Consider the following 72,089-nt stretch of genomic DNA (forward strand, 5'->3'; position numbering starts at 1 on the left):
AAAATCATAAATACTAGAAAAATTGGAGCCTCTAAATTAGGGAAAAATTGGTAATAGCCACATTTTGGACTGCTATATAAGTTTTAGCCACAATCTCAAACTATTCAGTATTTGGTGAATTTACGCGAAAATATCCTTACGTAAAACACGAAAAGTTTTGTGTAATTTACGTAAATACCGACTAGTTTGCCTTTAATTACATGTTTTCCTGACTTTTTTCAAAATCTCATAAAATCTCTTTTTTTTTTCTATTTCAGATACATTTAATTTAAACGAGAAACAAGCTAAAGATACATCTTAACATTTAACAAAATTGCTTAAATCAAGGGATTAAACAGATAGAAAAGCATTAAATTAGCAGTTACCACAACCAATCAATTATATAAGTAAAGAAAATCCCAAATAAAATGACAATTTGTTATTAAATTCAACTTTAAACATATTCATTTCCATAATCATTGTCCAGCCATGTTATTTCTTTTTTTTTCATTGTTCATCATTTCTGTTTCATCTATTTTCAATGAATATTTCTGTTCTTTTACGTCATTCTGATGTTTGGATTAATGATGTCATATACGGGGCTATAAGAGTGATGATATCGTTATAGGCGAACATGTTAATTATGAAAAATTGATTTCGGCCATTGCCATTGAACTTTAAATTGATGAAAGTAGCAAAAAATTGAGGATCGATACGTTGTTGAAGGTAATGCAGTTCCATTGTTGATTCGAAATGATATGGGTGTGAAACTATATATTGAGGTTAAAAAAAGTGTGCTCGATTTTGGGATGTATCCACTAATAATCACCACAATCAATAAAGATGAAAGAAAGATGTTGTTTGAAGTTGAAACCGAAGCAGTTATGTGTTTGGAGAATTCTTGTAAAGGAATTGTAAAAATAGTTTGTGATACATTTGATTGTTTGAATTCGTTGGCTTTGCAGAAATATTTGTCTCGTATACGTAATTTGCGTCTTTGGTAATCTAAATTTGTATCTCTATTTAAAAGTTGTATCTATTACAAAAAAAATAAAAAATGTAGTAGTAAACGAATGTAATACTTATATATTAATATATGTATCTTTTTATGATAATTTGTTTCATATATAATGGTGTTTTAAAAAAAAAAATTGTACCTTCTCATAAAAATGTATCTATTTTAAATATTTTAAATTACATGAAGTACATCTTATTTTGTACTTTAATATATGTATCTTTTATAAATTATTAATATGTATATCCATAATTATGTATCTCTTTTTAATGTAGTTTAAATATGTACATAATACATCTATAATCTATATCTATAATATATTAAAAGTGTGAAGCCCCTTAAAAAAGTGATTTGAGCATTTTATCTTTCATTAAAAGACTTTTCTTTAGACAAAATTGTCTTTTCACTATTTTCTTCAGTTTATTATTTAATTATTTTTATTATATTAACTAGACTCCTAAAGTATATAGGACTCCTACAATATATGAAAGGAGAATCAATTAATATTTTTTTTGTACCGATCAATTAGAAAAATAATATTTAATTATTTTTATTACATTAATTAGACTCCTAAAATATATGGAAGGAGAATCAATTAATATTTTTTATTATACTGATCAATTAGAAAAATACTCCTAAAATAGGATAGAAAAATACTCCTAAAATAGGACTCTATTAAGAAAATACTTCTATTAATATTAAGATGCACGTTAAACTAGAGAAGAAACTGGTTTACTTATTGAAAAAATATGATTGATGCTCATCTAACTTGATTCGGTTGCATGTCTAGATTGGGGGATGCTTAATTTTCTAACCTTCAACTTCTTCACTATTTTTGTCAACATAATAGAAATCAACGTGTATGTATATACATCTTCTTTGTTTTCATATAAGTCATTCTTTAGTGTCAATATTTTCGCTCAGACAAGAATTATTTTCATCAAACTGAAGTTTTGTGATCACTATTATATTATTTTGTTATAGTTTACAGATCGTAGATGAATTTCCAGGAGGTAGATGAATGTCGGTCGACTTTGAAAATTTTTTTTAGGTAAAGGTTAAGTTTAATTGTATTATTTTTATATCTCTGTTTTGAGATTTTTTTTGTAAAGGTAAAGTTTAGTTGTATTATTTTGATATCTCTATTGTCGTGTTATTTTGTTATAGTTTACAGATGGTAGATGAGCGGCGGACGACTTTGAAAATTTTTTTGTGTAAAGGTTAGGTTTAATTATATTATTTTGATGTCCCTATCATCGTATTGTTTTGTTGCAGCTTACAAGTCGTAGATAAATGTTGATCGACTTTTGAAAAAAAAAAAATAGGTAACGGTTAGGTTTAATTAAATAAATTCTCCAAAAGATGTTGAATTTAATTATTGTATTCATCTTTATTATTTAAACAAATATCCTATTTAGTGTAACGTTTGAACTCAATAAAGTAAGGTATACGCGCGAGGCGCGTACACCCAAACTAGTTTAGATAGCTAAAAGAATTAAGAGGTGAAAAAGTAAAAGCCGAAAAAGAAAGTTAAGACGGTGAAAAATAAAAGCCTAATTTTACTATAATTCACATATATTTATAAAATTTGTATATACTCTATTCTTTTCAAACTCTACTTTATTAAGATTACATGAGTATACTATGGTATATTATTTTTTTACACCATCAGATAACAATGACATGCTACCATGGGTAAACAAAGAAAATTTTCCCCTAATTTTTCTCCCTTAAAATCGTCGTCTTTATGATAACCCACTTGTTGACAATATAATAATATTTTAAAAATTAATTAAATTATTTTTTAATTGATTAAAATTACTTTGTGGCCAAGTACTTCTTTTATTTCTTGATGGCTAAGTATTTTTATTATTTTGTGGTCAAATTCTTTTATTTCTTAATGGCCAAAAATCTTAATCACTTCGTGACCAAATAGAGTTAATTTTTTTCCCTACTATATATATATATTATGTTAAAAGTGTGAAAACTCTTAAAACAGTGATTTGAACTTTATATATATATATATATATATATATATATATATATAATATGTTAAAAGTGTGAAGACCCTTAAAAAAATGATTTGAACTTTTTGTTTTCCATTAAAAGACACCACAATAGACACAATTATCATTTGCCATTTTACTAAATTAGTATTTAATTATTTTGTAATAGTTTAGGTGTCTCATTAAAATTTGGTTATTAATCTTTCCTTATTTAAATATAATTAAAAATACTATTCATTTTTAATTATTAATTCACCTTATTTAAACATAATTAAAAATACTATTGATTTTCAATTATTAATTCACCTTCGAGGAATTAACCAAATATGAACTTTAGTACTAACAAAATACTATTTCAGTAGTTATTTGTTGATCGAATTTGTGAGTCCCTTTTTAACAATAATTTAACAAAAATAGGTAGGTTATTTTGACAAGAATTTTACTTAAAATAGAAAACAAATTAAGTAAATTCTATTTTTTAATGTTAGCATCCAAGTAATTGTATAAATCTTTATCTCTTTACTTTTTTATTTAATTTGTATTTATATTTTCTTTGCACTTTAAAATTCTTTTTATCAGCTATTAGTTGTTCGTTGCTTTTAAATGTTCGTTTGTTGCCTAATTATGTGACTTTTTATGCGTGCTTTGTTATATTTTGAGATTCTATTCTTAATTTTTGAGATTCTATCATAATTTATGTTTGATAGGTTGTGACCTCGTCCGTAAGGATAAAATTTTTAATTCAAATTCTACGCTTCAAAAGAACACAGATAATTGAGGTATAACTTCTACCAATTTAATTAACATGTGATTTATTATTTTCAAAAGTTAGATGATCAATCTACATTTATTATTTAGGGGGAAATAATTCTCGTAGTAATTTTTTTGATCGATCATATGTGGGTTAATTAATTTTTTTTGGTTTTTCATCCGGTGTCTGGTGCCCACATTGGAGCCCCGACTAATTTGGATCGCGCGTTGCAGGGCCCATTAAGGTGGTAGCACTCTCAACAGAGTTTTCTCCATACCCAGGGTCGACCCCTCGACCTTTGGTTAAGGTGGAACAGTCCCATCCACTGCACCACAACCCATGTCAGTATGGGTTAATTGATTAGTCACAAAGAAATTAAGGTTAATATGCATCATGATGTTGTCGTAAGTGTATCATTAAATATTTACATCTAATTATGTATGTTCTTTTATTAAAGATATATACAATATTGATTTTGAGTAATTGAAGAAAGTAAAAAGTTTGTCCATGTATGATCATTTGCTGTAGCAAGGTAAAAGAGTGATGTAGGACAAAATCGAAAGATAACAATATATTCTTACAAAGTGTTTTTTTTTTTGTTTTTTCTTTATTTTTTTACTTTCCCCCCCCCCCCCCCCCCACCTTTCTGTTATATTTTATGTTATGAATATTAGCCCTAACCCTAAATTGGATTGTAGAGTACTAATAATATTTATATTTTAATTTAATATGATGTATATATACAACAAATGCTCCTTTGTGGCTTGATTTTCCTCTAAATCTTTTTCTTTGATGAGCAAAATTTTTTTAATTCATTAAAATTTTCATTTTATGCATAGTTCTATTGATTAAGATGAAACACTTTTAGGGTTAAATTATATCTTTTAAATAGATACAACATTTATTGCAACTCAATTGCTATTTTTTAATAATTTTATTTCTTTATATATAATATTTATCAACACGAGAAACACGTGCAAAGCACGTACACTTGACTAGTATTATTAATATGTATCTCTTACAAATGTATTTTATAACATATAGATACACTTACATTTGCATATGCTACATCACTTACTGAATCATAGGTGTACAACACTTTAAAAAAAATGGAATAGAGATACTTGCAACAAAAGTGCTATAGCAGTAATACTTAAAAAACATAAATTTTTTTAACTAAGAAATAATATTGATTCTCCAAGTGTATATTCGTTTCGTATACATAGAAATGTCACAGTAATTACTAGGTTTATATGTTGCTTTATTCAATCTTTTCTTTGTTGATACAATTGTAATTTACTGGTGTCGTGGCATCTTAATAATGAAAATGGCAAGATTTAACATATTTCAAGTGTAGAAAATCTTGAAGTGAACCTTTTTCAGTTTACATTGAATTGTTAGTGTTTGAAAGACGTTTTACAATCAAATGCTAGTGCTGGATAGTTTGACTATACGTCCTTTCGCCAAAGTTTCTGCAATTTCTCAAAACTACAACCAAACGAATAAATGTTAATCATGCATATATAGATTTGGGGAGCTTCCAATAGCTATGAATCTTTTGCGCATTGTTGATATTAATATAGTAAAAATTACCTATATAATGACATGTTTACATATATTTACATAAAATTTCAACTTTTTTCAAAATTTGTATAGCCATTAAGAAAAATATATAAAAATTTCAAAGAAAAAGTAGAACATCTTTATCACCAAACTTGTAAACATTTATGCAACCATAGTTTAAAAATGAAATACAAACTAGTAAACATTTATGCAATCATAATTTTTAAACAAGATGCATTAAAAACATATGAGATACAAAAAAAATTAACATGTATCTCGCACAACATAACATAAATATATAAAATACATTCAATATAGATGTTAATAAAACCTGTGGCAAAACAATAATGTATATCTATAATAATATATTAAAAGTGTGAAGATTCGTAGAAAAGTGAATCGAACTTTTTGCCCTTCATTAAAAGTTTAATCGTCTTTTCACTGTTGTAATACCCCGATTGTTCCTTAAGCCTAATCTGCTTTTTTTTTAGTGAATATGGATGACTTCCAAAGTGATTGATGTTTATACCATGTTTTATTTCTCTAATTTCCACTTCTTCTTTTTTTTCATGTAGAGCATTGAATAAACTTTACATCGATACCAAATTCGCCCAAATTCTACACTCGGGTGAAGAGTTAGAGCCATGTTAGTGAGATAGTATGCCACCTGGCACTTTAGTGCGTTACGGAGCCAGCCAAATTGGCAATTTTCATTTTCCAGCGAGCCTCTGCGATATTGACACGTCGCGCCAAGGCTCAATTTTAGGATTATCAAATTCCAGTGCACCAACGCGATTCCACCACGATGCAGTGCCCTTCCAGGTCACGACCAAGGTGGCAAATGCGACTTTACCGCGTCGCGCCACTGAGCAGTTTCCCAATTGTCCAAATACAGTGAAGGACCGCAATCCTGGCGCGTCGCCCAGGGCCAAAAATTGGGCTCCAGTTCTAGAATTTACTCAAGGATATTTTGGTCTTTCCCACCCATCCCTACCCTTTATATATATACAAGTGAGGGAGAAAATCCTCATTTCCTCTTCCATTTCTTCCAAAATTCTAAGGTTTCTCTCCAAAATTCAATCCAATTCTTATCTAAATATCTTAATATCAAGCCATGGTTTTCACAAATTAGTTCAAGATTTAATACTTTCAAGTCAAGGACATTAACAACTCTAATTCAAGAAGTGGGAAAAGAAGTCTATAGCAAGTTTATTCATCCCGGATAATAATCAAGGTATGTGGGGTTTGAACAAGAATATCCTTTCATTCTTGTGCCCAAAGAATTCATTTTTACTATTGAAATTTCATGATCTTTGCAAGTGGGTTTACACTCAAATTTCTTTATTAATGATTTATGAGATTTGAGTTGAATAAGTTTGATATTTATGAGTATTTTACCATCACGTTTCTTAAATTGAGAAATTTATGCCATGAGTTGTATATTGAGATTATGAAATGATGATTTCTAAGTGATTTAAGATAAGCATCATGATTTATGCTTTTCCATGAGAAGTTTGATTATTGAATATATATTGGTATTGAGCTTGAGAGTTGAGAATGAGTTCTATGATGTTTTCTTGAAGCTTTGATACTTGAAATGATTTGATAAGCAAGTGTACTTGATGTTGAGAAAGACTGTTTGAGTTTGAGTCGAGTTAGGAATCCACAAGTTGTATATGATTTACAGATGAGATATATTTATGATTTGGTCTTCATGATAGACCCTTGAGTTGATTAAGGTGGATTTCCTAACGCGTTCTGAGCTGAGTCTGGGAGAAGTATTTAACATCAAGTGGGAAGTGTGGGTTCAGTGCATCCTACTTCCCCAGAACTACGTTCCACGGTAGGATTGAGATTTGAGGGCCAAAGAACTGAGTTTGTGATCACAGAGATGAGTTTGAGTTTATACTCTCTGTCAAAAGTATAACGCTCCCGCCAATTTAGGGTTCTTTCCTTAAGAGGGAAAAACGTTAGACTCCATGCGACTCACATGGTTTATGTCGGTTATAAAAAACTCCCAAGTCCATAATAGTATAAGTTTCTTGAGTTACTGAGTCACTCTAATTCATAATTTAAAGAGTTTGAGTTGAGTCCAATGATTTATGAGATTTATGAAGCATGTGTTATTATTGATGATTATGGGAATTATGTTTCAGGTAATTCAAGCAAAGAGAGTCATTATTGTCAGCATGCATGATTTTCTTACACATTTATGATATTATTTATAATATTTCATACACCCCTACATACCCAATATATTCCCAAGTACTGATTCCCATACTCTTCTATGTTCTACATTTTCTCGTGATGTAGGTTCAGGTGCTCAGTCTCAGCAGCGACAGTGATCTTTGAGTACCTCTATCTACATCCTTACAGTTGGTGAGTCCTCATGGTTCGAGGACCTATGTCCCTGATTTTTCCTTGTTAGTAGATGATTGTTTCTTTTCAGTTCAGGCGAGTCAGTTGGAGATCTATCCCAATGGCTCATCAGTTTTTTGTAGTAGAGGCTTTGTCAGGCTGGAGTACCAATATGTGAAAATTTTTTAGTATTTTATTTGTACAAGCCAATATTTCTTCATATTTAAGTATGTTCATGACATTATTATTCTTTCCTATTTTAAAATGATTAGTGTTACAGTGAGTTCTGAAAGTGATGACATGCTTAGAGGGTTAGCTTGACGCCACATGTGGCCTTAAGCACCATGTGACATCTCGGGATAGGTTCTTGGGGCGTTACAAACTTGGTATAAGATACTAAGGTTTGAAGAGTCCTAGGGAGTCTGACGAGCCATGTTACGTAGAGTCTTGATCATCGGTGTGTAGCGTACCACATCTATGAGCAAGATGCTACGGGACATTTTAGGAAAAGTTATTTCTTTCTTTCAAAAGTCTATCATGCCTATAATTGTTTCTCTCTGCTAATAATTTATGCTCTATTATGACAAAAAATACCTCCTCGTTGAGCTTGCAGAAATAATGAATGAACTCTACCCATTAATTCTTTAGGTGATACGGTGTCCCACGCTGAATTTCAGGCAAATTTTCAAGCGCTAGCCCAGGAGGTTACCACCAATGCTCAGACCCATGTTCAGGTCGTAGTTCTATTTCTGCAGGAAGGTAATTCAGTGGCAGCTCGATTTCGTGATTTTATGCGGATGAATCCACCAGAGTTTTATGGGTCAAAGACAGGAGAGGACCCACAAATGTATCTCGATAAGGTGAAAAAGATCACCCAAATTATGAATGTAACGGAGAAACAAAGTGTGGATCTAGCTTCCGATCGCTTGAAAGATGTTGCTTATAATTAGGTAGAAATATGGAGGAAGAGTAGAGGGGAGAATGCCGCTCCCATGACTTGGTAGTTTTTCCAGGACGTATTCTTAGATAGATTCTTTCCCACGGAGCTGAGGAAAGGAAAATTGGAAGAATTTATAAACTTGAGACAGGTCCCCATGACAGTTAAGGAGTATTGTCATAAGTTCAACCAGTTATCTAAGTATGCTCCCGGTATGATGGCTGATTCAAGAACTAGTATGAGTAAGATTTTGGCTGGTGTATCTGGTTATGTTGTGAAAGAGTATAGATTCTCTATGCTTAATAGGGACATGGACCTTTCAAGACTAATGATTTATGCTCAGCAGATTGAAGTAGATAAGGTGAAAGAGAGAGAAAGAGTAAGAGAAAATAAGAGAGTTAGAAGAGTAAGAGGAAATAAGAGAGTTAGATCAGAGCAGCAGGGGTATGGCTAGACGAGATTTTCTGGAGAAAACCGCCCTCAGTTCCAGAACTGTTCATTCGTGCCAGTACGTTCATCAGCTAGTGCTTCCGTATTCAGAATCAAGCAGGAGCAGGGTAATAGGCCTACTATGTCTAGGTCCCAGGATAGAGTGAGTAATAGAATTCGTCCTTCCCCATGTTTAAATTATGGTAGGGACCATCCTGGTGAGTGCTTAGTCGATCGGAGGGGTTGTTTTGGTTGTGGTAAGTTGGGCCACAAATTCAGGGATTGCCCATATGCTAGACAGGGGAGTCGTGATGTTCGTCCCCAGAGTTTGGTCATTAGTGCTCCAGCCCCTTTAGCTCATCCTACTCCTCCTCAGGGTACCTTATCTAGTACTGCAAGTGGTCAGTGTTAGAATCACTTTTATGTTGTACCACCCCGTTAGGAGCAGGAGGATTCACCAGATATTATTAATGATACGCTCCGTGTATTTCATTTCGATGTGTATGTGTTGATGAACCCTGGGTCAAGTTTTTTTATGTGACTCCGTTGGTGGCTGTGAATTTTGAGATCAGTGCTGAAAGTATTCCTGAGCCTTTCTTAGTTTCTACCCCAGTAGGTGAATCTGTTATTGTTAAGCAAGAGTATAAGAAGTGTCCTATCACTGTCCTTAACAGAATCATATTTGCAGACTTGATTGAGCTAGACATATTTGATTTTGACATTATTCTGGGTATGGATTGGCTTCACTCTTGCTATGCGTCTATAGACTGTCGTACCTGTGTAGTCAAGTTTCAGTTTCCCAATGAGCCAGTCTTTGAGTGGTCCAGAAATTCTGTATCCCCTAAGAGTTATTTCATATCTTACCTTAAAGCCAGAAAATTGGTATCCAAGGGGTGCATCTATCTTTTGGTTCGAGTTAAAGACATTAAGTCTGAGACTCCAACTATTTAGTCCATTAGTGTTGTCAATGAGTTTCTTGATGTTTTTTTGGAAGATCTCCCAGGGGTACCTCCCGATAAAGAGATAGAATTTAGGATTGATCTTCTTCCCGATATGCAGCCTATTTTTATTCCTTCGTATCCATGGCCCCCGCAGAACTTAAGAAGTTGAAAGAGCAACTCAAAAATCTTCTTGATAAAGGTTTTATAAGGCCTAGTGTGTCTTCTTGGGGCACACCCATTCTATGCGTGTGAAAGAAAGATTGTTCATGGCGTATGTGCATTGACTATCGTCAGCTCAACAAGGTCATAATCAAGAACAAATATCCTCTTCATAGAATTGATGACTTGTTTGATCAGCTGCAAGGTGTCAGTTATTTCTCAAAAATAGATTTGAGATTCGGCTACCACTTACTTAAAGTCAGAGAGTGTGATATTCCAAAGACAGCTTTTCACTCCCGTTATGGCCATTTTGAATTCTTGGTCATGTCCTTGGGGCTAACTAATGCCCCAATAGCTTTTGTGGACCTTATGAATCAGGTGTTCAGACAGTACTTGGATATGTTTATTATTGTGTTCATAGATGATATCCTTGTATACTCTTAAAATGAAAATGACCATGCAGATCACCTCCGAATTGTCTTGCAAACCCTTAGATATCATCAGTTGTTTGCCAAATTTAGCAAGTGTGAATTTTGTCTAAGGTCAGTTGCCTTTCTGGGTCATATTTTTTCTTCTGAAGGTATTCGAGTTGATCTTCAAAAGGTAGAAGCTGTGAAAAATTGGCCTAGACCTATTTCCCCATCTAATATTAGGAGTTTCTTGGGTCTAGCTGGCTACTACCATCGTTTTATTGAAGGTTTTTCTTCTATTGTGTCCCCTTTGACCTGATTAACCCAAAATAAAATTAAATTCCAGTGGTCATATTCTTGAGAGAAGAGTTTTCAGGAGTTGAAGACTCGACTCACTTCACCCCCTGTGATAACCCTACCTAATGGTGTTGATGATTTTGTGGTGTATTGTGATGCTTATAGAGTTGGTTTAGTTTGTGTGTTGATATAGAAAGGTAAGGTTATAGCCTATGCCTCCAGGCAGTTGAAATCGCATGAGAAGAATTACCCGACCCATGATTTTGAGCTAGCTACAATATTTTTTGCTTTAAAAATTTGGACACTATTTGTACGGCGTTCATGCTGATGTCTTTACGAATCATAAAAGTTTGCAGTATGTGTTTACTCAGAGAGAGTTGAACCTGCGGTAAAGGTGATGGTTAGAATTGTTGAAGGACTATGATATGAGCGTGTTGTATCACCCGAGCAAGGCCAATATAGTGGCGGATGCCCTTAGCAGGTCGTCCATGGGTAGTGTGATGCATGTAGAGAATGATAAAAAGAAATTGGTTCGCGAAGTGCATTATTTGGCTAGGTTGGGTGTTAGATTTCTTGATTCGGCTGAGGGTAATACTTGGGTTCAAAGTAATTCCAAATCTTCTCTAGTTTCGGAAGTGAAGGAGAAGCAAGATATGGATTTTCGTTTGGTCAAACTTAAAGGGTCAGTTAAAGGACAAAAGGTGGCGGTTTTCTCCCAAGGGGAAGATGGTTTATTGAGGCTTCAGAATAGATTGTGTGTGCCTGATGTTGATGATCTGAGGTAGAGAATTATGGGTGAAGCTCATGGCGCACGGTATTCTATTTATCCCGGTGCTATCAATATGTACCGTGATTTGCGGGAAATTTATTGGTGGAATGGTATGAAGAGGGATATAGTGAAGTTCGCAGAGAAGTGTGCAACTTGTCGACAGGTGAATATAGAGCACCAGAGACCCGGTGGTATGATGCAAGAATTTAGCATTCCTACTTGGAAGTGGGAAGTGGTCAACATGGATTTTGTAACCGGTTTACCTCTCTCTCATCGTCATTATGATTCTATTTGGGTCGTTATAGACAGGTTGACTAAGTCAGCACATTTCCTGCCAGTACATACATCTTTTACCGCTGAAGACTATGCTAAGCTGTACATCCGAGAGTTATTCAGGTTGCATGGAGTTTCGTTGGCTATCATCTCCGATAGAGGTACTCAATTTACTTCTCAGTTTTGGAGAGCTTTTCAGAAGGGTCTTGGCACCCAAGTTTATCTTAGCTCCGCTTTTCATCCGCAGACAGACGTTCAGGCTGAGAGGACTATCCAGACTTTGGAAGATATGTTGAGGGCATGTGTTCTTGATTTCAAAGGTAGTTGGGATGAACATTTGCCATTGATTGAATTTGCTTATAACAACAGTTTTCATGCTAGCATTGGAATGGCTCCATTTGAGGCTTTATATGAAAGGCGATGTAGATCACCCCTAGGTTGGTTTGAAGTGGGTAAAGCTACTGCGATTAGACTTAATGTTGTATTTGAGGCTATGGAGAAAGTTAAGCTGATTCGAGAAAGGTTGAAGATAGCCCAGAGTTTTCAGAAGTCATATGCAGATGTGAGAAGAAGGGCTCTTGAGTTTGAAGTTGATGATTTGGTGTACTTGAAGATTTCACCCATGAAAGGGATGAAAAGATTTGGCAAGAAAAGAAAACTTAGTCCCCAATGCGTTGGCCCTTATAGAGTTTTAAATCGTGTTGGGAAAGCAGTTTATGAGATCCAACTACCTATAGAGTTATCAACTGTCCATCCTGTCTTTCATGTTTCTATGCTTAAGAATTACATTGGTGACTCTATTGTTGTTGATCTGTTGGGAAGCTTTGATGCTCAGGATAGCCTTTTCTTTGATGAAATTCCGATTGAGATCCTAGACTATTAAGTGCGTATACTAAGGAACAATGAAGTTCCCTTGGTTAAAGTTCTATGGCAAAATCAATCAGTTGAGGGTGCCACTTGGGAAGCAGAAGCAGATATGCGAGCCAGATACCCTCATCTCTTCTCCACTAAGTTCAAATCAAGCTGAAGGTACTATTCTTCTTTAATTTAATTTCCTACTAATCCAGCGTATTCAGCAATATAGATATCCATTCTATGAATCGTGCACTCTATGAAGTACTTAAAAGTCCAGAATAAAGTAAGTCGGTTGAGCAAATTGTTACCATAAAGTATTTCCAGTTTCCTTTTTTATCTTGAGCCTAACTAGCAACATTCGAGGACGAATATTTCCCAAGGGGGAGATATTGTAATACCTCGATCGTTCCTTAAGCCTAAATCCACCTTTTTAGTGAATATGGATGACTTCCAAAGTGATTGATGTTCATACCGTGTTGTATTTCTCTAATTTATACTTTTTTTTCATGTAGAGCATTGAATAAGCTTTCCATCGATACCAAATTCTCCCAAATCCGACACTCGGGTGAAGAGTTAGAGCAATGTTAGTGAGACAGTGTGCCACCTGGCACTTTAGCACATTGCGGAGCCAGCCAAAATGGCAATTGTCACTTTCGAGCGAGCCTCTGCAAAATTGACGCGTTGCGCCAAGGCTCAATTTTAGGATTATAAAATTCCAGTGCACCAACGCGATTCCACCGCGTTGCGGTACCCTTCTAGGTCACGACCAAGGTGGAAAATATGACTTCACTGCGTCGCGCCACTGAGCAGTTTCCCAATTGTCCAAATCTAGTGAAGGACCGCGATCCTGGCGCGTCGTGCCGGGACCAAAAATCGAGCTCCAGTTCTAGAATTTACTCAAGGGTATTTTGGTCTTTTCCACCCGTCCTTACCATTTATATAGATACAAGTGAGGGAGAAAATCCTTATTTCCTATTCCATCTCATCCAAAATTCTAGGGTTTCTCTCCAAAATTCAATTCAATTCTTGTCTAAACATCTCAACATCAAGCCATGGTTTTCACAAATTAGTTCAAGATTTAATACTTCCAAGTCAAGAACATTAACAACTCTAACTCAAGAAGTGGGAAAAGAAGTCTATAGCAAGTTTATTCATCCCAGATAATAATCAAGGTATGTGGGGCTTAAACAAGAATATTCTTTCATTCTTGTGCCTAAAGAATTGATTTTTACTATTGGAATTTCATGATCTTTGCAAGTAGGTTTACACCCAAATTTCTTTATTAATGATTTATGAGGTTTGAGTTGAATAAGTTTTATATTTATGATTATTTTACCATCACGTTTCTTAAATTGAGAAATTTATGCCATGAGTTGTATATTGATATTATGAAATGATGGTTTCTAAGTGATTTAAGATAAGCATCATAATTTATGCTTTTCCATGAGACGTTTGATTATTGAATATATATTGGTATTGATCTTGAGAGTTGAGAATGAGTTCTATGATGTTTTCTTGAAGCTTTGATACTTTGTATGATTTGATAAGCAAGTGTACTTGATGTTGAGAAAGACTGTTTGAGTTTGAGTCGAGTTAGGAATCCACAAGTTGTATATAATTTATAGATGAGATATATTTATGATTTGGTCTTCATGATAGATCCTTGAGTTGATTAAGGTGGATTTTCTAACGCGTTCTGAGCTGAGTCTGGGAGGAGTATTTAGCACCGAGTGGGAAGTGTGGGTTCAGCGCATCCTACTTTCCCAGAACTACGTGCCACCGTAGGATTGAGATTTGAGGGCCAAAAATCCGAGTTTGTGATCACAGAGATGAGTTTGAGGTTATACTCCCTGGAAAGAGTATAACTCTCCTGCCAATATAGGATTCCTTTCTTAGGAGGGCAAAACGTTGGACTCCATATGTCTCACATGGTTTATGTCGGTTATAAGAAACCCTCAAGTCCATAATAGTCTAAGTTTCTTGAGTTACCAAGTCACTCTAAGTCATGAGTTAAAGAGTTTGAGTTGAGTCCAATGATTTATGAGATTGATGAAGCATGTGTTATTATTGATGATTATGGGAATTATGTTTCAGGTAATTCATGCAAAGAGAGTCATTATTGTCAGCATGCATAATTTTCTTACACATTTATGATATTATTTATAATGTTGCATACACCCTTACATACTCAGTATATTCCCAAGTAGTGATTCCCATACTCTTCTGTGTTCTACATTTTCTTGTGATGTACGTTCAGGTGCTCAGTCTCAGCAGCAACAATGATCTTTGAGTACCTCTATCTACATCCTTATAGTTGGTGAGTCCTCATGGTTCGAGGACCTATGTCCCTGATTTTTCCTTATTAGTAGATGGTTGTTTCTATTCAATTCAAGCGAGTCAGTTGGAAATATGTTCCAATGGCTCCTCAGTCTTTTGTAGTAGAGGTGTTGTCAGGTTAGAGTACCAGTATGTGCAGAAATTTCAGTATTTTGTTTGTACAGGCCAGTATTTCTTCATATTCAAGTATGTTCATGACATGATTATTCTTCACTATTTTAAAATGATTAGTGTTACAATGAGTTCTAAAAGTGATGACATGCCTAGAGGGTTAGCTTGAGTCCACGTGTGGTCTTAAAGACCGTGTTACGTCTCGGGATAGGTTCTTGGGGAATTACAACTATTTTCTTAAATTATTATTTAATTATATTTATAATATTGTCTCCTAAAATATATGGGATCAAGAGTTTAAAATATATGGTAAGACTTAACAAACATTGCCTTATTTTTTGGCAAAAGAAAAACGTAGGAGTATATTTGGCAAAATTAAAAAGTTACCATTACTTTTAACAAACTAAAACAAGTAACAATTATACATCCAGTAGATTCCTAATATATTGTCTTACTTTTGAAAAATAAAAATTATTGAAAAATAAAAAATGTTAACTTTTTTTATTATATTAACTAGACTTCTTAAAATATATGGGACTCCTAAAATATGTGGTAGGAAATTAATTAATATTTTCCTTTCTATTAGACTTTCTAAAATATATGAGACTCGTAAAATATATGGTAGAAAAATTAATTAATATTTTCCTTTCTACTGTTCAATTAGAAAAACTCCTAAAATAGGACTTAATTAAGGAAATACTTCTATAAATATTGAGATGTACGTTAAACTAGAGAACAAACCGGTTTTCTTATTGAAAAAATATGATTGATGCTCATCTAATTTGATTTGATTGCATGTTTAAATGATGGATGCTGATTTTCTAATGCTCAACTTCTTCACTATTTTTATCAGCATAATAGAACTCAACATGTGTGTATTTATATATCTTCTTTGTTTTCATTCAAAATCATTCATTAGGGTCAAAATTTTCGCTCAGACAAGAGTTAGTTGAGAAAATTGAAAGAAAGGTGTCTTTTAAGTCTTGAATGGAGGATTAGTGACATTGACCAATTAAAAGGGTCAAACATCATTAGGAAATTTAATTAAGTTAATTGTGGACTTGATTAGTATTTTTAAAACTTTCTAACCCTTTTAAAAATACAAATCAACCTAACCCACACCCCTCTTCAATCTAAATCAATCGTCTCTCTCTCCTCGCTCTCGATAGCTTCTCTCAACTCTTTTTCAACTAATTGTTCTGCAAAATTTCTCCCTTCAATCCCCGGCGACTTCAACCTCCGATGATAAATAGTCGGGCGAGTTCCCTTTCGACTTTCAACCATCAATCGACGTGAAGACTTCTCTGATAACAACAACTTTGAGTTCTTCATCGTCCCATTTCATTTTTCACAGGTAAAAAATTATGAAGAAACAGAGGAACTTGAGCCAACTACTCTTCTAGTATTGGTTAATGGTTTCAATATTTCTAGCTTAAATTTGAAATGTGGACTGAATAAAACCCTAATTTCTAGCATTTATTGTTCTTGTTGTGGAACTGTTGATTCAAATTTATTAGTGATTTTTGGTCACAGTTGATGTTCTTAGTGTGTGTGTATGATAAGTTGGTGTTGCTGGGTTGATTTGTTGTTTGTCTTGGTAAAAATAGTGTTACAATAAATCAAATATCTGATGCAACAGATGAAACATCTGATGCAACAGATGAAATATCTGATGTGATAGATGAAAACATCTGATGTAATAGATGATAACATCTGATGCAACGGATGGAAATTTGATCCAACTATGAAAATCTGATACAATAGATGAACAATCTAACAGATCATTCATCTGTTGTGACAGTCGACTGTGATGCTTCGAGAGTTGGGTTGGGTTGCGTATTGATGCAGAAGGGTAAGGTGATAGCTTATGCTTCTAGAAAATTGAAACCCCATGAGAAAAATTACCCCACCCATGACCTTGAGTTGGCTGCTATTGTGTTTGCTTTAAAAATCTGGAGGCACAATTTGTATAATGTCTATGTTGATGTTTTCACTGATCATAAGAGTCTGCAGTATGTGTTTACCCAGAGAGAAGTGAATCTTAGGCAGAAATGATGGTTAGAATTGTTAAAGAACTATGATATGAGTGTGCTGTACCATCTGGGCAAGGCCAATGCTGTGGCGGATGCCCTAAGTAGAGTGTCTATAGGTAGTGTTTCGCATGTGGTAGAAGGTAAGAAAGAGTTGGCTCGTGATGTACATCATTTGGCTAGATTGGGGGTTAAGTTGTTTGACTCCGCTGAAGGTAGTATAGGGGTTTAGAGTAGTTCTGAATCCTCCTTAGTTTCAAAAGTGAAGGAAAAACAATACTTAGATGCTAGTTTGGTCAGACTGAAGGAGTCAGTCAAGGACCAAAAAGTAGAGGTTTTCTCCCAAGGGTAGATGGTGTGTTGAGATTGCAGGGTAAATTGTGTGTCTGGAATGTTGATGATCTGAGACAGAGGATTATGGCTGAAGCGCATGGGGCGCGATATTCTATTCATCCTGGTGCCACCAAGATGTACCGAGACTTGCGGGAAATCTATTGGTGGAGTGGCATGAAGAAAGATATAGCAGCGTTTGTAGCTAAGTGTGCAACATGCCAACAGGTTAAGGTTGAACACCAAATACCTGGTGGTATGATGCAAGATTTTAGTATTCCCACCTGGAAGTGAGAAGAGATAAATATGAACTTCGTGATTGGTTTACCTCCTTCCCGATGCCATCATGATTCCATTTGGGTTGTGGTTGATAGATTGACTAAGTCTGCTCATTTCTTGCCTATTCATACTTCATATACTGCTGAGTATTATGCTAGATTGTATATCTGAGAGCTAGTTAGACTGCATGGAGTTCCCTTGTCTATCATTTCGGATAGGGGTACTCAGTTTACTTCGCAATTTTGGAAAGCTTTTCAGAAGGGTCTTAGTACCCAAGTGCTTTTAAGTTCTGCTTTTCATCCGTAGACCGATGGTCAGGCTGAGCGGACCATCCAAACCTTAGAGGATATGTTGGGAGCTTGTGCACTTGACTTTAAGGGAAGTTGGGATGACCACTTACCATTGATAGAATTTGCTTATAATAACAGATTTCACTCTAGTATTGGCATGGCTCCGTTTGAAGCCTTGTATAGGAGAAAGTATAGATCACCCATAGGTTGGTTCGAGGTGGGTAAAGCGGTTGTGAGTGGTCCTGATTCGATATTCGAGGCTATGGAAAAAGTTAAGTTGATTAGGGAAAGGTTGAAAACTGCACAGAGTCGTCAGAAGTCATATGCGGATGTTAGAAGGAGAGACCTTGAGTTTGAAGTTGGTGATCTAGTGTATCTGAAAATTTCACCCATGAGGGCATGAAGAGATTCGGAAAGAAGGGGAAGCTTAGTCCCCGTTATGTTGGTCCTTACAAAATTCTTAGCCGTGTTGGTAAGGTAGCTTATAAGGTCGAGTTGCCTTCCGAGTTGTCCTCTGTTCATCCAATATTCCATGTCTCCATACTTAAAAAGCATATTAGCGATGTTGTGGTAGTGGATTCCTCTGTAAGTGCTGACATTCAAGAAAATCTTTCTTTTGATGAGATTCCTGTTGAGATTCTTGATTTCAGTATCCGAAGACTAAGGAACAAAGAAGTTCCCTTGGTCAAGGTGTTGTGGCGAAACCAATCTGTTGAGGGTGCAACTTGGGAAGCTGAGGCGGATATGCGATCCAAGTACTCGCACCTATTTTCTACGAACTCCGATCAAGCCAAAGGTACCGTTCTTTCCTAAATCATGCACTTTTGATAAAAGTTACAGCAGTTCAGCCATCATTTATTATGTGTTCAGTTGTAGTTTCTTGAATTTATGCATTTTATGTTGCATTCGGAGTGAGAAACAATGTGGTGATGAGTCTAATGAATGGTTTCAGCTGTATGCTCTATTCCCTATCTAATCTTGGCATGTCTAGCGTCATTCGAGGATGAATGTTTCCAAGGGAGGATGATGTAATACCCCAGGAAATTTTTTGTTGAAATTTTGTGCGTAAACGTGTTAGGTTCTATCTTGTAAAATAAATTATAAATTTTCCATATAGAATGTCTTAGATTATGACCTACCATTGCGTAGAATATTGAATAAGCTTTCCAATGATATGTGGATCATCCAAAACGGACACCCGAGCGACGAGTTATGAACATTTGGATCGAACCGTGAATAGTAGTGAACAGTAAAACGTGCAGGAAAAAGTACTGAGGCCTGGCGTATTTTTACACCAACTTTAAACGATCATACCTCCTTGTACATAATGATCTGGGTGATCTACTATATATCAATGGAAATATCTGTGAGTCCTCTTTCCGATGAAATTGGTTTCATCTAATTTGTCTATCGGAGAAAAAAGTTATGGTCGATCTACTTCAGCCTATCAAAAGTGAATTTTTGGGTCAACTTCAAACGATCATAACTCCTCGTACACAATGATCTGGGTGAGATACTATTTATCAACGAAAAGATATGAGAGTCCTCTTTCTAATGAAATTGGTTTCATCTAATTTGGATATCAAAGTAAAACGTTATGGTTGATCTACTTCAGACTATCAAAATAGTCCACCAAAGGATAGATTCGAGAATTAGTTAATTTTTAAGGGCATTTTGGTCATTATGCCTTCACTTCATGGACGAAAATTGTCCATTTAGACCTATATTGAGCCATAAAATTCATGTTCTTTCATAAAAAACATTGAGAGAACTAAACCCTAGGTCCATTTTGAGCTCCAAATATCTTCCAATTTCACCGTAGAAATTCAAATTTGATCCGATAATCAAACTATCATCTCAAGACCTTCGAGGATCACCCCTTATTTGTGTGAACAGGATTTCATAATCAAGAGGTCAATTTTAAGGTATGTGGGGTTTTTTTTCAACAAGAGCACTCTTTCGTTCTTGTGCCCAAAAGTAATTTTCTTTACGAAGGCATGATTTTTACTTGATTATTATGATTTTGAAGCATGAACTCATATTCTATGATGATTACTATGAAATTTTTATGTCTATGATTTTGAAAGATGGATTTACATATGTGGTGATATAAAGCATGAATCTTGAACGATATTTATCATGATTTTGATATTTGGGTCTTGAACCCCATTTGAAATTATGTCTTTGAGAAAATGTGTGCTATAAGTACGTTGATGTTGAATATTTGAGATGTGTTGAATGATTTGACCTTTTGGTCTTAATGGAGTTGCTTTGAACTCGAATGTGAAAGAAATCCACAACGTGTTTGATTATGATAAATGGGTAGCATGATGGCTCCCGATGTATACTTATATATTGATGAAAGTTGTTTTGTTGCGGATTGTCTTTAAAATGATCTGACATAAGTCCGGGAGTACTCTTTAGCACCGAGTGGAAGGTATAAAGTGACCTTACTTCCCTAGAATTACGTGCTCCCATAGGACGTGAGCCTGAGGCTGATTTATATAGTTATCACTAGTGTTTTTGGATTGATATTGGAAGTCCTACTCTGATGGCAAGGATAGAACGGCTCTCCCCAACGTGGGTTGGATGTTGGACTCCATGTGGCTCACATGGTTTATGTCGGTTATAGAATCTCACAGTGCGTGTGTTTCCTTGTGTCTGTAGTGAACGGTGAAGTGATTTGAAAGTGGAATTGTGAAAGTTATTCTTTCGAAAGATTTAAATGATATTTACATTATGAGAATTGATATTCTTGATGAACTGAAAGTGATTGACAAATTATATGATGACTCACATGTGTTATTATACTTATTTCATCCTCTCATGATTATGATGATTTTCTTCAGGCTATATGAGTCTTTCATACATCCTGCATATTTCTTATAAATATTTATGATGATGATGTTTATAAAACTACATACTCCCCCATATACTCGGTTCCTTTTCATGGTACTAACCCACATCTTTGGATGTGGGCTGCATTTTCTTGGAATGTAGGTTCAGGTGCTCAATTCCAGGTTCGACAGTGATTCTTCGGGCACGCTGTTCTACATCCTCTGTCGTGGTGAGTCCTCATGTTCCGAGGACGTGATGTCTGATGTTGGTTTCACAGAATTACTTACATTTGATAACTAAGTATGAGTCAGTTGGGGCATGTCTCAATGGCTCGCTGGTTTTATTGATTTTCTTAGAGACTTTTCAGACTAGTATAGATGTTGGGAGTTGACTAATAAGTCGTATTTTATTATCTTTCTGAAATTGTTTTATTCTTGAATGATGATTACTCTGTTGATATTTGAGGGTTATTTATGGAAACCCCGTTGATTCGTGTTGAACTGAATGAAAATGGCTCAAAGGGTTAGCTTGGGGCTACTCATAGCCTCACGCATCGTGTGACGCTCTGAGACCCATTTTCGGGGCGTTACATTCATCAACAACTTCAATAAAATCTTCAACAAAAAGTCAATACAAAGTCATTCATAATGTATCTGAAAAATAGTTAAAAGAGTCGATTGATATGCTTAGAGAGAGATGGAGTATAGAGAGAGAACAGAGGAGGTGTAAAATGAAACTTTTTAGTTTTTTTTTTAAACAGAGGATCTCATGTGGATATTATCGATCCACGTGGAAAGACACACAATCAAAATTTTTACGATGTAAGCGCGTGTATTCATAATTGTGGTTTTTGGGCAAAAAAAGATTAGTCGAAGTTGTCAAACAACAAGTTTGGGGTATTTAAGACGGTTCAAAGTGTTGGGTTCGAAATCGAGAGGGCATTATATGAAAGCTATCAGTTCCAAACTATGAGATGATAAATTAAATGACTAAGAAAATAATACTAAAAAGCATAAAATAATTATATGATTTGGCCAATAGGCCTACATATTATAAAATCTAATATTTTAAAAAACACAAAAACTAGTGAGAGATAAAATCCCCCCCTAACCAAAACTCTTAAACGACTACATTGTAAATGCTATTGTATTATTGTATGAGAAGGGGGTTCTTCTATTTATAGAGTTCCAAAGTCTTTCCTCTTCGAAAGAGGTTAGTCAAATATGAAGAAGTTTTATATTTTCCTTTCAGAAAAGTAAAAGTAATTATGGTATAACTTTTATTTTAAAGTAGTTATGGTATGACTTTTATTTTCCTTCCAAGAAAACTAAAACTTAAATTTGGTAAGAAAATCAGGGCAAAACCCCTAACAAATCTCTCCTTTTTTTACTTGATTTTCTTGACTTGATCCGCCTTCTTCTTGTCTTATACATAATTTTGGTTCTTCACATAATCTTCATTATTGCTGCTTATCATGGTTAAAAATAAAGTTCAAAATATTATGGATTAAAAGTGATTTAAAAAATATCTTGTTTTTATTTTTAAAGATTCAACAGCAAGAATATTGAAATATACTTAAAACTTCTCTCCAAATGTAATTGGACAAAAATTTTGATTATCAAATTGATTGCAAATTGATTAGAACCGCTTTGAATCTGTCTTTAATTTCATTTCACCAAACCATTACATCTTTGAACCATAAGCTCTGATACCACTTGTTGTGTTCGAAATCGAGAGAGCGTCATGTGGAAGCTATTAGTTGCAAACTATGAGACGATAAATCACACGACAAATAAAATAATACTAAAAAGTATAAAATTATTATATGTTTTGGCCAATTGGCCTACATATTATAAAACCTAATATTTAAAAAAACATAAAAATCAATGAGAGAAAATCTTTCCTTAACCAAAACTCTTAACGACTACATTGTGAATGCTATTGTGTTATTGTATGAGAATGGAGAGTTTTTTATTTATAGAGTTTAAACCTTTTCGTTTAGAAAGAGGTTAGCCAAATATGGAAAAGTTTTATATTTTCCTTTTAGAAAAGTAAAGTAATTATGGTATAACTTTTTTTTCCTTCTAAGAAAACTAAAACTTAATTTTGGTAAGAAAATCAGAGCAAAAATCCTAACAAATCTTCTATTTTTGGCTTAATTTTCTTGATTTGATCCGCCTTCTTCATGTCATATGTATAATTTTGATTCTTCACATAATCTTCATTATTGCTGCTTGTCATGGTTAAAAATAAAGTCTAAAATATTATGAGTTAAAAGTAATTTAAAAAATATCTTATTTTTATTTTTAAAGATGCACCAACAGGAATATTGAAATATGTTTAAAACTTCTCTCCACATATAGTTGGACAAAAAATCTTCATCATCATCAAATTGATTAGAACCGCTTTGAGTCTGTCTTTAATCTCATTTCATCAAACCATTGCATCTTTGAACCGTAAGCTCTGCTACCATTTGTTGGGTTCAAAATTAAGAGGACGTCATGCGGAAGCTATTAGTTGCAAACTATAAGACGATAAATCAGACGACAACGAAAATAATATTAAAAAACATAAAATTATTATATGTTTTGACCAATTGACCTACATATTATAAAACCTAATATTTTAAAAAACACAAAAACTAATGGGAGAGAAAATTTTTTCCTAACCAAAAATCTTAAACGAGTATATTGTGGATGCTATTGTGTTATTATATGAGAAAGGCGAGTATTTATAAAGTTTCAAAACCCTTTTTTTTTTTAGAAAGAGTTAGCCAAATATAAAAAAGTTTTATATTTTTCTTTTTAAAAAAATAAAAATAATTATGATATAATTTTTATTTTTCTTTTAATAAAATTAAAATTAAAATTTAATAAGAAAATCAGCTAAAAATCCTAACACAAAATTCAGGTGTACCAAATAAAACGACAAAAGTTTGGGGTAATCAATACTTTTCTCTTAATAATACTACTCAGTTGAGGCTTGACCTTACAGCTACCAGGTGAGTTTTCCTGCATCTGCATGTTTCTCTTTTTTTCTTATTCCTTTTTTATTCTTATTATTTGTGTTATTTTTCAGATTGTGTTGGTTGTTAATTTGAAAAGTATTTCTCCCACTGTTTCCTAAATATAGCTCAATGTAAATTCCCCAACACGCCAATACTCGCTACCTTGGTTTGTCGTTGGAAATTGATGGAATTCCAAGTTTAAACTGAAATAAACTTTTAAGTGGTCGGTTTTTGTGCAGATTCATGGATTTAGTAAGGCCATAAACATGGGGATCTTCAAGGAGAAGAAAAATGCATCTCCGCTAGCTACTTCACCTTGTGCTCAACTTAGAGAGGCTGACCATAATTGCTTCAACAGTTCAAAGAATCAAACTTTCTTTACCCCTTTTGCCTAATTTTTGTTGTGGGTCAAGAACAGATAGTTTTCTTTAGATTATTGAAAACTCCCTCCATTTTAATTTGTTTGTACTACTTTATTTTTTAGTCCGTTTAAATAAAAATGTCTCTAATATTTTTATTAACTATTTGGGATGGAGCAGTTACAGCTTGCCGTGGACATGATACTAGATAGGAAGGTATGTTGAATGCGAATTAGGTTAGAAGGTTAGTGCGTGTGGGTGAGTCGTAGCCAATAGATAGGTGTTCTTTTGGGTAGCCTTGCTAGTAGTCATAGGACTTTGCACATAGGGTGGAGTCTCTAGTTAGGAGGATTGGGGGAGGTGGGTGCTTGCGGTTTGTTAATGTATAGTACTACTTTGTGGGTGCCTTGTTTCTGTTATTTCATCTACACCAGGTATGTTGTTGTTGTACTTAATTTCAAATATCTACTCACATGTTTTACTTTCTTAAATTTTTGGTCAAGTCAAAATAAGACAAATAAATTGAACTAGCGAGTATATTGGTATAAGGGGAACATTTGTTATTTACCTAAAACCCTGAATCCTGATAGTGATGATGGGAATTTTCTGTAGGTGGTATTCTGACAAATTCTTGAAGGTGAAGTGGGATAAAGAAGAGTGTGTTATAGAGTGGAAGAAATACAGAGACTGTCTATCGGTGAGCTCTTCTTTGAATTCTAAGATCAATTTATGCTTCTTATTTATTCGTTTCTTAACTTACTTTTTTCATTAAAAAAATTCAGCAACATCTGGATGATAAGCATTTAAGTAGATTCTTGGAAGCTGATGGAATTGTGGGTGGTGCTAATCACAATGATTCTAAGAGCTCTGCTGGTGTTCCCAAGTAGCACACAACTGAGCATCTTGATGTACCATGGTTATGGAAGGTGATTAAAGTAAAGCATAATTAGAATGTTCTTGTAATTGTATTTGATGTCAAGTTAGGCGACATGTAATCATCAAGGAAAAAGTACTTGAATCTTCCGCTAATTGAAAAGCTTTCTGAGTTTTGCATGTAAAAGTTTGAGTAGAACTAAGCAACCAATGAAAGATTGTTTTGCAATAGCAATGCTCCTACTGGAGATTTTAACACTTGATAGAATTTTAAGTTAGAGATTGTTAGACTATGATTTTAGTTAAATCACTTGTGTTTTGTGATGTATAAAGTGTTCTTATTTGAACTTGTCTGCCCATTAGACCAGTTGCTTATAATTCCATCAAAATTCTTGTCGAATTTAAGAAGAAAACAGATAATGTTAAGTGACGATAGTTTGGATATGTAAATAGTGAGAAAAGAAAAGATGTTGGGAATGAATTATTTGGTTATTCAGAGAGACGTGAATAGAGAGCAGTTTCGGGTCAGCCGAAGGCATTTTCGGAATTCAATATGCGGATAAATCTGTCATTGTAATGATTTATTACATTATCTTGGAAACTTAGTACATGGATCTAGACAAAAGATACCCATTTAGACTTGGTGGTTGGTGATGTAGTTCACTTATCTATCGGGGATCTGGTTCCCGCAGATGGAATATTAATAACCGGATACAACTTGCTAATCGATCAATCAAGCATGTCTGGTGAGAGTGCACCAATTAGCATATATGAAGGAAGACCGTTTCTTCTATCTGGAACCAAAGTGCAAGATGGTTCGGCTAAGATGTTAGTAACAACTGTTGGAATGAAAACTGAATGGGGTAAGCTGATGGATAGATTAGCAGACACGGTAGAAGACGAGACGCCACTGCAAGTTGAGTTGTCTTGCTACCATTATTGGGAAGATCGGCTGGCATTTGTTCTGTTGACATTTATAGTCCTGACTGTCGGAGTTCTGGTAGAGAAAGTACTTCTCCATGAGCTCATGAAATGGTCCTCCAGCTATGCAATGACTCTTCTGAATTACCTTGTGACAGCAGTAACTATAATTGTTGTTGCGGTTCCAGAAGGACTGCTGCTAGCAGTGGCATTGAGTCTTGCATTTGCAATGAAAAGCTAGTGGATAACAAGGCATTGGTGAGACATCTTTCTTCATGTGAGACAGTAGGGTCAGCTATTTGCTATTTGCATCTGCACAGACAAGACAGGAACACTAAGAACAAACCATATGGTAGTTAATAAGATATGGATTTGTGAAAAAACTGAAAAGGTAGAAACTGATGCATGTGGGGATGCAATTACTTTGAATATACGTGAAAACTAATTGTCACTGCTTCTGCAGGCAATATTTCAACATACAGGAGCAGAGGTTGCTAGGGATAAGCCGCGGAAAGAAATCTATTCTTGGTACACCAACAGAATCAGAAATATTAGAATATGGATTGCTTCTTGGAGGTGATATTGATAAGAAAAGAAGGGACTGTATACTGCTGAAGGTTGAGCCTTTTAATTCAGAAAAGAAAAACATGTCTGTGCTTATTGCTCTCCCAGATGGAACAACCGAGCTTTTTGCAAGGGTGCAGCTGAGATACTCCCTAAAATGTGTGACAGGTTTATTGATCTCAATGGTGAAATTGTTCATTTGACAGAAAATCAGTCGAGAAATATCGTGGATGTCATAAATGAATTCACCAGCAAAGCGTTGCGTACTCTTTGCTTGGCCTGCAAAGACATTGAGAATGGTTATGAAAAAAATAGCCTGATAGTGGCTACACATTGATTGCTGTGGTCGGGATTAAAGATCCAGTTTGCCCTGGGGTAAAGAATGCAGTGAAAACTTGTTTAGCTGCTGGAATTACTGTGCGAATGGTGACTGGTGACAATATTAAGACAGCTAAAACTATTGCTAAAGAATGTGGGATACTAACTACTGATGGTTTGGCCATTCACGGTCCAGAATTTCTCAACAAAACTCCTGACGAAATGAGGCATATAATTCCTAGAGTTAAGGTATGCTCTTGCTTGTTTGATCTCGCCTTGCGGATTCATGTGGTGTACACGAATTGTTCGGAAATGCTACAATAATGAATGCAGGGGAGCACTTGATCATCAACAATGGACAAGCTTGTGTTGGTAAATAATCTAAGAGGTATGTTTAAAGAGATTGTTGCAGTTACTGGTGATGGCACAGATGACGCTCCAGCTCTCCACGAGGCAGATATTGGATTTGCCATAGGTATTGCAGGAGCAGAGGTTTGTAAATTGCTTCTGTCATATGTTAATCTTCTTTCTGTCATATGTTAATCTTCTTTTTTCTCGTATTACAACTTACCGATGATTATTGTAGCACCAAGAGCTCCAATGTGGAGGCCAGGATTTTGTGCTGATTTTTCTTTTCTTTGTTTTTCCTATATCAAATCCTTATAAGCATTGGCATTTATTACATCACCTTATACTGTTTTTCTTGGAAAATATATTAACAAATAGATTAACTTCCAACTTATAAGCAATAGAGGTTCAAAAAGAAAATCTAACATATGCAGATTGAGATGACATTGATTGTCGTTCTACAGAATACAAAGAAGAAGAAATCAGTTGTTTGAGGGTAAAAAATATTCTGCTTGTTTATTCATTCATATTTGAGAATATAAATAGACAAAAGACTCCTATTCTATTTCTAACTAGGAAATTGATAAAATCCTATTCTATCTTCAACTAGGATACTAATAAAATCCTATTCTATCTCAACTAAATAACTGCATTTCAGAAATAAAATTACTAAACTAAAAAGAAAAATAACAACAAATAACTCAATACTTCAACACTCCTCCTTGAGATGTTTGCTGGTAACTCCAAGTTGTTCTCGAAGAGTTTCAAATCTGAATTTGGGAAGAGCTTTGGTAAACATATCAGCGAGCTTCAATCTCTCCTTGGTCTCAGCAATTTCATTGAACATCTCAATACATTTCTTTACAAGGTTCTTCCTAATCACCTTGAGAATGTTGTTCTGTTGTAGCATCTCACGAGAGATGTTGAGATGTTGAGAGGCACATCATCAGAGTCCACAACTCCCTTCACAAATCTAAGGTACTCGGGCATAAGCTCCTCACAGTTATCCATAATGAACACCCTCCAGACATATAACTTGATGTTGTTCATCTTTTTTCGAGCTTCAGATTCTAACATAACATCTTGCTTCAAGAAAACAACAAGCTCCTCATCTTCAGAAGCCTCGGCAGAAGTTGCAACAATATTTTTTGTACTGTGGAGGTATTTAGCCCTTGAATATTTAGTCCAGAATTCTTTTCCTGACATCTTTCCAGGAACAAAGTTTAAATATGCTTGGCAGACAACTGGTTTCTAGCAAAAATCTGATGAATAACCTCTGGAGTCAATTTAAATGTAACTCTGTTCGCCTGACCATCGGATAATGGTTTTACACACCACATGTCATTTTTTAAAGCTACTTGCTATTTTGGCTTCTTGTTTTCAGTTTGCTCCAGCAACCTCTTCCTAGCAACCAAAAATTTAGCCTCTAATAGAGTACCTCCAATGACCAATTTCCTGTGGAGTTTCTGCAGTAACTTAATCTGATGCTCCATTTCTATTGCAGTGAGTTGCTCATCATGGGGAACATCAGGTTTTTCGGAAGTAGATTTCCCTACTCCCCCACAAGCTGCAATTGCTGAGGCAACAAAGTCCCGACACTGGTCACAGTCACGGAAGCTATCAAACTCGAAAAGATAATTTTCCCCCTGATCTTGTGTAATCTTAAGTAGAGCCTGCTTACTTGAACTCTCATCGTCTTTCTTGGGCTCATAATCTTCATCATTACTAATTTCTTTCTCAGTAGTCTTCTCAGCCTAGAGGTAAATTGGATAGCTAATGAATTCAGAGTGCTTCTTTACGAGGTCCTTGATTCTCCGTTCTTCCAAGCTAAGTTACTCGGACTCTTCAAAAATGTCTTCGGGTGCTTGTCGGATCCTCCAAAAATAGTGTATTTTTGAAGGATCCGACACGGGTGTGGCAACATTTTTGGAGAGTCCGAGCAACTTAGCTTCCAAGTACTCCAGCTGGTCTTCCTTGAGCAAGAGAGTTATCTTTGTTCCTCTGCCCAATTGCTCAACATTTACATCCCTCATAACAGTGAATGAACCACCTGCTTGTGATTCTCAGATATACTGTTCGTCATCGTTGTGCTTGGTGGTCACAATAACCTGCTCACATTGACTACTTGACAAACTTGCTCAGAATTTGAGTTCCAATTCAAAGAAAAACTTCTTTTTATCATTTCAACCGTAATCACTTCTTGGCCGCTAGATTCGGAAACAACACATTTTTTATCTTTGAACAGTAACATATAATCTTGTTATAGCATTTGACCAGCACTCAATAGATTTTGGTCAAGATCAGGTACCAATAAAACATCTTGAATAAATTTAGTACCTTTGGGAGTTTCAATTGCCACAATTCCTTTACCAACAATCTCCAACTTAGTTTTATCGACAAACTTGACACTACCTTTGGCAGATTCCAACTTCATAAAATATTCTTGTTTGCTGGTCATGTGTTGAGTGCAACCACTGTCCAGAAACCATGTGTTTTCATCATTCAATCTTGTTGCCATCGCCGTAAACACAAACTCCTTCTGTTCTTCAACTTCCGAAGCGTTGGTTTTTGAGTTTGTTGGTTGTTCTCCTTCTTCACTCTGCAAAACTTTTCAATATGTCCAAGCTTATTGCAATATCTACACTGAAGAGGTAGTTTCTTCCCCTTAAACCAACAATCATCCTCTTTATGATTGTTTTTTCTGCAATACTTGCATGGAGGAAAGTTTTCTCTCTTCTTGACTCCATTGCGAGAATCGCCTTGATTATTTCTACTAGAATTAGTAGAAGTTTCTGGGATTTTACCTTCCTCTTGCTTTTGCATCTTCCCTTTGAACTTGGCTTGAAGAGCAGTTTTAGTAGCTTCTTCTAGCCTCAAGGATCTTCTTTGCTCTCGAGCTTGAAGAGCATGTACAAGTTCTGAAGGTGACAGTTTTGTGAGATCTTTCGAATCTTCGAGTGAGGAGATCTTTGCTTCAAATCTTTTCGGCAAACTCACAAGAACCTTTTCCACGATTCTTGAATCTGTAAGCTCTTCTCCCATAAGTCTGATTTGGTTTACAACCTTCATCAACTTGTTGGAGAATTCTTCATTAGTTTCTGAATCCTTCACTCTGAGAATTTCAAACTCCCTTCTCAGATTTATCACTTTCATTTCTCGGATCTTGTAACTTCCGTGAAATTCTTCTTTCAACTTGTCTCAAGCCTCCTTTGCAGTCTCACTCACCATAACTCTAGCGAAAATTACTTCTAAAAGTGCTGATTTTATGCAAGAGAGGGCTTTAAAGTTTTTTGGAACCTCTTCTCTGTGATTCTTAATTTGCGACATAGTTGGTTTATTTGGCAAAGGATTTACCTCTCCACCAACCTCTACCACTCATCTTAAGAGCCCAAATTGGATAATTCTGACCAGAAAAAATTGGGGGTGAAGGAATTGGGAAATTGCTAGAAGCCATAACAATATTGACTTTTATGCAGGGTTATTTTTAGGGGTCTTCTCTCTCACAGATCCCTCAAGAAATTCGTTCTTGATACCAATTGTTGTTCTACAGAATACAGAGAAGAAGAAAACAGTCGTTTGAGGGTAAAAAATATTCTACTTGTTTATTCATTCACATCTGAGAATATAAATAGACAAAAGACTCCTACTCTATTTCTAATTAGGAAATTAATAAGATCCTATTCTATCTTCAACTAGGATACTAATAAAATCCTATTCTATCTCAACTAAATAACTGAATTTCAGAAATAAAATTGCTAAGGTAAAAAGAAAAATAATAACAAATAACTCAATACTTCAACATTGATGCATGTATCTTTTTCGTTTTGTGGATGAACATTTACGTGCATGTACTGTGGAAGACCATTCAGCTCCACCATGCACTATTCAACAGCCTCTATGCATTTTAGATTTTTTAGTCATTTCCTTGGAAGACCCCTTAATATAGACAATTTTAAGCTGTTCCTGACATCTCTTATTCTTAAATACATTATCAGGTTGTTAAAGAAAGCGCTGATATTATAGTACTTGATGACAACTTTAGCACAATTGTCAATGTGACTAAATGGGGTCGTTCTGTATATATAAATATTCAAATGTTGCTGCATTTCCAGCTGACAGTCTGTGTTGTGGCTCAGATGATCAATTTTATCTTCAAAATCCACATGCATTTGAGGTATTCAATGTTCTGTAAGGGTTCTTCATTTGTTTTTCTGTTAGTGATCAGTATGTGCCATTGAGAAAAAGTGAGAACTGATATTTATCTGTTGCTATAATATTGCTATAATATAACAGTATCCACTTTTTTTACCGCGGTTCAGCTGCTGTGAGTCAACCTTATTATGAACATTTCAGGTGCAATTGCCCTGGCCACTAAACCACCTCATGAAGGACTAATGAGCAGGCCTCCTGTTGGAACGGAAGTGAGGCTGATTTCCAAGACGATGTGGAGAAATATAATCGGACAAAGTATCTTCCAACTAGCTTTACTTTTAGTTTTTGACTTCACTGCAAATCAGATTCTGAGGCTCGAAGGTTCAGACACCACAATAGCTCTCAATACTTTCGTTTTCAACATATTTGTGTTCCGTCAGGCACTCACTGTAAGCTTTATTGCAGTATATGATGCATTTGCTGATGCCTTCTTGCTGTGGAACTCATTCTGAATCCTGAACCAAACTGTCCTTGAAATTGGATATGTATTATTGTTACTGAGATACTTTAATGAAGAGGTAATCATTTTTTCCCGAGGTTGGTTTGATACTGGACTTCAATGAAATAAACTGCCGTGACATGGAGAAGATAAATGAAGAGTGGGCGACCAAAATAGGCCCCTAATTATTTAAAATATCAAAATATGCCATGCATTTAAAATGACACCAAAATAGCCTTAACTCACTTTTTATTTGAGTTACATCTTTTCTGCTAACAGAAAGACGCAGTTTTATAAAAAGTGTAAAACTCATTTTTTTTTTGAGTTATCCAAAAAAAAAAAAAGTTATATTTATGAATAGTGTAAGACTCACAAAATAGTGAGTTTTTTTTCTTATTTTTATAAACACCACATATTATGTGAGTTATATATTTATATAAAGATAACTTTTATTAAAAGCGTATAACTCACAATAAAAAGGAATATTATGTGAGTTATATATTTATTTTTATAATTTTGTATGAGTTTTTTTATAAAACTCAAATATTATGTGAGCTTTCTATTTTTCTTTTCTAATTTTTATTTTGTAAAACTCACATATCTATCATATAAAACTCACCAATTGTGTGAGTTATTCAAATATAAAATAAGTAACTCACTATTTAAATGAGTTATCCATCTTTAGAAGATTTCATTTTTTATGTGTGTTTACATCTAAAAAATAATTTAGATGTTCCAGCATTGTCCATCCATCCAAGCCTCTGCGTGACACGAATAATGATGAATTATTTAAAAATAATTATAATTATAGTCAATCATCTTAGCTTGGATGGATGAACAATGCTGAAACATTTAAATTATTTTCTAGATGTACACACATATAAAAATAAAATCTTCTAAAGATGAATAATTCACTTAAATAGTGAGTTTATTTTATATTTGAATAACTCACATAATTAATGAATTTTATATGATAGATATGAGAGTTTTATAAAATAAAATTAGAAAAGAAAAATAGAAAGCTCACATAATATATGAGTTTTATAAAATAAAAATAGATAACTCACATAAAATTATAAAAATACATATATAACTCACATAATGTGTGAGTTTTATAGAAATAAATAAATCCTTTTTCTGTGAGTTTCACTTTTCTATAAAAGTTATAAAGGATGACTCACTATTCTTGTAAGTCTCACACTTTTTATAAATATAACTCACTTCTTTTGTGAGTAAGTTTTACACTTTTTATGAAATTTAACTCGGTCATCCAACTTTTCGTTACCAGAAAAGGTATAACTCACAAAAAAGTGAGTTAAGCCTATTTTGATGTTATTTTAAATACATTAACATATTTTGGTGTTTTAAATAAGTTGGTGATCTATTTTGGTTACCTTCTAAATAAATGTTTTTCGTCGCGTTTTTGAAAGCTGGATATTTCTAGGTGTAATAATTTCCAACGTCATTTTCCAAGTTGTCATCGATGAGTTTTTAGACATATTTGCAAGTACTACACAACTGGAACTATGGCTGCTCAACGTCTTAATTGGTGATGGGAGCCTGCTTGTTGCAGTAATTTTGAAGTTGATACCTGTTGAAAAGAAGAACACCAATCATCATTACGGTTACAATCTACTGCTTAATGGTCCAGAACTTGCCTAAGAGAAGGGAAGAGCCAGCGTAATATGGAATGACTCGTTCCTTTTCAGAGATCAGCACCCTCACTGTGTTTTTATAGAGTGGACGACCAAAACAAGCCGCCTACTTAAAAAAAATATCAAAATTTACTATGTATATAAAGTAATACCAAAGTAGGCTTAACTCACAAAAAAGTGAGTTATGTCTTTTTTTTAACGGAAACTTGAATGACGGTGATAACTTTATAAAAAGTGTATAACTTATTTTTCTTTTGAGTTATCCTTTTTATTTATACATGACTCACAAAAAAATGAGTTATATGTATGAAAAGTATCACTCACTTTTTTGTGAGTTTGCCTTATTTATTTATATAAAACTCACTGTGAGTTTTCCTTATTTATTTATATATAACTCACAAAAAAAAGTGAGTTATATCAATGAAAAGTGTAAGACTCACTTTTTTTTATGAGTTATCCTTCTTATTTTGTACTAGTTTAGGTGTACGCACCTTGCGTGTGTATCTCACTTTAATGAGTTCAAACATTATACTAAATAGGATATTTGTTTAAATAATAAAGATAAATATAATAATTAAATTTAATAACTTTTCAGTATGTAAGGATGAAGAATTTATTTATTAAACCTAATCTTTATTAAAAATATTCTTAAAGTTGATCGACATTCATCTACCATCTACCATCTGTAAATTGCAACAAAATAAATACAATGATAGAGATACCAAAATAATACAATTAAATCTAATCGTTACCCAAAAATTTTCTCAAAGTCGTCTGACACTCATCTATAACTTGTAAACAATAACAAAATAATACGATAATAGAAATATCAAAATAATACAACTAAACCTAACCTTTACATAAAAAAATTCCTCAAAGTCGACCAACATTTATCTATCACCTGTAAACTTCAACAAAATAATACGATAAAAGTGATATCAAAACAATACAATTAAACTTAAATTTTACACACAAAAATTTCTCAAAGCCGATCGAGATTCATCTACGAACTGTAAACTACCACAAAGTAACAAACTAATAGAGATATTACGATAATACAATTAAACCTAACCTTTACCTAAAAAAAATTTTCAAAACCGACCCGCATTCATCTTACATCTGTAAATTAAAATAAAACAATAAGATAATTAATACAATAAGATAATAAAGATATCAAAATAATACAATTAAACCTAACTTTTACCTAAAAAAAAATTTCAAAGCTGACCCACATTCATCTAACATCTGTAAATTAAAATAAAACAATAAGATAATAAAGATCAATACAGTTAAACCTAACTTTGACACAAGAAACTCTTTAAAGCCAACCGACATTCATCTACGACCTGTAAACTATAAAAAAAATATAATAGTGATCACAAAGCTTCGATTTTGATCCAACTAATTCTTGTCTGAGTGAAAATTTTGACCCTAAAGAATGATTTTGAATGAAAAAAAAGAAGATATATATATACACACATGTTGAATTCTATTATACTGACAAAAACAGTGGAGAAGTTGAGGGTTAGGAAATCAAACATCCATCAATCTAGATATGCAATCGAATCAAGTTAGATGAACATCAATCGCATTCTCCAATAGGTAAATAGGTTTGTTCTCTAGTTTAACGTACATCTCAATATTTATAGAAGTATTTTCGTAATAGAGTCCTATTTTAGGAGTATTTTTCAAATTGAACAATAGAAAGGAAAATATTAATTAATTTCCTACCATATATTTTAGGAAGTCTAGTAGAAAGAAAAATATTAATTAATTCTCCTACCATATATTTTTGGAGTTTCATATATTTTAGGAAGTCTAGTTAATATAATAAAAAATAATTAAATAATAAATTAAAAATAGTGAAAAAGCAGTTTTATCTAACGAAGAGTCTTTTAATGAAGGGCAAAAAGTTCAAATTACTTTTCTAAGGGTCTTCACACTTTTAATATATTATAAATATAATTCATTGAAAAAATGAGTTATATTTATTTTTATAATTTATGTAATTTTTTATAAAGCTTACATATTATGTGAGCTTTCTATTTTTTTTTTTTCTAATTTTTATTTTATTATATATCTATTTTTTTAATCTATTTTCAAGCTATAAAGTTCACATATTATGCGAGTTTTCTATTTTTCTTTTCTAATTTTTATTTTATAAAACTCACATATCTATTTTTTAAATCTATTTCGGAAATAGGTATAACAAGTTTCTTTATGTATTTTTTTTAAAATTTAGTTGTACAATATATAACAATTAATTTGTATACTCCATCCTCACGTCTAGTTGTATAGTATATAATTTGTTTTGCATAAATTATATATTTTTAACACTATATTCATATTTCACATTACTAATAAAATTTTGCACATAACACATTTTTTAGAGCTATATTCATATTTCACATCAGTAATAAAGACTATCGTCAGAGCATATTGTGACATGTGTAAAATGGATAACTCAATTAAAGAGTGAGTTACTTATTTTATATTTGAATAACTCACATACGCAGTTTTATATGATAAAAATAGAGGCTGCATAACTCACATAATTATTGAGCTTTATAAAATCAAAGTAGATTTTAAAACGAAAAATAGATATGTGATAAAATAAAAATTAAAAAAGAAAAATAGAAAGCCCACATAATATGTAAGTTTTATAAAAATTATCATAAATTATAAAATAATTATAACTCAATTTTTCTGTAAGTTGTATATAAATAAGAAGGATAACTCACAGAAAAAGAGAGTTTTAGACTTTTCATACACATAACTCACTTTTTTTTATTAGTTATGTATAAATAAAAAGGAAAACTCACAAAAAAGTGAGTCTTAAACTTTTCATACATATAACTCACTTTTTTTTGTGAGTTATGTATAAATAAAAAGAGGATAACTCAACAAAAAGTGAGCTATACACTTTTTATAAAGTTAACACCGTTATCCAAGTTTTCGTTTAAAAAAAGGGCATAATTCACTTTTTTTGTGAGTTAACCTATTTTGATACTACTTTATATACATGACATATTTTGATACTTTTTTTAAGTAGACGACCCATTTTGATCGTGCACCCATTTTCACATCGAGAATTATTTACAGATTCAGAGATGTCAAAAGGGAGGATCCTTATGCACCTATATATGGTTTAATTGGTTTAGGTTCTAATATATATATATATATATATATAAATAGATATATATTCGAATTTAAATTGAGATATAGATATTACATAAACTTACTCGGAAAACTAAAAATTAGTTGCATATGAAAAGAACTTCCCTGCTTCTTAAACTATTCCCACTTCCCCAATTCTCTCAAGTTTCAACTGTACATAAGCATATATCTACACTTGGCTGATTACGTCAGTTATGGGATACAACTTTTTCAAGAAGTTATCTAGAGAAAATTTTCTATATTTTCCTGTATGCCTATCATGATCCAAAATCGATAGGTCATGATGACAATTGTCACGACGTATCTTGACAAGTAAGCCCATCACCTAAACTGATATACGAAGGGGAAAAAGATAGAAATACCCCTAAGAAAGGCTTCTAGAATGAAGCCGAACCATACAAGTATAATAAATGCAGAAAAAAACATAACAATGCAGCCATAACTCTCAAAACTTGGTGTCAACAGTATTGCCACGATCGAGACTACCTCCTAGTCGCGATACGGTGCTTAAGGCCATAAGTGATCCCAAGCTAACCCATGATTTTGGCACAAGCTATCAGGACAGAAGGAAAATAACAAAATATTGTGCGGAAGTCATTTAATAAAACATCCAAATAACAAAAATCAAAAACAAAGGGGGGGGGGGGGGATGAAACAAATCTCTTAAAACAACACTGAGAAATCTTAACTTATTTACTTACTACCTGACTATCTGAAAACCTCTAAACATGATGAGTTGTTGGGACAGGTCCTCAACTAACTTTGACTACTAAAATAATATAAAATAAGGTACTAGAAAGCATAATAAATAATATGAATAGCCCTCGACTGATGAGGACTGATCAATGCTGCAACTGAGTGATACAGGACCAAACTACATATGTCTGGAAATCGAGCGTCCGAACCTATATTGTGAAATCAATATAGCATAAAAGAGAGTATGCAGTCAGTACTTTGAATGTACTGGTATGCGAGATAAGGACTAGCTGACATGTACATGTAAATAGTACCTAACATGAATGCATGAATATGTAAATCGAATGTAAGGCCAAGTAAAGCATGTGCTGAAATAATCTATAAAACTGAATAACTGATAAACTGAATACTTGGTCACGCAAACCCAAGCTGATGTGGTCTGAATACTGATCTGAGACTGTGTGAGCTTATATTTAACTGATATGTCCCCATATGAGTTAATCAGGGTCCAACCTATAACCCTAAGTGGAAGGGTGTCAGTACCTTTCCACGGGTATCGACATCGGCTATGTGGATCCACTAAACTTATGTCCCAGAGGACTAGGGTGTCACCCTCGACTGGTAGGTACCCCTAAGAGAGTATTAACCCTCTACTGGCAGGAAAATCTCTCATACTCACCTTGGTTACGTAGTTTTGGAACTCAAAGTCTACTACTAAAGGTCTCACCCTCGACCGGACAAAAATCCTTCATCCCTAAATTGACTTGGTGCTAAGTTCTACTCCCAACTGAACCGACACGGAAACATAAGCTAGTACATGCACTGATAATTGATTTGCTCAAATATGGTATTCTGAAAATAATAGTGCATGCATAATTTGAAATAATCATGAACATGTTAACTGATGTATTTAGCATAATATCATACTGGTGAGTGCTCATTATGAGAATGTTATAAATTTCATGTACAAACATGGTATGAATAACTTGAAATCTTGAAAACTGTAGCATACATGATCATCTAGGTATTGGGTGTTCATAACCCACCAGCATTGAAAAATACCATTAAATATGATAATTTCAAAGTAATGACATGATAAGAAATTTCATGACTTAAACACAAGAATCCAATAATTTCATTAATATAATGAATTATCATGATTAAAGTACAAATGAATACTTGAAATCACTCCGAACCTCTTTAAAAAAATTTGAAACTCTCTCGAGACACCCTACTAACATTCCTAAACATATTTCAACTTAAAAATTAATGTTTCAAACATGAGAAGACCAAAAAATAAAATGTTCAAAATCTTAAGGGAGTCAAAATGGTCATGACACTTGTATCTAATATGGAATAATCACTTTGGGGTCTTTAAACATTTGATGAATAGTTGAGAACTTTTCTAGGATCTTGTGGTGTATTACAATATCTCCCCCTTGGGATCATTCGTCCCCGAATGAAACTGTCTGAGTTGAGATACTAGGTTGACTGAGATCATGTATTGAATACTTGTGAGCTGAATCCTGACTAAATAATTGAATCTGAAATATGAGGTATGAACTGAACTGAATTCGTGAATGTATGTTGTGACATGAGGATGGTTGGATAACTGAGATAGAAAATGAGAGGATCAATGTAAGGGAAACCATTACCTCAAGCTCAATCTGAATTCGTAGAGAAAAGATGGGGATATTTGGCTCGTATATCGGCTTCTGCTTCCCAAGTGTCTCCATCAACGGACTGATTTCTCCATAAAATCTTTACTAAGGCAACTTCTTTATTCCCCAACGTACGAATTTGACGATTAAGGATTTCAACTAGGACTTCTTCATAGGAAAGACTATATTCCACGTCCATACTTTCTAAAGGACCGACTGAAGCTAAATCACCAATGTATTTCTTTAGTAAAGAGACATGAAACACTTGATGCACTGACGCTAACGCTGTAGGCAATTCTAACTCTTATGCTACCTTCCCAAAATGGCTTATAATCCTATATGGGCCAATATAGTGGGGAATGAACTTCCTCTTATTACTAAATCTCTTCACCCCTTTCATGGATGAAATTTTCAAATAAATAAAATCTCCAACATCAAATTCATTCTCTCTTCTCCCCACATCCGCGTAGGATTTTTGACTACTTTGGGTTGTCTTCATCCTTTCATGAATCAACTGAACTTTCTTTGATGGCTCATAAACTGAATTTTTCCCTACCAAAGTAGTCTTGCCAACCTCAAATCAACCAATAGAAGATCTACATCTCCTCCCATAGAGAGCCTCAAACTGAGCCATATGAATGCTGGAGTGATAAATTATTGTAGGCAAACTTAATCAAAGGTGAGTGGTCATCCTATTTGCCCTTGAAGTCGATAACATAAGCTCTCAACATATCTGTTAAGGTCTGAATGGTCCTCTTGGCCTGACCATCTGTCTAGGGATGAAAAGCTGTGTTGAGATAAACTTGGGTACCAAGACCCTTATAAAATGCCTTCCAAAAATGTAAAGTTAACCGAGTATCTCTATCTGAAATAATGGTCAACAGGACCTCATGTATTTTCACCAACTCCCTGAGATAGTGTTTAGCATAATCCTTGGCTGAATATGAAGTATAGCCTGGCAAGAAATCGATTGACTTGGTCATTCTATCTACAATGACCCAAATTGAATCATGATGCCGATGCATACGGGGTAACCTTGTTACAAAATCCATGTTCAGCACCTCCCACTTTCAAGTGGGGATGTTAAATTCCTAAAGCATACGACTAGGTCTTTGGTGCTCAACCTTAACCTGCTGACAATTCGAACACTTTGCCATGAATTTCATAATATCCTTCTTTATACCATTCCACTTACTGATTTCTTGCAAATCACGTTATATCTTATTGGCTCCTGGATGAATACAATATCGTGAACCATGTGCTTCTTCTAATATTCGCTGCCTCAAATTATCTACGACCGAAATATATAACCTGCTTTGACAAAGCACACCATCTTCCTCTTGGGATAAAACCTCAACTTTATGTTCCTAATTTTCCTCCTTCAACTTAGTTAAGATAGAATCTCTGTCTTGCTTTTCCTTTACCTCAGAAACCAAAGAGGACTCCAAACCATTCTGAACCCATATACTTCCTTTAGCTGAATCAACCAGCCTAACACCTAATCTAGAAAGTTGATGTACCTCACTAACCAACTTCTTCTTACTATCCTTAACATGGGGAACACTTCCCATAGACAGTCTACTAAGGGCATCGTTTGCAATTTTTCCTTACCCAGGTAATATAACACACTCATATCATAGTCTTTTAATAATTCCAGTTACCTTCTGTAACAAAGATTTAGGTTTTTCTGCATGAACACATTTTGTAAACTCTTGTGATCAGTGAACGCGTCTACATGTCTACATAAACCCCATATAGGTAATGCCTCCAAATCTTTAAGGCAAAGACAACTGCTGCCAACTCAAGATCATGGGTAGGGTAGTTCTTCTCATGGGGTTTAAGCTGTCTAGAGGCATAACTTATGACCTTACCTCGTTGCATCAACATACTACCAAGACCAACTCTGGAAGCATCACAATAAACTATGAATCCATTTGAACCCTCTAGTAGAGTCAATACTAGAGCAGAATTGAGTCGAGTCTTCAACTCCTAAAAACTCTTCTTACAAAAATCTGACCACTAAAATTTGAATTTATTCTGAGTCAATCTAGACATGGGAGAGGAAATAGAAGAAAATATTTCAATGAACCTTCTGTAGTAACCGGCCAAACCCAAGAAACCTCTGATATCTGATGGAGAGATGGGCCTAGGCCAGTTTCTTACTATTTCGGTCTTTTGAGGATCAATTCGAATGGCATCACCGGAGATGCTATGACCAAGGAAAGCTACTGATCTCAACCATAATTCACACTTGCTAAACTTAGCGAATAACTAGTGTTCCTTAAGGGTCTGCAAAACAATCCTTAAATGGTATGCATGATCTTCTTCACTACGGGGATAGATGAGGATGTCATATGAAGACTATGACTAATTTGTTCAAATACTTCTTGAACACCCTATTCATCAAGTCCATAAAATATGTAGGAGAATTCGTTAATCCAAAAGACATAACTACAAATTCGAAGTGACCATATTAAGTTCTGAAGGCTGTCTTCAAAATGTCATATTCTCTGAATCTGAGTTGATGATAGCCAAATCTGAGGTCTATCTTAGAGAAATAATTTGCACTCTGAGCTTGGTTGAACATGTCATCAATCTTGGGGAGAGGATACTTATTCCTGATTATAACTTTGTTCAACTGACGATAGTTGATTCACATTCTGGGAGAACTATCTTTCTTGCACACGAAAGCACTGGAACGCCCCGTGAAAAAATGGTAGGCCTGATGAATCCCTTATCTAGAAGGTCTTTTAACTAATTTTCAATTCGTTGAGCTCAGCTGAAGCTATTCTGTAAGCAAAATTAACATAGGCTGGGTATCAAGGAGGAGATCTATTTCGAAGTCAATTTCCCTCTTAAGAGGGACCCAAGGAAGATATTCAAGGAACACTTTTGGAAACTCATTGACTACTGAAACTTGACTTAAGACTCAGTGTTTCAGAACTTGAGTCCTTGACTCGGACAAGATGGTAGATACAACCCTTGGATATTATCTTTCTTGCCTTAAGATAGGAGACAAATCGACCTATAGGCATTGAGGTACTACCCATTCATTCTATCACGGTCTTATTCGGGAACTGAAACTAGACTATTCTATCCGTACAATCAACCGATGCATAGCATGAATAGAGCCAATCCATGCCAGGAATGACATCAAAGTCAGTCATCTCTAATTCTACAAGATCCACTGAGATAACTTTCTGAGACACCGTGATTGGATAATTTTTGTGTACCAGTCTGGATACGATAGAACTATCTATTGGGATGGACACTGAGAAGGGTTCTGCTGATATGTCGGGATTGGCGCCGAAGTCTACAGCTATATAAGGGGTCACAAATGAAGCTCATACTTGGATTAAGCAGTGGAAAGATGACAGAGGTGTCGATGCAGGGCCTGTAGAGTGGGATGAATTTGTTATTATTTTCCTGGACATGTTCTTCCCACTCAAGTTGAGAAAGGCCAAAGTGCAGGAGTTTATTAACTTGATGCAGGGTAACATGAGTATGAAAGTGCACTCACTCAAGTTTACCCAGTTGGCGAGGTATGCTTTGACTATGGTGTTGATTCTAAGGCAGGAATGAGTAAGTTTATTTTTGGAGTTTTGGAGAATAGGATCAAGGAGTGCAGAACTACTATATTGATTAAGGAGATGAACATTTCTAGACTGATGGTTCATACTCAGCAGATTGAGGAAGAAAAGCCCAAAGAAAAGGAAAAGGTGAATAAGAGAGCCAAGACTGGTAGCTTCAACTTTTCTTAGCATAGGTCAGAAGGTGGTAATCATTCTTAATTCTACTAGAAATATTCAGCTCCAGCCCCATCTTCAGCCAGTGCTCCAGTGCTAAGTTTGAGATAGAGCCCTAGGCTCTAAGTCCCAGGGTAGTGTGCATAGTAGCTGTACAAATCCAATTTGTATAAAGTGTGGTAAGAACTATCTGGGCGAGTGCAGGATAGGCAGTGATACGTGCTTTGGATGTGGTAAGTCAGGCCACAAGATTAGGGATTGTCCAGTAGTTGTCCAGAAGGGTAAATATTTTCGTGAAATGGGTCTGTCTAATTTCTCCTAAGCTCCAGCTGGTCACTCAACTCAGCAGGACGCTACTTCTAACGCCACCAGTGGACAGTACCAAAATCGACTTTATGCCCTTAAAACTCGATAGGATTAGGAGAGTTCTCCTGATGTGGTTGTTGGTACATTACAAGTCTTCCACCTCCATGTCTATACATTACTAGACCCCTGGATCTCCATTGAACCTTAACTATAGGAATCTCTCTAGTACGCAACTGTCTCATATCACAAACCTAAATAAGTACGGGATCCTCCACAAAGGCCAACTTCTCATCCAACTGGATTGAGTCCCACCTAAGCGCATGATACAAATAAGGAATATACTTTCAAAATATAGAGACATGGAAACCGGATGAACAACAGCAAAATCTTGAGTCAAGTCTAACTCATAGGCCACTTTGCTAACTACATAGAGTATTAAAAGGACTAATATATCGAGGGATAAGCATACCCTTTCTTCCGTAGCTCATCACCCCCCTCATGGGTGAAACACGAAGGAACACATGGTCATCAACTCTGAATATCAAGGCACAAAGCCTACGATCGGAATAGGCTTGCTACTTACTCTGGGCTGCTCTCAGCCTACCCTGAATCACCTTGACTCTATCCACTAAGTCCCGAAGCAAATCCGTACCACGAGGTCTCTCCTTAGAAGTCTCAAATAATCCTATTAGAGAATGACATCCCCTGCCAGATAAAGTCTCATAAGGCTCCATCTCAAATACTCGAGTGATAGCTGTTGTTGTATGCGAACTCTGCCAGTGCTAAGTGCTGAACCGTCTGTCCACCAAATCCATAACACAGGCTCGGAGTATATCGTCAAGCAACTGAATAGTCCACTCAGACTGACCATCTGTCTGCGGATGAAAAGCTGTACTCAAATACACTCGAGTACCCAACTCCTCCTAGAATACTTTCCATAACCGTGAAGAAAATACAAAACCACGATCTGATATTATAGAAATGGGCACCCCATGAAAATAAGCTATCTCCCACACATAAATATGGGTTAATCTTTCATCCGTAAAAGTCATCTGAATAGGAATGAAATATGCTGACTTGGTCAAACAATCCATAATAACCCAAATACGATTAAGACCATGAGAAGTATGAAGCAAACCACTAACGAAGTCCAAAGTAATCCATTCCCTTTTCCACTCTGGAATGGGCAACCTCTGAGTCAATTCTTCTGGATGTTGATGCTCAGCTTTAATCTGCTGATAACATATGCAATGAGCCACAAAGTCTGCCATATCTCTCTTCATACCATCCCACCAGTAATGCTGCCTCAAATCTCTATACATGTTAGATGTACTGGGATGAATTAAATATCAAGAGTTGTGAGCCTCATAAAAAATCGAATGAATCAAGTCATCAAGCCGAGAACACAAATACGACCCTAAAATCTCAAAATACCCTTGGAAGACTCACCCCTTACCACCTGGTCACAGAGGAAGCACAACTTGTGATCCTCATACCGACAATCACGAATCTACTCTAATAGGGAGGACCTCACCTCCACACAAGCCAAAATCCTTACAGAATCTAAAATATCAAGGCCAACCATTAAATTAGCTAAGGACTAAATGTCCAGTGCCATAGGCCTCTGAGAAATTGATATGCATGCCAAGATACCCATACTCACTACCTTGTGACTCAAGGCATCATCTATCATATCTGCTTTACTCAGATGATACAAGATGGAAATATCATTGTCCTTTAGCAACTCCATCCATCTATGCTATCATGTATTAAGCTCTCATTGGGTCATAAGGTGCTAAAGGTTGTGATGATCGGTGAAAATCTCATAATGCACTCCATTCAAATAATGCCTTCAAATCTTGAGCGCAAAAACTACCGCCACCAACTCCAAATCTTGAGTGGGGTAGTTGCACTCATGCAGTTTAAGTTGTCTAGAAACATAAGCAATGACACAACTTAGTTGCATAAAAAAACAACCAACACCAACATCAACATCCAAAGCATCATGAAACACGACGAATCCTACACTGTCAACAGGAAGAGCTAACACTGGAGCTGAAGTAAGACAATCCTTGAGCTTTCCAAAGCTCAACTCACACTCTTTGGACCATTGAATAGGAGTTTCCTTCTGAGTCAACCTATTCATAGGGGTTGAAATTATAGCACAGCTCTCTACAACGTGCTTGTAATAACTGGCCAAACCAATGAAACTCCAAAGCTCAGTCAAAGACGTTGACCTAGCCCAATCACGAATCACCAAAATTTTAGCTGGTTCCACTATGATACCAGCTCTAGATACCACATGTCCAAGGAAAGGCACTGACTTAAGCTAGAACTCACACTTAGAGAACTTGGCAAAAAACACATGATATCTCAAGGTCTGGAGCACTATCCTCAAATACTGCTATGCTTCTCACTACTCCTCAAATACACAAGAATGTCATCAATGAACATAATGACGAAGGAGTCTAGATAGGGTCTAAACACATGGTTCATCAAATTCATCAATACGACTGGAGTATTAGTCAACCCAAAAGACATCACCAAAAATTCATAATGACCGTAACGGGTCCTGAAAGTTGTTTTCAGGACCTCAGCCCAGATCCTCCATTGATGATAATCGGACCTCAAATCAATCTTAGAAAACATAGCTGCACCCTAAAGTTGGTCGAACAAATCATTGATGCGAGGCATACGATAACAGTTCTTCACTATCACCTTATTAAGCTGCCTATAATCAATACACATATGCATGGAGCCATCTTTTTTCTTCACAAACATTATAAAAGCTCCCCATGAGGACACACTAAATCTAATAAAACCCTTAGCAAGAAGATCCCAAAGCTGAGAATTCAGCTCCTTAAGCTCAGCAAAAGCTATCCTATAAGGTGCTATAAAAATAGGTCGGGTGACAAAGTCAAGGTCAATAGCAAACTCATTCTCACGGTCAGGGGAAATACAAGGCAGGTTGGTAGGGAACACATCAGGAAACTCACAAATAATAGGAACAGAGTCAAGCGATGGACTCTCTACACGAGTATCACATATATAAGTGAGATAAGACTTGAAACCCCTCGATATAAGTCTCCTAGCACAAACATAAGAAATAATCCCCATCAGCTCATGGCTAACCGTTCCCTGCCACATGATTAGGGGTACGCTAGTCATGGCTAATGAAATGGTCTTAGCAAAACAATCTATGACCATATGACAGTAGGATAACCAGTCCATACCTAGAATCACATCAAAATCCAGCATATCTAGAATAATAAGATCAACATAAGTATCAACATTACTAGCTGTCACAATACATTATCTGAATACTCGATCCACTACTAAAGTATCACCCACGGGAGTAGATGCATGCAATGACATAGATAATAAGTCACCAGTCAAGTCCAACTGTGGTGTATAATAAGCAAATATATAAAAATAAAAGGATCCGGGAGCAAAATAAAGGAAAAGCTGACTCACGACATACCAAAATTGTACTTGTAAATACATCATACAAAGTCTATCCTCGGGTCAGCAGGTATTGCATATAACTAACCACGTCCACTACCTGACTAGGTACTTGACCGACCTTTTGTCCTGCCTGCTTGAGTACAACCTCGAGCACCCTGATAACTACCCCTACGACCAAGCCACCTCTACCTGAGGGATAAACTACCCTTCTAGGGGTAATACCCTAGACTGAAACAACCATCACCCCATGACTAGGGAAATCTCAATAAAATGACTAGGAAGCCTACAAGTAAAACAAGAGTCATGTGAAAAACCAGAATTTATAGATCTAGCTAAACTAGAGTAACCACCACGTCTAGCATGACCTACAGACGAACCTCTCAAAGACTGATCACCGCCCTTACCAAGGCAACCAGTAGTACCAAACTGACCTCCTTCAGCAGTCTGAAGAACTGCCTAAACCGTTCAACTAGTCTGACTCTGAGGCTGAAAAGATGGATGCGAATGATGCCCAACATGAGAACTACCACCTCTAAATTAGGAACTACTATGGTTCCCACCAAATCTACCCTAGTACTTGGGACTCTTATTATAGCCCTCACGATGTATCTCTTCCATCACTTTAGCATGATTCGAGACCTCAACAAAAGTCCTACCCCCGATAACTAGACTCTGAGTATCTATTCGAATAGGGTGTTTCAGTCCTCTCAGAAAGAAACAAACTCTCTCATACTTAGTATCCAAAATAAAAGTTGCATGCCTGGCTAACTCATAAAAATAGGTCTCATACTCAGCGACTGTCGTAGAACCATATTTTAATCTGGTGAATTGATCCCTCAATAGATCCCTTAGGCTGTGCGGCATATACTTCTCCAAGAATATCTCAGAGAACTAAGTCAATGACAGGGAGAAGATATAGCTAGCCTAGAACTCATAAAACCTCTCCACCAGTGTTGATCAGATAAATCCAACTAAAATATGGTGTAATCCACATCACGAGTCTAACCAAGGCCTAATCCACAGAGCCTATCCTCGCAAGCGGTAATAAACTCATATGAATCTTCTCTAGAAGCACCAAAAAACCTAGGCGGAGCCAACCTAAAAAATCTACCCAGCATCTTCTGCTCCTCAGCAGACATAGTAGGCTAGGTCACAACTGGCTGAGTGGCCATTGTCTGAACAACTGCCGGCATAGAAGGAACCTCAACTCTAGGAGCTACAGCTGTAGGGTGCACTTCTGGCAAGTAGTCTGTGCACCATCAGGCAGGGTACCACCAATAATATCTAACACCTGAATTAGGCTTCTCTAAGTAAAGTAGAAGGAATATAACATGGTGGAGCCTGGGCTAGTCCTCGGCACATTGCTGGCTGTGGCGGAGGAATTTCTTGCTTAGGTATAAGAATAGGGTTTGGGGGAGGTGGACCATAACAGTACCTAATTGGGGACATATCACGAGCTTGTCCTCAAATAGGAGTAGGATCCCAAGGCTCAATCTTGGGACCCTTCTCACGCATAGCTTTTTCATGTGTCTTGGGTAACTACAAAAGAGTAAATTCAAGAAAACACACTACAAACTAACTCAGACTTTTAGCATGGTATAAGTGAAATAAGTGAAGGACTCCTAAGAATGTCCCATAGCCTCTCGAAGATACCAAATAGACGTTAACGTTCTAATCCACAGGACTTTATTAGACACTTGCTCTTTTACTAACAATACCGGTGAAACCTAGGCTCTGATATCAATTTGTCATGACTCGATTCACGAGTCATGATGGTACCTACTAAAACCCTCCAGTATGTAAGCCAACACTATAACCTGAAGCTAAGGTAATGGGTTACTTAGGTAGAAATTCCCAACCAGGCCTAAATACATGAATACAATTTTGATCAACAGTGTTCCACTAAAAGAAGTCAATCAATATACTGATACCAATCCCATGACCTAGTAAAATCAGTACAAGAGCATCTAAGTATGATAATAGAAAATACAAACCATAAATCTAAATTAGTCAATACATCATCTCAAATACAAAAGACTGAACAATGATAGAGGGAAATGGGTGACTCAAAACTCTAGAGCTCACCCTATCTCTGGAAGATCAACTCTGCCCGATCTCAACTCAGTGGGCGCAATTAGTACCTGGATATGCACCAAAAAGGTATAGAAGTGTAGTATGAGTTCCAAAACAATGGGTACTCAGTAGGCATCATCGGTGGATTGAGCTAAATTATGATATAAAGATGATATAAAGCAAGATAATATCTCTACGTCAAGGTATAGAATCAAACCTGAATGATCTTCATTGTCACTGTATAAAATAAATGATCAACTAGAACAATAATATGACATATTATATCAATACACACTAATACCGTCATATATAACGAGTAATCTATTCGAAAGATATACAAGGCTCATGTTTTATTTTAAACCATTTTGAAAATACTGAAAACTAGGTAAACAGATAAGTAACGGGTGTTCATAACCCTCCAGGACACAATGAAATTACAATAGGAACACATAAAAGCTTTGAAACCATAGAAGTGGATTATTCTTCATAAATCAACACTTAGGCATTTCATCGAACATATAAAGGTCATGATCTTAAACATGAAAAGGGGTAAAGAATACGAAATACCATAGTTACAACACAAAATCATGAATTTGAGAGTTAACACAAAAATTCCATCATTCAAACGTTTAAGGGCTTATTCATCAAAAAACACTTGGGAATCATGAACTTGAACTTGGGAGTATCTTAAACATGAGAAAATTGCACTATTACATAACAAAATCATAAATTGGGGATTTACATGGAATTTTCTTTAAATAGGACAAGGGCATTTCATCAAAACTTGTAAAGATCATAGCTTGAACATAAGAATATCTTAAACATGAGGGAATAATAGAGTTACATGAAAAAATTCATAACTTGGGGATTCATCTTGCAATTAATTGAACATGATATGGGAATTTCAATACTCAAACATGGTATGACTCATTCTACTTGAAAAACCATAACTCATAATTGAAATTAACAAGATATTCATGGAGATAATTCAACTTAAAACATGTCAAATTTAGAAATTTAAATTTAAAAAGGGTTCTTGGTCTCCAGAGGTGAAAAGGGACCCATGGATGAACTCCCACATACCTTAATTTGATGGATTCTCGGTGAAATCATGAATTTGAAGCTTGAATTCTTGTTTTATTGAGAGAAAAAGCTTGAACCTTGTTCATCGGGGAAAGAAAAAGGGTTTTTATGAGGGTTGATTTGAAGAAGATGGGAAAATAATGCCCTTTTGAATGCTATAAATCATCTTTTGGATGTTTGGGTTTGGGGGAATGGACCAAAGTACCCCTTGGCCCCTAAGGAGATGAAGTAGAGGGGGAATATGCTCTGTATCACATCAGATATTGCATTGGTAGAGAAATGGGTTGCATCACGTATCACGTTGAGAAACTGGCATGCAACTCCTAATCACGTCGGTTTACTGTCACTCACAAAAATGCCATAACTTTTTATTCGGGTATCGAATTAAGGCAAAATTGGTATCGTTGGAAAGATACTAAAATATCTACAACTTGGTGGGTATTGAGCTGCAAAATTTTATGTATTTGAAAAGTTATACATGTTAAAAGTTGTAACACCCCGAGTCTGTACCCCGAATGCTACATGGTGCTTACGACCCTGAAGGACCACAAGCTAACCTAAGACTAAAATCTGCTGTGAGCACTGAATACTATAATAAAATAAATGCGGAACAATAGGTTGAAATGCCATAAGGTTCAAATATCTAAAATACTACTGAAATATCAAATGTAATAAAAATCTATAAAACTGAATACTAACTGAAAACTAGTCTAAAAAGCCTCTAAATTGAACTGTCTAAATATGGAGTTGATGGGACAATCCCCCAACTAACTCCATCTACTAAAATACTGAGTCTACTGAAATAATAAAACAAAAGAACATCCTCAAATAATGAGGACTCACTGCTAATTTACTGCTGCTGACTGAATCTGAGTCTATCTATGCACGGTCGGGAACCTGAGCATACAAACCTATGATATGAGACATCATAGTATAAAGAAAGAATATATCCTCTTGTCATGCCGGGTATCAAAATATAATCAATATATCCTCTGACCTTATCGGGTATCAACATCATGATAATAGTATCCTCCGGCCTTGTCGAGTATCAATATCACCACACTAGTATCCTCTGGCCTTGCCAGGTATCAATATCATCACGATAGTATTCTCCGATCTTGTCGGGTATCAATATCTTCATAATAGTATCCCCCGACTTTGACGGATATCAATATCATCATAATAGTCACTGCCGAATAACATACACTAAAATACTCATAAACGTAATCATATTACCATAGAATATCTATTTAGTCAATAGTTCCCAACTACTTGTTATTAGATAACCAACACATTATTATTAAATCACTAGTTCTCTAGTCATCACATAACCTCTAGTTATTAGCGTAAACATTATCCTTCACCTAATCGTTATTTACAGGATAGAAACTAACCACTGTTTATTCAATATCCAACATCTAACATCTAGTCAAGGTTCATCACTAAACCAAAACCACCATATATCCAACATTCATTATTTCTAGTTAATAATCCTATATCCGTTAATAATAACTAGAAAATACCTTACATAACTGACACCATTCATTAACTAACCATTGTTAGCTACCATGTTTCAACTAAGAAAGATTAATTAACTAATACATTAGATTCCTAGCTATCAAGTGTTGTAGTCCCCTAATAGACACCTAGTTACCACATAGCTTAACCTTCTAATAAGAAGAGCAGTCATAAGATCATATTTAATCTACAATTATATTATTTATAATGGTAAATAATCATGAACGTACAAAATCTATGCATGTCATCAACAGTATTCAATCAGTGAAATAATAAGCATCATACTGCATCTTTCTCAGTTCCATACCAGAGAGATATGTATACAAACATATACATATTTAAATCCACAATCTGTAATGACATTATTTATAATTATAAACAATTCTCGGCTATTCAATCAATATCTTAACAAAGCCCTTGGACCTCTAATTTATCCAAAATAATCAGAACATCATAATCACAGCCTTAGGCCCATATAGATATCCAACACTCATTTCAATAATCTTACTTATAAGCCATAGCATATCTCTAATCATCTCACATCTAGGAGGCATAATATAGATAGAGATGTAATCATCTCTAACACAAGAGGCATCTTACATCTAGAAGACATAATATATATAGACATGTAATCATCTATAGCATATCTTATATCTAAAGTTCATACACCATGACTATGAGGAATATCACTTCTCTAGGCTAATTTACATATCCAAGAGGAACCTCATCTATATAGGTCCAACAATCATTACTATGGGAATAGCAACTTTATACTCCAATCATCAGGTCTAAGAGTAAATAACATCTCTATAGGTCAATCATCAAGTCTAAGAGGAAATAGCATCTCTATAGGCCACATAACGTATCGAGGGGGAATATTGTCTCAAAATGCCCAATGTCACTTCAACAAGTAGTATCATAACCATAACTCAAAAGCAACAGTACAAGAACATCAATACAATTTACCAAGTTATGAAGTAACCTTATTCTAAGGTTTACTAGCCTCATTAATGTCTAACATCCATACTAAGTCCATAAGACTTAACACAAGTTTATGCCTAAGTGAGCCGAGCGATCCCACTTCTGATCCACTATTTTAATAATTAGGAATAATATTCCCAAAACTAGGCTAAAATATCTATTTTATCTTCTAGATGTCAAGTAAGACATATTCAAGTCTAAGATAGCAACTTCAACTAGAAATAAGGGTACTCAAGTAAACTCTACCCAACTTACAATTTCAAGACTACAACACTAGCCTAATAAGGCTAAATATACAAATCATTCTTCAAAAGCTAAAACCATATTCCAAACATAGCATTATATCATATCCATGCTATAACTAATCTAAACTAAAGAGGGATGCCAATAGGATACAAAAGGATTATAAATATTCCATCTTACAGTTCCAAAACCCTCATTTAATCCCCAAACATAATATATCAAGGACAATTATCCTACTTATAATTAATCCTAACATCCATATTCACACACAACATATATCTCAGATTATCTATGAAGAAAAGTAGACAGAAGCATACCCCAAGGCCAAACCATAAAACCTCACTTCATGCACCACATGCTCGTCTTAACTTTACAATCCTCAAAATGCCATCACACTATCAAATCATAATCTATTTATCAATACGAGTCTAGTGATACACATATTATACTATTGTGCTTTGGGTTCAAAAATAACACCCAAACCCCAAGTGGATCCCACATATGGAAAGTGAGTTTCCGAGACCAACCCAAGTTTACACATGAATAAGGAATCATAACCCTCAAAGAATGGGTGAAAACTAAGCATACTTTAGGATAAAATTAAGTCCTAAGCTAAATGGGGGTTATGGGTTCAAACTAAGAGATTCAAGCATGAATTTATGAAATTATTACTTTAATCTTGAAGATAATTATGATAAGAGATGATAATTAAGCTCCTAAGCCACTGCCATAACTAATTTTGAGTTATTATGCTCCTTTTAGGTTTTCTAAGTCTAAATGGTGAAGGGGAAATGCCCCAAATGCATCTTGGGGCCTTTATATATCCATTACGAATACTTAAACGATGCAATCGCGATCCTACGGGCCTTAATTGTGCTACTCGTGATTGCACACTATTGGCCATGATCGCGGTTGCAACGAATGACAACAAACTCAAAAATAAGTTTTTGATCCTTGAAGTTCATCTGTAAGCCAAATAACATAATCCAATAGTGAATTTTTGTGTAAACTATATTTCAAATCCATTGGAATCATCAAAACTTTTATCAGAGATCGTTTAGGAAAAAAGTGAGGCCAACACCTATAGTTTCATTACTTTTCATAAAATCTACCTAATAGTCTAAAATAAGTCTGGGAGTCTTGGGACCTAAACCAAGGGACTCCTTAGCCTAAAATAGATGTTTCGGAAGTGATGGTGAAGTCAAATTTTAAATACGGGTTCATTTCACCTAATGAGGGTCCCACACCCATTCTATCCAATGTTCAACTTCCTGACCAATAGGTCAAAATGAGCTCGAGTTCATTGGGACCCAAAAAAAGTTTTACCTAGACTAAAATTGATATTTTGGATATATTAGCACAATTGGAATTTGCATCTGAGATTGTTTCAATAAAGTTTTCACCGCAATTTAGAACAACAAAGGTTTCAAAATAGGGAATTGTCTCTAAAAACCAAACGAACTGCTCGATAATCGAACCGACAGTCCCAGAAGTCATAAATGGCTTTGGGAAGCTATGGAGAATCTTAAATGGTGATGATAAGAATAAACATGGAAAATAACTTGAAGGGTCATTACAAGGAGGAAGCAAACTATCTGGATCATCAGTTGGTGGGTTTTCATGCCTACAGGCAAGAAAACCAAGGTAGGAACAATTATGATAAATATAGAAATATAGTAGGGAGAAAGATGGTGACTATATTAAGAAGGACGACCAGAGAGAGAAGGGAGATAGGTACATTTCGCCTGACAGATAAGATATAAAATTAAGAATGAAAGAGATGTTGACTAAGCTAATAAAGGGCTAAGAATGTTAGGAGAACGACCTTAATGAGATTAAGGCTAACATTTCAGCATTGACCTAGAAGTTTGAATATTATACTACTGCTATCAAGCAGTTGGAGCATTATTTTTGGTAGATGTCACCAACACTGAACCAGAGACGGCCAGGTACCCTTCCGAGCTACACTATTCAAAATCCAAAAAATAATGGTGATGTTCTTGATATTACCACAAGGAGTGGTATAACTACTATAGATCCCCCATTAGCTGTTGTGGAAGCATCAAGGCATAATGAAGTTATGGTAGATAAGACACTTGTTGTGGAGTCAGGAAAAATAATATGTGATAATAGTAAAGTTGGTGATTACAAAGGTAAGGGTTAAGTCGTTGAGCCAGAAATAAAGCAAATTTCATGACTACCCCCACCTTTTCCTCAGAGAATGAAGCATAAGAATAGGGAAGGGAAGTTTAAGTGATTCATTGAGATGCTGAAAGAGTTAAGCTTGATCATCTCTCTTCTTGAGATATCGGAGCAGATGCCTTAATATGCTAAGTTTATGAAGCAATTAGTTACAAGGAATAAAAGGGCTACAATTGAGAATGTTGATGGGTTTCCCAACTATAGTGTAGTTACGACTAGGTCTGGCCTAGAAAAAGAGTGATCCCAGGGCACTCACTTTACCATGCACTATTGGGTCATCTCAGTTTGCCAGAACCTTATGTTACTTAGGAGCCAGCATAAATTTGATATTGTTGGCTGTATTCAAGTAATTGGTCTTAAGCCCTCCTAAACCCACTTTGAAGCAGCTGTTGATAGTTGACCTCACTGTAAAGAGTCCTGTGGGCATTTCTTTTCATGTGTTTGTGATAATTAATAAATTCATCTTTCCAGCTGACTTTGTTATTTTGGACTGTGAGGTTGACGCCAAGATACCCATCATATTGGGGAGAGAATTTATGGCCACAAGTAGAGCGGCGGTTGACATGGAGAAGTAGGACCTAAAGTTTAGAGTCAATGGAGAGGAGGTCATATTAACATCTAAAAAATAATAAAGCAGATGACCGACGTAAGGGTGGTTTCGGTGATAGATTGTATTGATGACCTGGGAGGGTATTCTTATGAGTATCTTGATGAATTATGAGTAATCAAGGTACCCATGTTGTGTTGCGATGTTAAATGCACTGCATAGGAGGCAACCCATGGGCTTGTTAGTGAAGTCTAAGTAACAAACATAGCCACATCATGTTACAATATTAAATCAAGCGTTGGGTAGGATGCAACCCACTATTTTAGTGTTCACTTTTGTTTGTTTTTCATTAGTAGGTTTATATCTTGCGATCTTACCTGAAATATGGTAGGATTGCTACAGTCATAACTTTTCAAGTAAGGAGACTTTGTGACCAACCCATCAGGGTCACAAGTCCCACTCAAGCCAGGTAATTTTGAGAGATAATTGAAAACATGAAATTTTGAGGATAATAATGGAAAGTTCAAGACTTTGACACATAATCATACTTTCAGAGCCATAAATTCAAGTTACAAAACCATAAGTAGTTGGGTAAACATCAAAATGCAAACTCGAAAAAGCAGGAAACTAGGCCAAAAATTTAGGCCCACCAGTGCCAGGCACATACGGACCTCATATGGTAATGCACCCACTAGTAGACCATATGTGACAGCTGCAAGTGGCCTAGTTATGGGCCTAAATTTTAATTAAAGTTTTGGTCCCACAAATTATTAAATAAGACCTAATTTACCCCCTCCCCTTGCTATTTAAACATAATTTGACTCATTCTAACCTATTCAAATCCTCGAAATCCAAACTAGAAGAAGAAGGCTAAATTGAAACTTATTTGGGCTACCAAATTCTCCTAATACACCAAAAAGCTAGTTCAATCTTAGGTTTGCTCTATTTTTTCATCAAACCCATTTTGTGTATTTGCGGTTTTCACCTATAAATCCCAACTAGTTAACCCAAGCAGTCGCAAAACCCATCATCAACAAACAAATATCTATAAAAATACATCACAACCCACACACATTTGCTCCCTAATGAAGAATAAGCCCAATAGGTAGATCTAGCACATCATAAGGATAGTGAAATCAAAGATTTCAAGATGTCTATCAAAGTTGTTCATAAGGAAAATAAAGAAAGGACAAATCACAATTTAGACTCAAATGAATCTTCAATAAATAAAACCAAATCTACACTTTGGAGTTCCTTTAATTACTTCTTGCCTCAAATTAGTACAACTTTAAAATCCAAGCTCCAAGAAATTGCAAAACCCTAAACTAAGGATGGAGTAGTGATTGATGGTTAAAGACTGTAGACACATAATTTTATCCCTCCCCAAAAGCATTCTTACCATTTTACCCTCATTTTAGTGTGTGTCCTTACCCGTGTGATAACCCCTTCAAAAAAAGACAAAAATAACAATTCCTAAATAATTTTATCTTATTTTAACAACCCCTCCCTATTAAAAAATGACACATCACCCTCACCACTCCCTCTCCACGTGACCTCCCCTTTTTATTTCTTGTCCAAAAAGCAAATAAAAGGACCCAGAAGCATATTCCCTGGAGGATACTCACTGTCACTCTCAAGCCAAAAGAGCCACTGCAATTCTCACAAGAAAGGAGATACAATATTATACAGATAGGGGTCTTAAACTTTTTTTCCTTTTTCGACCGAACAAGATACATATACACAAACTAAAAACTTCATCATCGGGGATTTTTATTTTCCATTTTTGGATACCTATCACCATTCCATTGGTTGAAATAGCAACACATACATATCAGAGGGAGATTGAGAGAAAAGAGAAAAAAAACAAGGGATAGAGACAAGAGAGATTTAATGAGAGATGATTCAGGGTGGAGGATAGCAGTGCCTCCACTTTTAAGATCACTGGAGCTCCGGCGATGCTACAATAATGACTGAAGCATGCTGGGAAGCCACTAAAACCGACCTCCAGTGTCGATTCCGATGATCGTCCACTGGAAAGCGACCAAAAATAGTAATGGAGTGTTCTAATTAGGTACTATTGGTAGGGTTTTGTGATATTTTCTTTGGGTTGTAGCTTTGCTTTCATGAATTCGTGTTTGGGTCAAATTTTAGGATTTTTCCAGTTGATTTAGTATGGAGTTGGTGAGTCCTTTGTTGAGGTTCGATTTGAGGTTCTTCAGCATGGTTTCTATCCTTTTGTTGAAGCATTATTGAATATCAAAACCTTCAAATTGAGGTCTATGCTTTGAATTGAATCCAATGTGTTGGTTGATCCATGGTGATGTGAATTATTATTTGTTTTGATTTGGTGTTTGGTTTCCTTGATTATGGATTAATTATAAGGTGTGTGATGAAATAATATCTCATGAAGGATTAAAATATATCTCATGGAGGATTAAAATTGATTATTTGGGAAATGGGAATCATAAATTGATAAAAGTGAATATTATTGTATTTTAATTTATTGTTGATGTTGAACGTGATATGTCATCGAGTATTTTAAAATTGATAAAATTTAGAATTGGTGAATTGTTGTAATGTTTGAAATATGTGTTGGAAATGTTTTATTTTATTGCATTTAATTCAATTATACTTATTAGGCCGGAGAATTCCCTGAGGTACTTCTATCTATTAATCAGGAAATGCCCCGATGTATCATGTATGCAAAGGAGGTTCGTGACGAAGGCCCGAGGCATCGGGTAAAGCACGGGAGCGTAGTTAGGATTAGTGTAGGTTAGATAGGGTTTATTCTAATATTTTTTCTATTTTGGACTGTATAACTCGGATTGGACATTATATTTTTTATTCATTTTGTTTTGTTTGTTGTTTGATTGTTTTACTTGTTTTATGTGGTTTATACATTCATAGTATCAAATTAGCCGATATGTTCCACCAAGCGACTGTGTCAAACCACAGGACCAAGGGGTGCCTAACACCATTCCCTCTGTCAACAGAATGCCTTAGTCGGAATCTCTATTCACAGATCAGTCTAAAGAGTCAAAATTATTTTTGAAAAAGGATTTTGAACGGTGACTTGGCACACCAGATTATGCCAACTGGCAACTCTGAGTTTAAATATAAATAATCCTTTTTGAAACAAATTTTTTATTTTTTGTCACTTTAATAAAAGCTCTTCCGAAACTTAAAATGAATCTTTTTGGATGTTGAAAAAGGGGTGTGACAGCTCTGACGACTCTGCTGGGGACCTGTTCAGAATTCTAGCTTATTTTGGAGTCGTATTGGCTTTGTTTGGCACTATTGGTGTATAAACATTTTTTTGTGTTGTTTTGTGTTATTGTTTTATCATTATGGAATATTTCGTGCTCTTTATGTATAGTATTTATCCTATGTGTTACCGCTTTTATATCTGGCATCATGTGTCTACCCCCCAAGCTTCTTTTTGCAATAAGTCTGTAGTACACATGTTGTACACGACCTCTAGTTGAGTTACCCTTATTTTAGAGGGGAGCCATCGATGTTATGGAGTAGGTGGAAAGCTATCACAGCCACTATCAACCATACACTCCCCCGAACAGCCTTGTCAATGAACCCCAACGTAGGTCAGCCTTTAGGTCATGCTTATGTGCATCATATTGAGACCTAGCGGGGTCCACTTGGTCCTTTATAGGAGACTCACCTCTAAAGCATCCCTACATGATAAATGTTGCATCTTTAAGGATAACGTGGTCATTTGACGGACTGATTTGGGAAAAACATGCGTTAGAAGTAAAGTGTGTGGTTAATGAAAAAAATAAGAAAAAAAAAGAGTTTCGTAGTTTTTAGAGTTTTTTATGGCTTTTTTTTTCACAATTCCAAAATTCAAAAGGACTTTTTTACCTTTCACACTCATTTTCTCAAAAACATCAAAAAGATTTTCCTTTGTCTCGTTTAGCATTCATTCACAATTTGAAAACTTTAAAAATATTTTTTCATTCATAGGATGTGTTTATAAAAGAAAAATGCAAAAAAAAGACGTTAGAAATTTTTTACATTTCGTATAATGAAAATACCAAAAAGATTTTTCTTTCATAGTTGTTGATGTCATTTTTCTATGAAGTATCAAAATGAAAACTCAAAAGATTTTATTAACATGGTTCGTTGTCTGTCTTTGGTCGTGTCTCTTAAGTCAAGGTCTACCCTGTTATTTAATCATTAATTGTCCAATCTGGATGAACTACGCACCCCTGATTCTCCTCTTTTATGAGTGAGATACGTAGGCAGCCTATGGTTGGTTTAGGGATCTTATTTGAAAAATCCAAAAATATTTTGTTCACTCTCCATTTAGAGTTGGAATTTCATATACGTCTATAAAAGAAAACTACAAAAAGATTTTCCTTTAATAGGTTCAAGTTTCATTTTCACATGAAATTCAACAATCGAAAAGCCAAAAAGATTTTTCTTTGGTAATCACAGGTTTCATTTTGTATAGAGATTTAAATCTAAAAAAATGCACAAAGATTTTTGTCAATTCTTTTGACACTTTGTTTCAAGAAATAAAAAAGAGTTTAATTGGCCATTTTGGCAAAAGCTGCCAGAACTACGCGTGACCTGATTCTCCTCTTTTGGGGATGAGATACGTAGGCGCCCTTCTAGGGTTCGGTGATATTTTTTCAAGAAAAATAATAAGAAGAGGTTTTGAAAAATCGTTGAACTCTAACATATTTGCTATCTCTTGTCCAGTTAGTTTAAGGTGGTTGGTTTGTGGCATTTTGGCTAGTTCTCCATATTGCTCCAAGTCACAGAGAAAGTTATGGCTAACAAGGATACCGAGTTTGTTGTCACTAATAAGATAGGGAGTTTGGAGAATGAGAATGTAGGATCTAATAAAGAGATTCAAAAATTGAGGCAGGAAATGATAGAAATGCATCGAGCTTGGGCTAATAGGTTACCGCCTCCTCCATTTCCCACAGATAATATAGAATTTCTTTCTAGTTTGCCATCAGTGTCACATGCACAATTTCCTATTTTGGTTGACATGCCACAACATGTATCAGGACCTACTCTGGGGCAACAGTATCCAAACACTTCCGATATTCAGTTCCTCACTCCTCAAAACAAAATTACCACATGCTCGTCTTCGCCTGCTATTCTTTCTTTTGTAGCCCCACTTCCGTCTGAAGTTCCTGCTTTTAATGTCGATCCAACGATTGTGATTCCTCACTTTACAAGAGACCCTGTATTGTACATTTTTAGTGATCAGCATTAGGCTCCCGAGCCCACATTTAAGTCGACTGGTCCTTACGATTGCCCTCAACTGCCTGAATTTCCTTCTAACACTGAAAAACCTGTTACACCAGAAGAATAAGAGAAAATATCCAGAAAATTGACAAGTTTGGAACTGACTATGAAAAACTTGCAAGGACTTGGGGGGTACAAAAGTGTCTCATATAAAGATCTGTGCATGTTTCCAGGTGTACATCTTCCTCTTGGTTTTAAAATTCTAATGTTTGAGAAGTATGATGGACATGGTGATCCTGTAGAACATTTGAGATGCTATTGCAACCAGCTAAGGGGCGCTGGAGGGAAGGAAGAATTACTCATGGCATATTTTGGTGAGAGTCTTTTAGGTCTAGCTTTAGAATAGTTTGTTGACCAAGACATCGACAAGTGGAATAGCTGGGATGACCTAGCTAATGAATTCATGCAACAATTTCAATATAATATGTAGTTGATTCCTGACGAGAAATCCTTAACTAATATGAAGAAAAAGAGTACTGAAACTTTCAGGGAGTATGCGATTAGATGGTGTGAACAAGTCGCTAGGGTGAAACCGCCAATGAAAGAAAGTAAGATAGTGGAGGCATTTGTTCAAGTGCAGGATGAAATATATTATCAACACTTGTTACCTGCATTAGGCAAGCCATTTATTGAGGTCCTCAAAATGGGGGTGATGATAGAGGATAGAAGTAAGACTGGTCGCATTGTGAGTTTTGCAACATTGAAACGACTACTCAAGAAATTCTAAAAGTTTCAGGAAGTATGGGAGGAAAGAAGAATGAGGAAGATGCATCTGCCATTGCAGTTGGACAACAGGCATGGGCAAGAGGACCACACCATCGTTACCCACGGGGTCAAACCCAAGTTTATGCCCAAGCTCTACAGAATCTTTACCAAAATCCATTATATCCCATTCCCCCATCTCCATATCAAGTGTATAATGCGCAACCATATGTTCAACCCCCATCTTACCCACACTGGTGTGTGCCAACTCTGCCGAGTTATCCTTCAACTCCACATACATACCGATGCCCTTCTAGGCCTGATTTTTAATTTAAGCCAAATAGTGAAATGAGACAGAAGTCGAGGGATAGCTTCACACCCATTGGAGAGTCGTATGCAATTTTATTCTAGAGATTAGTATAGCAGGGCATGATCACTCCTTTCCTTGGGTATACTCTTGACCCACATTCAAGAAGTTTTGATCCTAATGTACGATGTACATATCATTTTGATGTTCAGGGTCACAGTATTGAAGATTTTCGTGCTTTGAAAAGAGAAATTGAAAAGATGATTCAAGATAAATCAATCATGGTGCAGAACATTGACAGTGAGGAAAGATCTAGTTATGATGATATGTAAACCAGTGGCTAAGATGTTAGGCTGAGCAATTGAGAAGTCACCCCTCTCCTTACTAGGAAGGGGTTTGGTAGCTTGTTTTTTTTTTTTTTGTTCTCCAAATTATTTCAGGGTTGTAGTTCGGGATCTTTCTTGTTTTGTCCTTTTGTTGTTTATGTTCAAACCCTTCTATCTTTTGTTTCGACTAAATGAGTGTCTCATTTTCCTTTGTGTTTTAAATATGTGTTGTTTGTTTGTTTTCTTTACATAGTATATTTGTGTTGACTCTAGTGATATGACATGCTAGTGAGATTTTCAGCCATATCTTAAAATCTAATTTAAGCATGAACATTGAATCAGAGGGTTAAAGTTAGAAAAACATACGAGAAAATAGATAGAGTGCTGAGACATTTAGAGACAAGCAATTATTTTGAGAATCAAAAGAACAACTTGGTCATCGGTCGAAAGGCAAGTCCCAATTAGGTCAAATAGTGGATGTTTAGTCCCTATATCAAGATAAACAAGAAGATAAGAAGCTCCACGAAAGCATGATTCATTAGATGTGAGGAATGTACAACAAAGGCGGAGTTTGTAGAAGAAGTAGTGACGCACAGACACAATCTGCTTAAAATATGTCGCAAATGATCTTCATCTCTCACTTTCATATTACATGATATGTACTTGCATTTTTAAGGATTGATATGACAAAGTCATTTCATTCTGCTATCCAAACATCAGGTCATCCTTTGTTTACCCCATTTGAGCTTCAGTCCTATTTTATTTCATACCCCTCTTTTGGAATCAATATAGTTAGCAAATCTCAAAAGAAAAGTGTCGAGCAAAACAATAGATTAAGAAAAAGTTCAAAAAAAAGAAGAAAAAGAAAATATGTCCAAAAAGAAAAAAAGTGCCAAGACAAATAGAGTCAGAAAATCCCAAAGATAAAAGAGTCAAAAAAAAGAAAAAAATTAGAATCAAGTGAAAGAACAAGCTGCTAGAACTACGCATGACCTGATTCTCCTCTCTCAAGGGTGAGATACGTAGGTTGCCCTACTAAGGGCTCGGTCCAACCAAATAAACAATTTAGAATCATCTAGTTAAAAGAAACTAGGGCATGAGTTAATCCTTATTTGTTTGAGTCGATTCCAAAAGTTGAAAGTCCTAACCCACTTCAACTGTTATTTAGGCCTCATACCATCCTTTCTTTCTAACCCTATCCAAAATCCAAGTTACAACCGAAGAAAAATCTTCAGATCAATCTTTGAGAATGTTAAGGCAAAGCATGCAATGGATATGATGACGTATTTTGGGAACTAATTGTCTTCCTCAGCATAAGGAATCAAGAGAGAAATAAAACATGAGAGATTTTTATTGATGAAAATCCTCACAGGCACCGTAAGGCGATATTAAGTTGAGAGAGATAAAAATGAGAGAGTCTTATTGGTGAAAACCCTCACGGGTACTGTGAGACGATTGTGAGTTAGGAGAAATGAGAATAAGAGAGTCTTATTAGTAAAAACCCTCACAGACACCATAAGAAAAGGGTGAGCTGAGGAAAAGAAAATGAGAGAGTCTTATTGGTGAAAACCCTTCAATGTTCTGCTAGCCAAATGAGCTCTTCGAATGCAATGGGTTCAAGCAAGTAACTTAGTTTTAGAGCCATTAACTCAACAACAATTGGTAAAAAGTTTGGATGGAAAGATCAGGCAGCTTGATCCAAAATGCATGGCATAAACATTAGAGTTGACTATCATTTCTAGATACTTTTTCATTTCTTTGTTTCAAATGGAGACACTTATTGTCTTTTCTTTCTTCTCTTTATTTTTATTTTATTCTCTTTAGTCAGTTGTCCAAATAAAATCATTGTTATTTTTATTTTCTTTTCTCTTGTCTTTGAGTCAAGTTCGTGTCAAAATAAGTGAGAAAAGATCTCATAACTGGCTACCAGCTTCTTCAATTGGACAAAGCAAGACAAAAGGGCCAGCACATGCAAAAGACATGATTGTGAGCCGAACTAAGGCATATAAAAATTTTGTCAACAGACAAGTTTGGGAACTCATGGAAATACCAAAGTTCAAAGGGTGTATCTGAGGAGCTTGGAAAAGCTGAGATACTGTATTTGTCTCAGAGTTACCCTTAATAATCTGAGTTTGGGTCAATGATGCAGTGAGTCAGTGACATATTCTAATGGTTGAAAGCAAGATTAAATATGATAGGGGCAGGAGCGATTTCCACGAAAGCCAAAGCCACAAACTAACCACCATGTTTTTAAACTAACAAGTTTTCTTTGTATGAAATAGGAACACATGCTACCTTCAAATCAAGGATTTCAAAGCCTAAACATCAAGGGTCGTAGTATTCTCACTTCTACAAATGCAAGAGGCAATGTTGCTGCACATATTTGGTATTCAAACCCATGGTAATTCAAGCGGCATTTGTTATTAGATGGACTTCCTTATTTTAGTAATTCTAGCAACATTTCTAAAGATACGCACTTCCTTGTTTGGGTAATTCCAGCAATATTTGTAATGAAACGCACATCTTTATTTGGAAAATCCAGCAACATATTTGAGGAAACACACTTTCTTGTTTGGTAATTCAAGCGGTATTTGTAAGGAGATGCACTTCTTTATGTGGAAAATTCAAGCAACATTTGTAAGGAGATGCACTTCCTTGTTTGATAATTAAAGCAACATTTTGAAGGAGACGCACTTCCTTGTTTGGTACTTCGATTGGCATTTGTAAGGAGATGCACTTCCTTGTTTGGGTAATTCCAGCAACATTTGTAAGGGGACGCACTTCCTTGTTTGGAAAATTCAAGCAACATTTGTAAGGAGACACACTTCCTTATTTTAGTAATTCAAGTGCTATCATAAGGAGACGCACTTCCAAAGGAGACACGCTTTCTTTTTTTGGTAATTCAAGCAACATTGGAGATGCACTTCCTTGCTTGGGCAATTCAAGCAACATTTGTAAGGAGATGCACTTCCTTGTTTGGTTAATTCAAGAAACATTTGGGAAGAGACGCATTTACTTGTTTATGTAATTCAAGCGGCATTGGTAAGGAGTCACACTTCCTTGGTTTGGTAATTCAAGCAACATTTGTAAGGAGACACACTTCCTTATTTTGGTAATTCAAGCAACATTGGAGACGTACTTCCTTGCTTGGTCAATTCAAGCAATATTTGTAAGGAGATGCACTTTATTGTTTGGTTAATTCAATAAATATTTGTGAGGAGACGCACTTCCTTGTTTGATTAATTCAAGCGGCATTGGTAAGGAGTCGCACTTCCTTGGTTTGGTAATTCAAGCGGCATTTGTAAGGAGATGCACTTCCTTGTTTTGATAATTTAAGCAATATTGGTAAGGAGATACATTTCTTTGATTGGGTAATTTGAACTTTGCTTTTGGGTAATGCACTTCCTTGCAGTCCCCTTGATTTTTAGAAAATGCACTTTCTAGTCGAGTTATTGCACTTAATCCTTAGGAGACACACTTCCTTGCTAGTTTTCATTTGTTAGGTGACACACTTTTTAACTTAATATTGTATCTCTAGAAGACACACTTTCTAGTTAGAATCCCTCATTTTATCTCTTAGGAGACGCACTTCCTAGTCTTAGTTATTTAATTTTACTCTCAAGAGATTCATTTCTTGGTCAGAGTCGTGATTCATCATTACAAAGTGCAAGTAGGTATGACGTGACTTTCCCAAAAGTCTTCTGATAATAAACTGGGGGGAAAATTTAATTCTTTTTTTTTAACTTTACTTTTTTGGCAAACGAAATTTCTCTTTATAATAATTCTTGTTTGGGATAATTTTCTTTTAGTTTTGATGTGATTTTAGGCGCCCGCCTGAAGAATAGGGAAAATAAATGAAAAGTCAAGCAACAAGCTGAAGAAGTTGAAAACAAAGCAACAAGGTGAAAAGATGAAAGTTAATGGATTGAAAAAATAGCAAGTCAGGAGCCTGCCTGAAGAACAGGGTGATGAAATTGAAAGTTAAGCAATGAGGTGAAGCATTGGAAAACCAAGCAACAAGTTGAAGAAATTGTAAGTCAGGAGCCCGCCTAAAGAATAGGGAGATGAAATTTAAGTCAGGAGTCTAACAGAAGCTGTATAGATAAATCCGACCTCCAATGTTGATTCCGGCGACCATCCACTGAAAAGCGACCAAAAACAATAACGGAGTGTGCTAATTAGGTATGATTTGTAGGGCTTTGTGATCTTTGCTTTGGGTTGCGGGTTTTCTTTCGTGAATACGTGTTACGGTTAAATTTTTAGATTTCTGTAGTTGATTTAGTATGTAGTTGGTGAGTCCTTTATTGAGGTTTGATTTAAGGTTCTTTGGCATGGTTTCTGTCCTTTTGTTGAAGCATTATTGAATTTCAAAACCTTAGAATCGAGGTCTAATTCTCTTCCTTCTCTTCTTTATTTCATTATTTGTCGTGTTCAATGCTTTGAATTGACTCCGGTGTGTTGGTTGATCCGTGGTGATGTGAATTATTATTTGTTTTCATTTAGTGTTTGATTTCCTTGATTATTGATTAATTATAAGGTGTGTGATGAAATAATATCTCATGGAGGATTAAAATTAATTATTTGGGGAATGAAAATCGAAAATTGATAAAAGTGAATCTTATAGTATTTTGATTCATTGTTAATGTTGAACGTAATATGTCATTGAGCGGGTAGGAAAGCACTAGGCTCAGGTAGGCAAAATTTAGAATTGGTGGATTGTTGGAATGTTTGAAATATATGTTGGAATTGTTTTGTTTTATCGCATTTAATTTAATTATACTCATTTGGCCGGGGAATGCCCAGAGGTACTTGTATCCATTCACCGAGGAATGTCCCGACGTATCATGTATGCAAAGGAGATTCGTGACGAAAGCCCGAGGCATTAGGTAAATCACGGGAGCCTAGTTAGGATTTGTATAGGTTATATAGGGTTTATTCTCACAATTTTTTCTATTTTGTACTGTATAACTCAGACGTTTTGTTTTGTTTGTTGTTTGGCTGTTTTAAGTGTTTTATGTGGTTTATACATTCGTAGTATCAAATTAGCCGATATGTTCCACCAAGAGAACGTGGTCAAACCATAGGACTGAGGGGTGCCTAATACCTTCCCCTTGGTTAACAGAATTGCTTAGTCGGAATCTCTATTCACAGATCAGTTTAAAAGAGTCAAAATTATTTTTGAAAAAGGATTTTCAATGGTGACTTGGTACACCAGATTATGCCAAGTGGTAACTCTGAGTTTAAATATAAATAATCTTTTTTGAAACAAAATTTTCATTTTTTGTCACTTTAATAAAAGCCCTTTCCGAAACTAAAAATGAATCTTTTTGGATATTGAAAAAGGGGTGTGACAAAGATGATACAGAATGAATGGGTTTTGTACCTTATATGGTATTTGAGGTTGGCTGGTCAAAATGATGTTTTTGTCCTTGGACTATTTTTCTCTCTTACATGATCGCAAAATATTGATCACGATTATACTTATTGTGATCGTGGTTAGTCCATCGTGATCGTAGTTGGTTGACTAGCTTGACTGGGCACAATCGCGGGCTGAAGACTGCAATTGTGATAATTGATGGCTAGATTTTGATCCTGCCTCAGCTTGTCTAGCTCTTGCACTTCAATTCCCTTTTTGATTCTTTTTAGCTCAAGTTTGGTTCTATTCTTCTCAGTACTTGTATACCTACAAAATATGGAAATTATACATTTAACCCCAGATATGTCTTACTTTTAGATTCAAATCATAGTAGTTTGGACGAATGTTGAGTTCAAATGAGTGGTAAATTCACCACTCATCAACACCCCTAACTTACAGCTTTGCTTGTCCTTAAGCAACACTACTTTTTACCGTTAGACAATGCACTTTTGTGCCATAAATGTATGAACTAAATGATCATGATGACTTTAACTTGATTACTATGACAAATAGATCTTCAAACATGGGCAAGACTATTTTCACGACACCCCTCAACATAACACACAATTTTCAAGGCTGCAAAAGTCTTCAAAGAGCAATCATGCAACAATCACTAATACTCAAGAAATGACTCCTCTTTGACCTGAATTGCATTATTCTCCTGTTGCCTCATTTTTTGGGAGATGACAAAATCACCCACCTCAAATTGTTTACATGCCTCCTCACAAGAAAGAAAATTTCTCACACCAAGTTATCAAATATGCAATAAGGAATTTAAGTATGAAACTCTCTCTCTCTCTCTCTCTCTCTCTCTCTTTCTATCTTTCTCTCTCTCTCAAGAACTCTCAATGTTAACAAGTACCATGCCATAGGATTGACCCTATTTTCAATCACCACTATAATGAATATCTTTGGTTGGAGATCACGAAGGGCCTTTTGAGTTGTAATGTAGGTTTGGGGTAAGGTAGGATATCATTTGTGAACAAAGTGACTATACCTTCTTTGAACATCGACATTATACTTTTTCATCCAACTTTTGACCATGAGACATTTCTTTTGTTTTCACTCTTTAAGCATGTGTCTACTTATACTACCTTGATTCACCCATCTTTTGGAAAGGATCTTCTTTTGACCTCTTCGCCTTATACATTTCATGTTTTTCTCTCCTTTCTTGGGTCCTTTCTTTTTCCTATTTATTTGTTCTCAAAATTTAGCTCTGAGGCAATAACTTATATTCTTGTGGCCCAATGTTACCCCTTTCAATATTTACTACCCCTACTTAGGCTTTTAGCTTCAATTTGCATTTTTCAGTCCAAGGATGATAGGGTTCAAAAAAGGGTCAAGAATTAAAAGGCTAATGGATTGTAATGTATTTGCCAAGGAAAGGTATAAGATCATAAAGATGTAGTGATGGCCTAAGATCATTTATCTAACCAAATTCAATCAAAATTATCTTTGAGAGACTAACGGGGAAAGTTCTAGATAGTACAAGTATACATGAGATTTGAATAAATAAGCTCACCACACAGGATATGCGAATTCGCCAAGGAGGTTCAATTTCCCCTCCCGCTAGAGACCAAAATGGAGTATCTACTAATTTTCACAAGTCAAAAATTTGGTGTCACAAAAAGTGAAAAAGAATTGTTACAATGCCACTCACGTCCATGCCCTTAATTTTTGAAAAAAAAATTAACAGGGAGGGGTGTTTTCTTTGTACTTGCACCATGTAGAATTAGCTAACCATAGCAACAACCCAAGTCTTGGTCTTACATGTTGGCTTCATATGGGTAAACCAACCATATGGCTACTCAGATTTCACCAATGATATGAGTGCATTTCTAAATCGAAAATGCCACAAATACTCAGAATTTCCTTGCATTTGTGATCTCGATGCTACAGGTACTCAGAGTTTCCCTATATCCATGGATCAAAACCCAATCACGATGTTTTCCCCTTAAGAATGTCATTAACCAGCCAAATCTAGGGAAAGTCTCGTCCAACATCATTATCAAAATAAGTAGAAAACAAAATGATGAAAACAATCAATTCAAAAAATCTCCATGCTTTGAGTGAATTAAGTTCGGGTGTTGTAAACTAATAAATACACGCAAAGGTAGGGTGTACCCCCAACTATAATAATTGTAGTAACCTCACTACATAACATAAAAGTATACAAAGGGTAAAAGGTCTCCCTAAATACACAGTGATAACCAAAGTGCAGGCTGGAGAAGCTATCGCGATCGCAACAAAGTTGACATAATCACGGTATTGCAATCGCGATCCTCAAGCTGCGATCGTGGTGCCTGAGGAGATTTCCTCCCCTATTTTGCCCTATTTTCTATAGGGAAGCCACACTTCTCAAACTTGGTTTTCCCTAATTTTTGACTTCCAATCCTATCCAAAGTACCTAAAAAACATCAAAATTATGTGACTTATTCACAAGAATAAAATTTCAAATATAAAAATCATGGGTTGCCTTCCAGCAAGATTTGGATTTAAGGTTGTGGCACAATGTCTTTTATAATCCTCATTCTTGTCTCCACTTAGAGGATTTAAACCTTTTGACCAACTTTTGATCATTCCATCTTTGAGGAACTTTAGGAAAAAGTAACGGCATGATAACCCGATTTATATTATGCCACTTCGAAGACTTAAACCTTTTACCAAACTTAACATCAAAATTTCGATTAGGCTCCTTGGGAAAACATGGTAATAGGCCTCTAGTTAAAGATTAGATGTTGTGCTCCTTGTCTTTCAAGTGTGGGGCTCCTGCATGCTCTTTTGGAATATCAAATTCCAAAACATAAAGGTGGTGCTCCTTCTCCCCATGATACTCTATTTGAGTAGGTGGATGGACGGTCATCATAATCTCTAAGTACAATGTGAAGAAACAATTTGAATGGGGTGTATCCTTTAGTTTCGTACTTTCATCCTTATTAGGATATTTTCCCTAAAATGCATAGAGTCGTCATTAGAGATAGGCTTGGTTTCTTTTTTTTGAGTCTAGCACCATTTCCTTTATTTTCGCATCTTCAACCATATTGAGCTTATTTGGTTGGTAAATCACTGAGGATTCTTCATTGTCAAGCTCTTTTAGAAGTATGGGCATGGTCGTAGTATTTGCATGAGTGACGTCCATCTCTATGTCTTCCACTTTCTTGATTTCCTCATTACATGCTCCCACGGCTTGATGTATGTGGTGTATGTTATCCCTTGTTGATTTTACCTGGTCCAAGATACATCAAAGCATTACTTCAACACCACTATTTTCGGTGCTTTGTTCTTGAATTGAATTGAAATCTTCATTGTATTTATGTATGAGATGCATATTATCCTTCATCGATTCCACTCAATCCAAGATAATTTTAAGCATTGCCTCAATACCACTATTTTTTGGGTTTCATTGGTCCCTTTCTTTCTCATAAGACCTATCAAACTCATAAGGAGAACTAGAAACCGAGTTAGTATAATGGGGGGAGAGGGCATTTGGACAGTCCCTATAATGACCATCTCGACCACTATATAGAAAAAAAAACATACTCCTTATAAGATCAAGATAATGCATACACCTCTCTCTGAGGGGCATGTCCACAATCTTTCTCAATGTGGGGTCCATCATAATAAGGACATGGGTTGTCATAATAGGATTTCCAACCACCGAACTCACTTTCATTCTAAGATGCCATAGTAAGAAATAAGAAAAAAACAAAAATCTCTCTAATTACCAGAAACAAAACAAAATAACAAACAAATATTTACAAGTTTGAATCAAAGCAAGTAGGCTAAAATTCTAAAATAACTCAATACGTCAAATTGTTCCCCAGCAATGGAGCCATGATTAGTAATGCTCAACTTATACGCTAAATTAAGTGCAAGATAGTTGTTGTCAATATAATTACCCAACAAGAGTCAGGCCTGAATCCATGAGGAACAATGTTAGTGGCGATTGAGTAGGTTCGAAATAAAAGTTACTTGCTAAGTTCAAACCTATGATACAAGATAGTTAGGGTTTTCAATCTTGTCGAGTGTGAAAGCAATTCTTAGGATTCTAAGAGACTAATTAAAAGCTAAAATCAATTAGAGGGTAATCAATTAGGAATGGATCTTGGGGTTATGCCTTCCTAGGGGCAAGTTATGAATAGATTCATAAAGATTCAATGTAAATTATAATTATTAATGGTGTGGTAGGCTAGGTTTAAAGTCCTTGAGGTTAGTTTTTCAACAAAACCTCCAAGATGTCACTCATTGACCTTTTTTAGTACCTAACATGTGTGTTAATTAAAGTCATCCACTACCTCAATTAGGCACCCCTATTTTTAGGATGGTACCCAAGTGATAGTCAATCTCATAATCGTCCTTATGTCTAAGATAACAAAAATTAGTAAACTACACCCATTAATGTCTACTATTTCCTTGGTTCCCACATCCCTCTTTTAAAGATGATATGGGTTTCGAAATTTCACCCAAACCCCTCTTTCAAGGATGGTTTAAGCTTTCAAGAGTTTGGGATTTTCACCCATACAACCATTTTGGGTGTTTGAGGCTTTAACCCATAATTCCCAACTAGTTAACCCAGGAAATAGTAAAACCCATCATCAACTAACTAAAATCTACACTAATACATCACAACCCATACACATTTTCACCCAAATCAAGAATAATGCCATGAGGTAGATCTAGCATATCATAAGGATAATGAAATCAAAAATA

At 35.3% G+C, this 72,089-nt stretch overlaps 2 protein-coding genes and 1 pseudogene across 2 annotated transcripts; all 3 read left to right on the forward strand.

Moving 5' to 3' along the window:
• The first annotated feature begins 23,964 nt into the window (after positions 1-23,964).
• On the forward strand, positions 23,965-26,757 carry LOC107868104 (putative calcium-transporting ATPase 11, plasma membrane-type). The gene is made up of 4 exons (XM_047411814.1): positions 23,965-25,020; positions 25,106-25,249; positions 25,889-26,375; positions 26,581-26,757. The coding sequence occupies exons 2-3, from the start codon at positions 25,237-25,239 to the stop codon at positions 26,356-26,358; spliced, it is 483 nt and encodes a 160-aa protein (XP_047267770.1). The 5' UTR covers positions 23,965-25,020; positions 25,106-25,236; the 3' UTR covers positions 26,359-26,375; positions 26,581-26,757.
• On the forward strand, positions 26,467-33,906 carry LOC107869021 (annotated as a pseudogene).
• LOC124897945 (putative calcium-transporting ATPase 11, plasma membrane-type) lies at positions 31,742-33,660 on the forward strand. The gene is made up of 2 exons (XM_047411567.1): positions 31,742-31,995; positions 33,429-33,660. The coding sequence occupies exons 1-2, from the start codon at positions 31,742-31,744 to the stop codon at positions 33,658-33,660; spliced, it is 486 nt and encodes a 161-aa protein (XP_047267523.1).
• Positions 33,907-72,089: the final 38,183 nt, after the last annotated feature.

Source organism: Capsicum annuum, chromosome 4 (genome assembly GCF_002878395.1).
Source record: "Capsicum annuum cultivar UCD-10X-F1 chromosome 4, UCD10Xv1.1, whole genome shotgun sequence".
Lineage (NCBI taxonomy): Eukaryota > Viridiplantae > Streptophyta > Magnoliopsida > Solanales > Solanaceae > Capsicum > Capsicum annuum.

Excerpts from the sequence above, each read along its gene's own strand:
- LOC124897945 (XM_047411567.1), top strand. The coding sequence starts at position 31,742 with ATGAGCAGGCCTCCTGTTGGAACGGAAGTGAGGCTGATTTCCAAGACG. Across the intron at positions 31,996-33,428 it reads TTTGCTGATGCCTTCTTGCT|CTGGATATTTCTAGGTGTAA; the intron begins GTGGAACTCATT and ends CGTTTTTGAAAG.